The 63,672-nt window shown below is 49.5% G+C and overlaps 1 protein-coding gene across 2 annotated transcripts; it reads left to right on the forward strand.

The window, feature by feature from the left end:
• Positions 1–13,494: 13,494 nt before the first annotated feature.
• MFAP5 (microfibril associated protein 5) lies at positions 13,495–60,134 on the forward strand. Of its 2 annotated transcripts, none has more exons than XM_048503321.1 (8): positions 13,495–13,552; positions 35,283–35,345; positions 39,185–39,235; positions 39,982–40,011; positions 41,534–41,560; positions 48,212–48,299; positions 52,482–52,555; positions 57,108–60,134. In XM_048503321.1, exons 2-8 carry the CDS (start codon positions 35,285–35,287, stop codon positions 57,227–57,229), a joined length of 453 nt encoding a protein of 150 aa, XP_048359278.1. In that variant the 5' UTR covers positions 13,495–13,552; positions 35,283–35,284; the 3' UTR covers positions 57,230–60,134. The 2 variants fall into 2 exon arrangements, with proteins under 2 accessions (XP_048359278.1, XP_048359277.1); XM_048503320.1 differs by lacking the exon at positions 13,495–13,552 and adding an exon at positions 34,779–35,115.
• Positions 60,135–63,672: the final 3,538 nt, after the last annotated feature.

Below are 63,672 nucleotides of genomic sequence, written 5' to 3' on the forward strand. Positions count from 1 at the left end.
CCAAATCCCCGAGTGCTTCCCAGCCCACAGCTGGCAGCCCTGCTTTCAAGTAGCTTCCGAGACCTGACGACGTTGGGCTACACGGGGCCGCCTGGGCCCCCCTTCTTCCATATCCTGTCTGTATCAGAAACTCGTCTAATAGGGCTGATTCTGAAAGGGAAGAGGTTAAAAAGATCCCCTGGCTGGAGACTGAGCTCCCGAATGGCAGCTGTTCGTTCATATGATGTGGAAATTGCTTCCCCAGCACTTTTGGCTGAGATGGCTCATTGGGGAGGAGAGATCCGATTCTGGAGTGAGCCGTCTGCGCCAGGCCAGGTGAAAACCTTTCAGGGGTACCCCAGCTGCTGGATGCAGAAGCCCCCGGATGGCAAAGCAGTAGAGTTCAGGAACAGACATTTTCCACTTGTGCATCTAGACTCTGGCATAAGGGGTTTTTGTGGTTGTTGTTTTTTTTTTGACATATTTATTTACTTGTTTTATTGCTTGCCTTACTAGCTGAGACTTCAGGCAGGTTACACAATCTAAGATGATGCAGTTGGATAGCACAAGGCATCCAATAACCAATGCAATTGGAGTAGGATTACAAAATTGGAAAACAATGCAAAAAAGTGCCAGACATGATACATCATGAATTATGCAAAAAATGGAATTACAAAAGTAATAGCTGTGCAGTAAGAGTTGGGATGCTGTTTTTTTCTTTCTTTTTTTAATCCTTCATGTTTGTTACACAATCTGCAGAATAATAGAAGGATGAGAGTCATTTTGACCTCAGGGTCATGGTTCCTGAGGTCATATCCATGTGCAGAGTGGCGCTTTCAAAAGGTTTTGTGCAGATGAGCCAAGTGGTCACAGAGGAGTGCAGCAGGTCCTGTAGATACTTGTACATGATCACCAATACCTTGAATTGAAGTCAGTGAGCTATAAGTGACCGATGGAGAATCTACCAAATGGGCGCAGAATGTATATGTGCTGTTGCCTGCTGCAGCAACTGGAGTTTCTGAGCCGGTTTCAAAGACGAACCCTGTAATCAGAGGCGTTCCTCCCATAGGGCAAAGTGGGCAGTTGCCCTGCCCTGTAGCTTTTAAAACCGCAGGTTTGGGATTTTGTATTTTCAGTGTTTTTCCATTTTGGCCCGTAGAGGTGCAGTTTCTTTTAGGCTAGCAAGCACCAAAATTCTCAGGAATGTTTTGAGACCTCCTGATGTTATACCCAGGTTTCAGGAGGTTTGGTTCTGGGAATCCAAAGTTATGGGCTCCCAAAGGGGGGTGCCCTATCCCCCATTGTTTCCAATGGGAGCTAATAGGAGATGAGGCTACATCTTTGAGGGTGGATAACTTTGGACTCCCAGAACCAAACCTCACCAAACCGGGGAGCCATCATCAGGAGTAGCTCCATTGATACCACTCAGGTTTTATGAAAGTTTGTCTGGGGGTCCAAAGCTGACTCCCAAAGAGGGTGTCGTGATCATCCATTGTTTCCAATGGGAGCTAAGATGGGGGGTTACACCTTGAGGTCCATAACTTTGAACCCCTGAACCAAACTTCACTAAAACTCAAGTGGTATCATTGTGAGAGTCTCCTAAATATACCCTGAAAGTTTGGTGCTAGCTAACAATTGGTAACCCCCCTGACAGCAGGCACCTCCCAAATTTCCTAAGATGTTCCTTTTAAATCCCTTGACACATGGGATTTAAAGAGAAAATCTGAGGTCCCTCAGTTTAAACATTGAAAGTGATGTTACTTCAGGGTGGGAAAATCAACCTCAGGGTCAGTATCATTTTCAATGCTAATAAATTAGAACCCCAGATTCTCCCCTTTTAAGGTGGATTTAAAAAGGAGAATCTGGGTTCTAGTTTAAAACACCATTGAAAATGATGTTGCTTCTAGTGGATTCCAGCATCACTTGTTTAAACTAGGAGCCCAGATGCTCCTTTGAAACATTGGAAAGGGATGCTGTTTCCTCCAATTGGGGACTGATACAACACCATAAAATGTTTCATAGCAGTACAAAACATTTTAAGCATTTTGAAAATGTTTTCAAAAATATTTCTGCTGTGTGGCATGGCTTATTGCTATGTTCAGATTTGTGAGTTGGGGCATGTTCTATAATGTGATGGTGACTTTGAAACAACCTGGTGTAAAAAATCATTGCTTGGTCACAGTGGGGAGGGTGGCTGCCCTGGGGCGTCAGGCTTCAAACCCAGTTTGCCTGGATAATGCCCACTGGCTGAAGGCTAAGGTGTAAGGCCATTACACTGAGGGGGGGCATCAACCTTGCCTTTGCCTACAGGGCTCCAATTTGCCTAGTTACGCCACTGCCTGTAATAGTCTAGGGTTGAGGTCAACAAGGCATGAAGCCACACAGCCGTTACACGGGTCCAGGCAGACTCCCTTGAGTGGGGAAGCATTTCCCCAGGCATATAAATTGAACTCCTGAATGGAGAGGCTTCAGAGAGTCAGGTTAGTAGAAAGAAGCCAGCCCCTAAAGTGTTTTGATCACAAAAGAAGGTTTGGACAATTTGTGCTTGTATAGTCAGGACTCTTTCAGGTGACTGAAGGCTGGATTTCTAAAACACAAGGGAAAGGTTCATGTTCAAATAAATGCTTGTTCTCGTGTATAAATACCGACAGGCAGCCGATGTCCTCGGCTTACTTTCAGTAAGGAAAAAAAAAGAATAGCGATTTCATCATTGTTCAGCATTATCAAAGGTGTGGCAAACCAGATACACGACTCAGACAGACTTGTGACAAGCAGTGTAATTCTATACTAGAGTGCCTAGCACACGGTAGATCTTCAAGGTGTGCCAACGGGGGGTGCAGAGCTGGAGTCTCTGTACACAGCTGGGAACTATTCTAGCCAAACACTACATCCCCCTGGCATAACCGCTGCCAGCGTACAGATTAAAACGGGACAGCTTCAAAAAATTCCTCAGTTGGGATCCGAAGTTCCTGTAGAAATAAGGTTGCAGCCACTGCATAAGGCTGGGGTGTCAAACGTGGCCCGGGGCCAAATCTGGCCCCTTGAGAGGGCTTATCAGAGCTGCAAGCCAGCTGAGGCAACTCTTCCTTTGCTCCTAATCTGGCCAGGTGAGCCTGCTGCTCGCCAGCTAAGGAAGCCACCCCACCCCAGTGTTGATCTGACCTGGCAAGCCTGCTGGGGGTTTGCTAGCCGCAGCAGCACCCCACCCCACCCCACCCCCGGACCCGACCTGCCCAAGGCACATTTATGCCACATCCAGTCTTCACAACAAATGAGCGCAGGACCTCTGGTGTAAAATAACCCCAACCAAAGAGACGGTCTACAGCCAGAAACACCCCGGCTGAACACAACAGAAAGCCTCAAGCCACACCCCGCATCACCACGGTGGCAGATAGGGGTCCAATCGTGGTGATCAGGATAAATCTCAAAAAGATTATAGGGAGGATCACAAGCAGGCTGGCCCAATCCTGTCAGATCCCAGAAGCTGAGCTGAGCCAGCCGGTCCTGTTTGTACTTGGGTGGGAGGCCCCCCAGGATGTCCAGGGCTGTGCTGCAGAGGCAGGCAATGGCAAACCACCTTGCATCGCTTGAAGACAGCCCTTTGCACCACCAAGGAGGAGCCGGATCACACAGGCCGGCTGCTTGTGCTGAGCAAACCTCCTTGACAGAAAGAGGCCCTGGAAGGAGAGAGCATTGGCGCCGCCCACGGAAAGCATTCTGGCCTGATGCCTACTGGAGGGCCCGATTGCTAAAGCTGCGCTTCATGGGACTCTTATCATGGCCACCTTAAGGGCTCCAGTCTCGAGGCAGCCCTGCTGCTGCTGCTGCTGCTGCTGCTGGGGCTGGGGGCGTGGCGGGGCAGACAGAGCCCCTCATGCAGCAGAGGGAGGGCGCCATCATGTCTTTGAGACCAGTGGGTGAGCGTTGGAGAGGCCAGCACGGGGCTGTTGCCTGGCCAAAGATCCCATCTCGGTTTCCAAGGCGGCGCCGGACTTGAACCCGGCCCCGCGGCCTCTCCTGCGCCGCTGCCCCTGGAAGGGCCGGGACAACAGGCCAGCCCTTGCAGGACCGGCTCCAAGAGGTCTGGCCCGCCCCGGGATGGGGAGCAAATGCGCCGCGCGATCGCCTGGGTGGCTGCGCGATGTTTCCTGAGGCCTCGCCAGGTTCTCTAAGGGGGTGCGCTGTCTGGCCAGCAACCAGCGGCGCCACCCCCACGGGGCCCCGAGGGCGGGGGGGGGGGGAGGGGAGGGCGCCGGCCGGCCAGCCAGCCAGAACCGGCTGCTGCTGCTGCTGCTGCTGCAGCGCCCAACCCCAGGCGCCCAGCCAAGGTTGCCGTGGCCTTTTGGCAGCGGCGGCGAGGCGGGCGGTCCGCTGCAGCAATGAGCCGACCTGGCAGCTTCACCGGAGCTACCTGCGGCGGCCAGCAGCACCCTCTCGCCTCCCCGGTGTCTGCGGCGGGGTTCCCCCCGGCCTTGCTCCCCACCCACCCACCCCCACGCCGCCAATGAGGGGGGGGACCCCGCCCCAGGTTCTCCCTCCCTGCACCTGCGTGGCAAGTTCTGGCCAAGGAGATGCCCGGCCTGGGTCTGCCTCCTGGCCAGAGGTTGCCAGCTCGCAAATGCGGGCAAGGGGCGGCGGGGGGGAGCGACTCCTCCAGGGCCACGGGGGGTGGGGAGGGTCACTGATCCACACCCACTACACGCAGGCCCAGACCCGCTGGCTTCCGACTTGGGGGGCGGGAGGGGGAGATACAGCCAAGCCCTCCCCTGCCGTCTGCAAGGCAGCGAGCAGCGCAAGAGAAGCTGCAGAAGTGCAGTGGCCACCTGCTGCAACTGCCTCCCGGGAGGGGGGGGCCAGGGAGTATGGGGAGGCCAGGGAAGGGGTGGGGGAGCCGCTGACAGTGCCCTTGCTGAAGGTGGGGTGTAGACGGAGCAGGCGGTGTATCTCCCTTCCCTCCTGCTTCTGGTGCATGCCACCCCACACAGGGAGGGGCGGCCACGTTGCTTGGGGGGGAGGGCAGCGTGCCTGGAGCAAAATATCGCAAGGCAAGATGGAAGAGGGATGGATGTAGGACGGGCGGGGCGGGGCGGAGAGGCAGGCGAGCCTGGAATTGCAAAGGAGGAAGAAATGCAGCAGCCGGGTGTGTGTGTGTGTGTGTGTGTGTGCGCGCGCGCGCGCGCGCGCAATTTGCATGGAAGATAGGCCCGCCTCCAGAAGGGCCCCAGCTGTCGCCTTGGGTGGGGGTGACGTCACCAGGAGTGTGTTGCCTAGAGACCACCCCCCTTCCCTGCTCCAGCACAGATGCTCACAACCACCCCTGCAGGTGTGGAGGCCGGGGAGCCAATCAGAGGCTTGGTTGGCTTCATCCTGGTTCTCCACCCCCACCCCCGCAGGATGGCTCAAGGTGGCCCTTGCTCAGCCTGCGCCCATCAGCAACGTGCAGCTGTGTGCGTGGCATCAGCCGGTGCAGGGGGCGAGCTCTGGCCGTTCCATGCTGGCACTGGCTGCGACCCAAAAGGGAACGCATTTTGCCCCCTGGCGGTCCAGGCCGCAGCCCCTGTTCTGTGCGCACACCCTCCTGGCATCAGCCGTCTGTGTGATGTGGCTCCTTTCTTCTTCCAGGGCAGCCTCCTCCCTCGGCCCTCTTTGGCCATCTGCACCGTCTGGGACAGAAGGATGCTGTCTGGGCCACGAGGCAGGCCAGGCCCCTCCTCCTTGCCCTCCCCGCCCAGCCCCGGCTGTGTGCTTCCACTGCAGGTCTATTCATCACTCTGCAGCAGGAGTTGGGGTGGCAAAGAGAGCAAGACTAAGGAGAAGAAAGGGTTCTGGGGGTCAGCAAAGCCTTTGAGATCAGAACTGGATGCCCCCCATTTCCCGCTGGATGCAGAATGTATTTAGCGCCTTTGTGTGGAGGGGGGTGTCGCTGCCCACATTCAGAGAAGGGGCTGAAAGGAAACCAAGGAGACAAGGGGACAATTGAGGGACGCAGATGGAAACTGTGAGAAAGATGAACAGGGGTCCAAATGAATTGGGCAGCTGGCATGATGGGACGCAGCTGACAAACCAAGGAAGACGAACAGATAAAAGTGTGTTAGGGAAACTTCAGGCTGGCTGCCCAATTATTACAGAGCGCCTATAAATAAACAAAAGGAAGACGGACAAAGTTCCAGCCCTTCTCTAAAAATAAAATACCAAGGAACAGGAAGGGGAGACACTATTTGTAATTTAAAATAATAATTTCCCTAATGAGCACATTGCTTCCGGAAAGAAAAACCTAATCAACGGTACTAAAATTCCAGATTTGGAAGTCACTACATGTCGAGTGGACGCAGCAGCAGGAAATTTAACCGATGATCGCTTTATTTGGGTTCCAGTATCTCTGTGCCAAGAAGGTTGCTACAGTCCCAAGCTGGGTTGAAATGCCTGAGATTCTATGCATCTGTGCCTGAAGAGGACAGGGTTCAGGGAAGCCAGGGGCCTCATGAGGGTGTGATGTCATAGAGTCTTCCCCCAAAGAAGGAGGGTTTGGATTTATACCCCACCTTTCTTTCCTGTAAGGAGACTCAAGGTGGCTGACAAACTCCTTTCCCTTCCTCTTGTGAGGTAGGTGGGGCTGAGAGAGTTCAAAGAGAACTGTGACTAGCCCAAGGCAGTGGGGTTCCTAGGGGGCACGTTGGGGGGGGGGGTCACGTGGAAGGCAATGAGGGGAGCGGGGTGCTATGTCCCTGGCCCAAGGTCACCCAGCAAGCTTCCTGTGGAATAGCAGGGAAACAAACCTAGTTCACCAAATAGAGTCCACCACTCAGGAGTAAGGAATCAATTCTGGTTCTCCAGATTACTGTCTGCCTGCTGTTAACCACTGTGCCACACAGCTGATTTCTCTGGAGATCAATTCTAATAGTAGGAGATATCTACTTACCACCTGGCAACCCTCCGTGTGGCCCATCTCCTAAGAGATTTGGGGCATTTCAGGGGGCGACAGGAGGCCCTTGAAACAGGCAAGAGATTTCAGATTCCTTTCAAGATGGTTATAAGAACATAAGAACAAGCCAGCTGGATCAGACCAAAGTCCATCTAGTCCAGCTCTCTGCTACTCGCAGTGGCCCACCAGGTGCCTTTGGGAGCTCACATGTAGGATGTGAACGCAATGGCCTTCTGCGAAACTGCTGTCTCCATCACCCGGTCTGTTAAGGCATTTGCAATCTCAGATCAAAAGAGGATCAAAGATTGGTAGCCATAAATCGAATTCTCCTCCATAAATCTGTCCAAGCCCCTTTTAAAGCTATCCAGGTTAGTGGGCCATCACCACCCTCCTCTGTGGCATATTCCAAAACTTACCAATCACATGTTGCAATGAAGAAGTGTTTCCTTTTATTAGTCCCAATTCTTCCCCCAGCGACATTTTCAATGAACGCTTCCCTGGTTCTAGTATTGTGAGAAAGAGAGAAAATTCTCTCTGTCAAGCATTTTCTACCCCATGCATAATTTTGTAGACTTCAATCATATCCCTCCCCTCAGTCAGCCTCCTCTCCAAACTTAAAGAGTCCCCAAAGCGCTGCAGCTCTCTCCTCATAGGGAAGGTGCTCCAGTCCCTCAATCATCCTTGTTGCCCTTCTCTGCACTTTTTTCTACTCGCCTCAATATCGCTTTTTTGAGATGGAGGCGACCAGAACTGAACATTAGTACTCCAGGAGTAGCTGTCGCACTCCACTGCTTTTATATAAGGGCATGACAAGTCTTTGCAGTTTCTATTATCAATTCGCTTTCTAATGATCCACACTGCACATAGAGTTTGCCTTTTTTCACAGCTGCCATGCATTGAGTTGACATTCCCATGGAACTATCAACTAAGACGCCTAAATCCCTTTCCTGGTCTGTGACTGATAGCACTGACCCCTGTAGCGTGTATGTGAAGTTTGGATTTTTTGCCCCTATGTTCATCACTTTACATTTTGCTACATTGAACTGCACTTGCCATTTCTGAGCCCACTCACCTAATTTATCAAGGTCCGCTTGGAGCTCTTCGCAATCCTTTGTGGTTCTCACCACCCTACATAATTTGGTATCATCTGCAAACTTGGCCAGCATGCTACCCACCCCTACTTCCAGGTCATTTATTATTGTCCATAAAAGGGACCTGGCGTATCAGTGCTGATAAAGTGAAAACTGTCTTATGAGCTCTGCGGCTAAGCTCTCCTTTCTGCACCACAAGAGGGGGGGGGGGGATCTCTGTGAATCAGTCACTCTGGTGACCCCGCAGAGATCACCTTCGCCTTCCCAAATGTGTAAGCATTGACAGAAATTAATTGTATCTGTTTGCTCAGCCAAAGATCGTTGATTCCTAGAGCAGAATGCTCTCTGCAGAAATGCACAATGGGGAAGGAGTGGTAAAATATTTGAGTTGTTGTTATTATCCGGAGATTTCTATATGAAGTTCAAGGTAGCATCCACTCATTCTGCCCTAGGTTAGGTCTATTCATGGCTGCCTGTCAGTCACAGTCACTGAAAGGAACTTCTATGGTCACTAAACTGCCTTTGTCTTTAAAGCAGTCTGTTCTAGCAGTTCAAATCCCAGGCACCTTTCGTTTTAAGGTTGCCAACTCCAGATGGGGCCTGGAGATCTCCTGGAATTATAATTGATCTCCAGATGTCAGATAAAACAGCTGCGGGGGGGGGTTCAATGACATCATCCCCTCCTGAGATCCACCCCTTTCCAAACCCCACTGCCAAATCTCCTGGAATTTCCCCACCCAGAGCTGGAAATTCTATCTTACAATAAACCTCTGAATCCCAGAGCCAGGAAGCAACATCCGGGGAAGGCCGTGGCCTCTGTGCAGAGGTGTAGCTAGACCAGAGTGCGCCCGGTGCACACTCTGGCTTTTTCGCCCCCGCCCCCCCCCCCACGGCACCCCCATCCCCTCACAGCGGCGCCCCCCCGCGGCACCCCACCCCACATATTTTTAGGAAAGGAGCAGGCTGGAGAAGAAGGCCGGAAACCTGCCTGCATTGCCTGGGCCTGGTGGGAACCACATTTCCCAGGAGCCCCTGGGAAATTAGTTCCCACCAGGCCCAGGCAACACAGGCAGGTTTCCGGCCTGCTTCATTCCTAAAAGTAAGTGGGGTGGTGCGCCGCAGGGGGCAGGGGGGCCCCCACGTGACTAGAAATGGTGCACCTGTGCATCACGCCCGCCGCCCCCTGCCCCCTGGTGCCTTCGCCACTGCCTCTGTGCCCTGTTGTTGGACCTCCAGAGGAACTGGTTGGCCACTGTGTCAGACAGGATGCTGGACTAGGGGGACCACTGGTCTGATCCCGTGGGGCTTTTTTTATGCCCTCCATTTTATTTTCACAACAACCTTGTGAGGTGGGCTAGGCTTGAGTGTATGTGACAGGTCTAAGGCCACCCAGCATCTTCCAAGGCAGAGTGGGGATTTGAACCTGGGTCTCCCAGAGTCTAGTTGTGACACCATAACTGCTAGTATTCATTTAAAAGATCCTTCCAGGTTTTTGCAAGGGCTGAATGGCATCAGGGTGCATCATGGGAGCTGCCACTGAAGAAGTTTACATTATTCCCAAGGGGAAACATAGCAGGATGTGGCATCGGCACAAACATGTCAGTCGCTAAAGCAGACACAACACACGGAAATGACCTGCTCTCCATCAGAGGCAGAATTTCAATGCAGAGGTTTGTTTTCGTATTGGCAAGGCTCTGCGGCCCCTCGAAAGGCAAACACAAACACGGTGGTTATTCTGGGATTCATCTGGGTCGTGTTCCCTTTGACATGTCAGAGGCGGCAGTGTGCTTTGTGCCAGACAAATTAATGCCTGCACGAGAACCTGGGAACGGGGACAGAGCGGAGATCTGGCAAGAGGAGTCAGAGCAGAAAGAGGAGACAGAGCAAATACCTCTCTCAGGCACACATACGCACGCAGTGGGGTGGGGGTCCAAAGTGTAGAACAGATTTTGGCCTGGAGGGGAGAAACAGCGTGGCCAAGAGCTGGGGAGGGGGGCATTCTTTTTCCTGGCAAGGGCAGAAGAATCAGTATGTGGTTAATGGTCAGTTGGGAGCTGGGAGATCCAGGTTCCAATCCACACCTTGCCCCAAAAGCTTATTGAGTGACCGTGGGTCTCTTGCCCATTCTCAGCCTCACCTACCTCACAGGGGTGTCATGAGGGTAAAATGGAGGAAAAGAGAGAAGTTCTACGTCCCTTTAGGAGAGCAAGTCAGTGAATCCATTTCTTGCAGCTCTGGCCTCTGTCCACCTGAGGCAGCTGACAGACCATTTTAGTAACAATATTAACAATTTTAAAAACATCATATGTCATTGTATAACAACTGTATATTTTACAATCATGTTGAAACCAGCAGACTGGATAAACAAGCAGACCTTCCACTGACTTCGCTAGCGTGGCACGCTCACTACAAGACAGATTTCAGGGTGGGATCTTCCAGGTTTCCATGGGCATCTACATGACTTCTGTAGTTATACTGTCTGAAGCTATCTATATATATAAAAAGCTAACCGTTCGTTTGTGAGTCATGCTGTAACTACGAAACCACTGGACCGAATGCTCTCAAAATTTCACACGTGTATGTATGTGAGCGTGTTTTCCACACCTCCCCTCCCTCAGGTAACCCACCTGAGCTAGGTAAAACGCTTTGCCCCCTATATCTGCAGCCTCGCTGCTGCCCACTCCGCCACTGAACGCTGCGCCCATTACACCCACGCCACTGAATGCTGCGCCCATTACACCCCATGCTGCCTTGCTGATTGGCCATGCCGCCTACAGCTGTGTCACTGCATTCTCCCACCGCCTGCCACCACTGCCCATCCCCTCCACCCACCACCTCCTGCTGTACTTATCCAACACCGGCAATCCATCTGCGCGCCCACCTCACTCACCATGCTTCACTCCCGCACCCACACACTCCCAGTCTCCTACTTTTGCACCACTTTCCACTGCCCCTCATGGCCCCAATGCTGACACGCATGGCTCCACCCCTGCCTCCGCGCAAACCTCTGCTGCCCAAAACGCCCACATCGCCGTGCCTGTCTCCGCGCCTCCCTCTGGCCCAACTTCCCCTGCCCCAAATGCCCACAACAATGCACCATGCTCCTGCCTAACTCTGCGGTGACTTCTGCTGCCCCTCATGCCCGCTACAATGGCCCTGTCTCCATGCCTTGCTATGCTCCAACTTGAGCTGCCCCTCACAGCCGCCACACCAACGCCGCAGCATCGCCCCTCGCCCCCTGCAAGTAAACATCTTCTACATGACAAAAGTAAGGGCTCTTCCCCTCAGAGGATAGTGCAGTTTTTCATGGCCCACCTACATGCATCATTCCCCTTCTTCTCCATTACACCCTGGGATTAACGCGCCAGCGATGCTGACGTCCCCTCCCACCAGCAGACCCCCCCATCACCACCACTCCAGCACCACAGCTGCACAGGCAACGGCGCCTGCTGCTCCACTCGACGCAGGTGAGAAGTGGCTGTTTTCTTGGGTCCCCCCGCTTTGCACCCCAACAAAACTGCTGCACACCATGGACATCTCCGGAGGCAGATTGCCCAGGAGTGGATCTCCCTTTCAGCTTGCAAACCGTTATTTCACAAGGAGGCGGGGAAACCCAGCAGACATGCAAAGAAGGAGCGGCGGGGAGGGGGGGGGCACACATTCTTTGGCCAGCTAAGTTCTTCAGCAGAATTTTTATGGCAGCCTTTAGATCTCCAATGGAATCCCCTCACCCTCCCCCCATGCCTACTTGAGCCAAGGAATAATGTACTCTCCCCCCCACGTTGACCAGTCATACAAAACCAGCCCCCCCACGCACACACGGCCCAAAGCCATGCCTCTCCCCCATCTCACTTGCTCACATTTTGCCAGTATGTTTTTGATTTAATAGAATTTTTGCAAATATCTTATAATCTTGATTTAGTAAACTAATAGGTCTATGTGACCCCACCTGATCTGGGTTACGTCCTGGTTTTAGTATTGTTATAATCTCCGCCTCTCTGCATGACTCTGGAACTCTCTGGCCCTTTACTATACTGTGGAGTAGTATTTGCAGCTCTGGTATCAATACTTCTGCCATTTCCTTGTAATATTCTGCGGTAAACCCATCCATTTCTGGGGATTTATTATTTTTTAATTCCTTTATTACTGATGCTAATTCTTCCTGTGTTATTAGCTTTTCCATATGGTCCCTTTCTTCCAGTGATATAACTTTGTGTAATTTTTCATCATACTTTTCATTCTGTTCGTACCTAAACAATCTTTTATAAAACTCTTCAAATTTCTTCTGAATTATTTTGTTATTTGTTATGTTTTGATTCCTTTCATATTTTATTTCCTTAACTCTTTGTTTTTCCTTTCACTTCTTTAAATAATTTGCCAAATGTTTTACTGAATTTATATTTTCTCTTTGAAACGAATTTTTTTTACCTAAACTGCTTTCTTCCACAGCTCAGTTTTGTCTAACTCCTCTAACTGTACCTGTAATTTATTTATTTCATTTTTTACCGTAGTGTCATAGTTTGAAGTTTAAGCCTTCTCTGTCTAATGCTTTCAACCAAATCTTTCCTCTCTTTATTAATTTCTTTTTTCCATCTAGCTTCTCTGGCCAGGCAATAGCCCAGACCTGGGCATTTTACAGCCTGGGGGCCACATCCGGCCGCCGGATGACCCTGACCGGCCCCCCTGCCGTGCTGGGGAGCGAGGCGCCATTGAAAGCCCCGCAGAAGCCGGTTGCCTTGACTGCCGGCTTCTGTGGGGCTTTCAGCCACCGGCCGTGCTGCCTTTGGGGAAGCGGCCATTAGAAAGCCATGAAGCGGTTGCCTTGACCGACTTCTGTGGGAACTCAAAGCGCCCCCCTCTTGCTGACCCAGCCGAAATCATTAAAGAAAGCCGCCCAGAAACGGGTTCTGGAAACTGCTGCCGGCTACTGTGGGAAGGCTCTTTATATGTAATAATATTTTTTTTCTGTTTTCTTTATCTCGGCCCCATGGAAAAAATAATTGCCCACCCCTGCAATAGCCTCTACTATTGTTTTAGAAGCATCCCAAAGGATCTCCTCTGTTACTGTATTTTTTTCCAAAAAAATAATATCTTTTCTTGCAAATCCTTTCTTGCTTTCTCATCCTTCCATACCATGTTATTGTACTTTCACCTAAATTGTTTTTCTTCTCCTTGCATCCTGAACACAGCTACCAGCAGGGTGTGGTCTGAAATCCATTCTTTATATGTCTCTATCCCTTCACTATGTAAATTGCGCGTTTTTTTGTAAATATATAATCAATGTATGTGAATTTCTTATGTCTATTTGAGAAATAGGTTGGTTGTTGAGGCATATTCAGTTCTGAATATATATTTGTGATATTCCATTTCTTTAACATCTCATTTCCTCTTAGATCCATATTTCAGTCTCCCATTATTAAAGTCTCCCCTGAGAATATCCCCTGCAATCTTTTAAACTGTTTTTCCATGAATCTTTTCTGTTTTTTATTCAGGGCATATAAATTCATTAATGTCATCTGGAATCCATGAATCCTCACTTTGTCAACCATCTTCCATTCTGGTCAGTATGCAATTCCTCTAATTGAAAGTCCAAATCCTCTTTTACTAAAATTTCTAATCCATTTTTCTTAACCATAGATCTAGCTTCCCCAATAATCTTCCAGCCTATTAATTTCAATAACACATTCTTGTCAGCTCTTTTCTTGTGTGTCTCCTGACGGCACAATACATTCACCTGTTCCTTTTTTTATAAACTTGGCAAGTTTAAATCTCTTGGAGTCTGAGTTTAAACCATTAATATTAAGAGAGGCTAATTTCAATTTAATACCTGCCATATTATTACATCATGTTTGGTTTCCCTGAACTCTGCTGCTTGTGTCTTTATTCCTTGAAGCCATCTTTGTCCATGGATGCACACCTGGGTTCAGTGCACATAGATAGTGGGCATTTCCCCTGCTTCCCCACAGCATCATGGCATATTGATCCAGCTGTCATGTTTTTGTGGCTTTTCTCTTTTCATAAGTCCCTTTTGATCCAAGGTTTTGGGAAATATTGCCACAGTAGCTTGATGACTGCCACGTAGATGCGCAAATGTGTATTTTCCCAATCCCACCACATGGCAGCCATTATCTCTGCCTCTGTCCCAATGGTAGCCATTTTCTCCCCACCACTAGTAGGTCTTTAAAAAAATCAACTAAATATCAAAACATTCAAACAACCTGTATTTTAGGCTGGGAATTCAGAGAATCCAAGACACTGATTTTGATAATGAATTCAATTTCAGATTTAAAATAAAACCTGAAGGGTTAGGGTAGGGAAACTGGAAGCCCCGTTTCCACTTTATATGGGCATAGCAGAAACAGAAACTTCGTAAGCCTGTCTCCAGGTGGAAACCACCTTTCATCCCCAGTTAGGTTCAGAGTTTTTTTAAAAAAAGAGGCAGCCCCCCTCCTCTTTCTGAGGAAGGTGTCTTAGAATTCCTCACATTCCTGTCCTCCCTAACAAAAGACTCCTCCTTTTATCAGCTCCCCATCTTACAGAACAGGTTTCTTGGATCCAGGAGCTTCTGCAGCTTTGCATATCCATTGAATGATGCTCAGCCTGAGAGGAGGTGGCTCTGTCACCTTTGTCCAGCTAGGAAGTCACCTTCGAACTACCCTTGGAGCATCTGTGTACTAACCAGAGCATCCCCTGCTTAGTGTCTGAGAGCTAACAAGAGCGTGTTAGACTGGACCATCCAAATGGGAGTTGAGGCTTTTTTCCCTTTTCTCCTGAGGGATTGAAGGATTTTTGAAGAATTTCCTGAGCAAAAAAAGCCTGTTGAGGTGGAGAAAGGTAGTTGGCCAAACAGCAGCCATCTTCCAGCATAGATCATTGATCCTGACTGTTTGTGGCTCCTGCTGTGACTCTGAGGAAATGCAGGTTTCCAGAGACCTCAGCAGGCATTCAATGTGATCTGTCTGGAGTTTGTCAGCCAAAGCCCAGAGGCAAAAAAAAAGCAGCAGTGGCGTGGGAGGTTAAGAGCTCGTGTATCTAATCTGGAGGATCCGGGTTTGATTCCCAGCTCTGCCGCCTGAGCTGTGGAGGCTTCTCTGGGGAATTCAGATTAGCCTGGGCACTCCCACACACGCCAGCTGGGTGACCTTGGGCTAGTCACAGCTTCTCGGAGCTCTCTCAGCCCCACCCTCCTCACAGGGTGTTTGTTGTGAGAGGGGAAGGGCAAGGAGATTGCAAGCCCCTTTGAGTCTCCTGCAGGACAGAAAGGGGGGGGATAAAAATCCAAACTCTTCTTTTTCTTTTTTCAGCTGACTTTTGGACCACTCACTGTGCTGTTAAAATTCCCAGTTCTGAAGCGACTATTTCCCCCCACATTTGTACAACTTTTGGTTTTGAACAGGGCATCCACAGTTCTGTAACCACTATCCTGCCATTTTAACCTCTGATGGGGTTATAGAAGCCCTTGTTTAGTTGTTTTTATTTGTTCTTACCAGGATCTGAGTCGGACAACAAGTGTAGTCGTGACCGCGAGGTCAGCGCAAGAACGAGACGAGACGCGGTGATAACATCTGGTGGAGAGTGCCAGCAGCGGGAGCGCGGGTGTCCGTGTTCCTAGCGACTCTGCCGCGTGCTGGTTCCTGGCACCTTTTATTATAATTCTAACGGGGGCGTGTAGAAGAGCGGAACGGGGGGAATTCCGGGAGAGCGGGAGAGCGGCTGCTACGTGCGGAGAGGAGCATCAGCGTCTGGGCCTAATCCTCACCCGGGGGCAAGACCATTGTCCCTTTGTCCGGGACACCCGGTGGTTGTGAGCCAGGTAGTTCATGACCTGTGACTCATCGGGGATGAGGGGTGGGGATGCGCGGTCGCGACCAGAAGGCCGTAGGAGTGCCGGTGTGCCAGCGCTCTACTTACGGTGCTGCTGGGTCAGCAGTGCATCCCTACATCTCCTCCTTTTTTACATTTAGAAGGGAGGCCGAAATGTTAGGGGGTGATTTAAAGGGACGCTCGTCTCCTCCGCCGTTTGGCCAGCTGGCCGAGCTGCTTGTGCAACATTAGAACTTGGTTGCGATGTAAGGGAAAGTCGAGGGGTTTCTTACACATGTTACAGGCAATATTAGATATGCATTGAATGAAACAAGATCCGACGATGAGGCACATAATCAAGCCAATGCAGAGCTGTACAATAGCACTTAACCATCCCCCCGGTAGCCAGCTCCAGAGGGCTGACCACCAGTGGGGTAAAACGTCATACTTCAGATTAGATACAGCATCTTACAGTTCACGCACTTTCATATGAATCAAATGGGAATTATCAGAAAGATTAAAACAACACATATCATGTACATTCTCACAACCTTGGTGATGCAATAACAACAAATAATCAATAGCGGCACGATTATCTAAAGTCGCTTGACGAAGTTCCTGCTGCTCGTGGAGGGCCGGAGCATCCAAAGCAATGGAGGTGGAGTTGATGGACTTCAGGGGGCACAGGCCAGCCGGCCAATGGTCTTAGCGTTGTGGGCAAGAAGCGAAGTCCGGGACTCCCACTAGGGAAGTCGCGAGGGAGACATAACTCCGCTGGAGAGGGTCACCACGTTGCTCCGGCAAGAGGGGTCGAGGGGCAGAGTGGAGCAGCGGCGACGGCGTCCGGGCTCCCGGGGTGGAGCTTGAGGCCGGGTGATGGTGAGGCGAAAATAGAGAGTCCCGGTAGGCGGATGTGGCGAAAACAAACTAACTCCTAGGATTAAGATGCAGTTCTCAGCCTGGTTCCTTTGGAGGTCGGCTCCGGAGGGTATTATACAAAACGGGAAGCGGGGGAAGGGTGGCAGGGTTCGTGGAGGTTCAGTGACTCTCATGAGCGAAACTGCGAGAGAGGGCATGTCCCGACAACAGTCGGGTGGCTGAAGACAACGGGGGGGTTCCGGGGGTTAGGATCCTGCAGGTGACCGATTGTCACCGGCGCGGGGTAGCTCGCGTAAGTAGTTGCTGATGGCTGTGAAATCCGCAGCAATAGCCGCAGAGGTTGCAACTTTGGGATTCTTGGGCGCCCTGAGGCAGGCTGGCTGCCGGAACCTTCGGTTAGGGCTGATCGTAGCTCTGGCGCCCCTGCGGATCCTCCGGATCTTCAGGTTGTTCCGATGTTGGCTGTAGGTCTGCTGAAGCTACGGGGCGGGGTTCTCCAGGGGGGCCTGCTCCGTCTTCGTGGTGTGGCCTGACTTCGTTCGGCATCGTTCCTCGGGCTGGCCGGACGTGTCGGGCTGGGATCCATAGAGGGCCTGTAGGAAGAAGGATTGAAGCATACCCCCTTCCCAGGTTATGAGGGGGGCCGGTCCCCGCCAGGTTCGGTCTGGGAGTTGACGGTAGTAAACCTTGGCATGGGGGAGGGGATCTGACTGCCTGAAGTGTCTTTCTACGGGGGTGATCTGTTGCCCTGATGGTAGGGCGAGCAAATTCAAATGGTTGATGGTGAAGAGTACTTTTGATACTGTCTGTTGTATGTGGCCTAAGTGGGGGGGCTGCCTCCCCTTTCTTTAGTTTGTTTGGCTAAAATTTCCTTAAAGTTGCGATTTGCTCTCTCAACGATTGCTTGCCCCGTACTGTTGTAGGGAATTCCATGTGTCAGCACGATTCCCCAGTTTAGGCGGAGGGGGCGGCCCATGACGGTAATGCATGCAAAGAGGTGTTGGATGACGTGATTGGTGGTTTCACCACGGAGTGGGGTGGCCCAAACGTACCCCGAGTAGGTATCTATAGTTACGTGCAGGTGCTTCCAGGGGGCTAGGGCAGGGACCAAGGTTACGTCCATTTGCCATAAGTCATTTGCCAAGGCCCCTCTCGGGTTTACCCCGGGGTCTGAAGAGGGGCCAAGGCGTGAGCATTGAGCACAAGATTTAACTATAGATTGTGCTTGGTTGAGGGGATGTTGCAGGATCGGTGAGCCGCTTTGCCCTGGTGGAAGAAGTCGTGTGACTGAAAGGGGTCGGAGAAGAGGGTAGAGATGTGGGTAGCGCTGTCTGCGCGCTGGTTCCCTTCACTGAGGGGGCCCGGAAGCGGCGTGTGACTGCGCATATGGCCCACGAAATATCGAGAGGTTCTGGATGCTAGTAGGTTCCGTAGTGTCAGGAAGAGACTCATGAGGTTTGAGTCGATTCGGGGGGCGACGTAGGCTCCGGGTAGGTGAGCCGATTGCGTCGCGCTATGTATTGGGAATCCACCAAAAGGTTGAAGGGTTGAGGAAGGTTTGAAAGGCTAGAATGGCCGCTGGCGAAGCCTTCGATCCGCTGGGCGAGGCTTGGGGCGATTGTGTGTAAGCGGTTTGCCACTGACCATTTTGTTGAAATGCAATGGCGCCGACGCTGCTGTTGCCCGTCTGCTAAGACGGTGGGGGCGCTTTGGAGTGGGGCAGAGGCTGCTAAAGGCCGGACGGGACAAGAGGCAGAGTGAAGGAGAGTGAGGCGAGGATCCGGGGGGAGGTGGAAGAGCACCTCCCCCACGAAATCCTCCAGGGCCAGATGGAGAGGTGAGGAAGCGTTCAAGAGATGCTGGAATTCTGCTCTGTTCAGAGGCATGATGATTTTTTCAGGGTCCCACCCGACCATTACCATGGTGCGCTGACGCCCTTGGTTGATGAGATCCGCGTAGAGCTGGCCTGGGGTGGAGAGATTTTTTGCGGGTACATGAGGTAGGTAGAGCCACTCGACCAAGAAGGTTTGTGGCGGTCGGGTTTCTAGGACTCCGCTGGGAGAGGGGAGTGTTCAAGAGGAAGAGGGAGAGAGGTTGATCCTTGAGGGGACTCGATCCACCCATCGGCGGGCCAGGACCTCCTTTACGGCCCGAAAGGCGTCCTTGTGCTTCTGGGTGAGCTGGATCTTGTCCCCTGGATCCTTGGCGAGCGGGAGTAAAAGCGAGAACAGGGGCTGAGCAGAGAGGTGGTGAGGCGAAAGGACGGACCCAGTTGAGGGTTCCGAGCAGCTGCTGCAGCTGGAGGAGTGTGGGTGTGTCTGGAATCTGCATTTCTGGTATGACAGGGGCGGAGTAGGGGTGGAGGAGTTTATGCCCCAGATACAAGAATGGCTCGTTCTTTTGCACCTTTTCAGGAGCGATGTATAGGCCTGACTGTTTTAAAGTGTCGGCCAGCAGTGCTACCCACTGCGGGGGGGATGATCGGTGCGGCTATTAGGATATCATCCATGTAATGGATGATTATGGCTCCGGGCGCCCTGGCGCGAAATGGGGCTAGGGCGTGATGAACAAAAAATTGACACAAGGTGGGGCTGTTGAGCATCCCCTGGGGTAATACCTTCCATTGGTACCTGGCCGTGGGCTGCTGATGGTTAAGCACCGGTACAGTGAAAGCGAAGCGTGCTCGGTCCCCGGGAGAGAGAGGGATACAGAAGAAGCAATCCTTTAGGTCAACAACCAGGACCTGGTAGTCTGAGGGGATAAAGTTGGGGTTGGGCAGACCACATTGAAGAGGGCCCATGGGTTGGATGCAGGCATTTACTGCTCTGAGATCCTGGAGCAATCGCCACCGGCCACTCTTCTTTTTTATTATAAAGACAGGTGTGTTCCATGGTGATGTGGAGGTTTCAATGTGGCCTGCAGCCAGCTGTTCCTCCACGAGTTGGTGCATGGCAGTCAGTTTTTCTCTGGACAGTGGCTACTGTTCTACCCAAACCGGTCTTGGTGGTCCACGGAGGGGGGAGGGCAGTGGGGGGCGGACTTACTCGTCTCGAGCTCTCCCATGGTGATGGGGAGGGCGATGAGTTGCCGTCCGAGCTCTGGGGCGGTTTCTGGTGTGGCCTGTTCCCCTTCCTCTTCCCAGGTGCGCAAATGAGCCCCAGCCGGCCACTGATCAGGCCGCCCGGTCACTCCGCCGATGGCCGCGTCGGAGTTCTCTGTACCCTGGGGTTTACCTGGGCCCTTGATTTTTGTGGAATGGGCGGCGGGCTGCTCTCGGGGCAGGGGAATCCGTGATGTGCGGCTGCTCTCGTGAGGCTGTTCCTGCAGGACGCTCGCCCACATTGGGGCGTGGGCGGGCTCCGGGCAAGCCAGGTCGGTAGTCCCTGAAATGACGGATAGTTCCTGCTTAATGGGGGAGAAGGCTCGGGGGGCGGACCTAGGTCCCGGGCTGCGAGCTCCCCCACCGGGCAGCCCGCGTCTCTTACGGAGATGCCCTGGTTTGCCGTACTCGAGATGCTCGTCTTGGAGCTGCCCTATGGCGGCAAGGAGGGCGGTGGCTAGAAGGCTGGCCTGGTGGGTGAAAGACCCGATGTCCCGGCAAGCCTCGAGCATGTCGACTAGTCCGGGGTTCCTACCTAGATCTGTGATCGCTTTTCGGCATTCGGCGGAGGCGTTTTCCCTAGCGAGGCGTTTGAGAAGTTCGCCCTGGGCTTCCTGATTGCCAACCTGCCTTCTGAGTGCCTCTTGGAGCCTATTCACAAAGTCAGCGTACGGCTCCTGGGGCCTCTGTCTAATGGAGGCGAAGTTTTGGGTCGGCTGCTCGAAGCTAGGGACTTTGGTGAACGCTTTGTAGGCACAATCGGAGACGACCGCAAGGGTGGTCTCTGGCAGGACAACTTGGTTGTTGGGGTCGGCGAAAGCCTCGCAGCCGTAAAGCTGTGCGGCCGTGTAGGCGCCGCCAGAGGCGGCTCCTCTATTGAGACATTGCTGGCGGAACTCGCTATCCCAGATCGCATATTGCGCAGGGTTCAGGAGTATGTGAAAGGTGGTCTTCCAGTCACTCGGAACCATTAGGTGATTCCTTGCGACTGCTTCTAGCATGCCTCTCACATAGGGGCTAGTGATTCCTACGTCCCGCATCGCCTTGCGGAGCTCGGTGAGGGTATTATAGCCTAAAGGGCGGTACTCGATAATTCGCTGAGCGATGCCGCCTCCCACCTCGGCATCTGTGAGGTGAATGGGGCATAAGGCGAGGGCATCGGCATCGTCTTCCGTCAGGATTTCCTTCTCTCGCAGATCGTGGCTAACACGCTCTGCTAGGGTTTTGAAACCCGCGCCATTACGTGGCGCTGACGGAGGTGCTATGGCTTCAGAAAATGGGGGCGGAGCAAGGGGAGGGCGGTTCATAGCAGAGGATAGAGAAAGTTCCGGGGGTGAAACTGAAGCTGAGAGGTCGAAAGGAGGGCGGCCGACAGCAAGGGAGCCATAGGTCTGCAGGCTGATGGCGACATAGCATTGTCTCCACGTCAGTAGCAGTGACACCGGCGCGCGAGGCTTTGTGTGAAGAGTGCGCCCGATGTTTTCCCAATCCTTAAGATTTAATGTCCCCCCCTCTGGGTACCATGGACATTGAGCTTCAATCTCCTCAACCAATTTGCGCAGCTCCCCTCTCTTTATGGGGACCCTGCCGCATTTCGCTAGCGCTTTTAGTTCGTTTACATGCTTGTCATAAGCCCTGCTTTTGCAAGCTCCCATACTTACCGGTGTTCCGTCGGACGAGAGAGTGTCCTAGGACTCGGGTCCCTGGATGCGCCGATCCAGCGGACGGGCGATACCGAAGGTGGGTCCCTGGATGCGCCGATCCAGCGGACGTCGGTACCGCGGCCCTTTCCCAGGCGACGGTAAGCAGGGTGGAGGTTCGAGGATTCCCGGCTTTCGGCACCAGCTTGTAGTCGTGACCGCGAGGTCAGCGCAAGAACGAAGACGAGACGCGGTGATAACATCTGGTGGAGAGTGCCAGCAGCGGGGAGCTGCCAGAGTGTCCGTGTTCCTAGCGACTCTGCCGCGTGCTGGTTCCTGGCACCTTTTATTATAATTCTAACAGGGGCGTGTAGAAGGGCGGAACGGGGGGAATTCCGAGAGAGCGGGAGAGCGGGAGACTGAGAGATCATCATGTGATGCATGATCTCATCTGGCTGCTACGTGCGGAGAGGAGCATCAGTGTCTGGGCCTAATCCTCACCCGGGGGCAAGACCATTGTTCCTTTGTCCGGGACACCCGGTGGTTGTGAGCCAGGTAGTTCATGACCTGTGACTCATCGGGGGATGAGGGGTGGGGGCGCGGTGCGACCAGAAGGCCGTAGGAGCGCCGGTGTGCCAGCGCTCTACTTACGGTGCTCCTGGGTCAGCAGTGCATCCCTACAAACAAGTGCAATAAAAACTTTCAGTCAGTAAGTGAAACACAAAATAGGATAAAATTGGAACCTAACAGCAAAGATTCTTGGTAGGACAGAACAATGCAGTTGGCCTGAGACTGCAGAAGAGAAGACCACGAGAAAAAGGACTCTGAGCTCTCTGTTTAAGGCAGGGGTGTCTGATTGGCCCCTCCAGATGTTCCTGGACTACAATCTCCCTCAGACCCTACCCACATGGAGGGCCAGAGTTGAACGCCTCTGGTTTAAGGCAACAAGACAGCCAGCATAGGAAAAACATTATTACCCCTGGTAAAAGTCACCTCCTAAGCTGATTCGTTACACCAGACCTCTACCCCCTCGACAAGAATGCTCCCCTGAATAATTGTTTTGTTGCTTTTGTGGAATGACAGAAATGTTGGAGGCCTTCCCAATAGCTTCCAGTAGACAGTTCCACAATGTAAGACCTACCACTGAGAATGCCCAATTATAGCCGTTTGCAGGGTGGCACCTTCAGAAGACTTGGCTCTGATGAGGGAGTTTGCTGTAGCGGGATATAGCAAGAGAGTTATGTGGGTCCAGTGCCATGAAGGGCCTTGTAAGTCACAATCAAAACCCTGAATTGAGCCTGATATAATTTTTGCAAAGTGAATGCAGATTCCTCTTAGCAACTGTAGTTTCTCAGAGGCCCCCAAGAGCCGACCTATGTAGAGTGCACTACAGTAGCCTCAAGGTAACCATAGCATGGATCCACATGCATAAGTCAGCCAAGTCAAAGTAGGAGCCATCTTTTAGGTGAACTCCATATTAGGCAAATTATTATTATTATTTTAGGTAAATAAAGGCAAACTCTATGTTAGGGATTATTAGGAAAGAGATTGAAAATAAAACAGCTGATATTATAATGCCTTTGTGTAAATCTATGGCGCGGCCTCATTTGGCATACTGTGTGCAGTTCTGGCCACCATATTTCTAAAAGGATATTGCAGAGCTGGACAACCACGATGGCGAGGGGGCTGCAGCCTCTTCCCTGGGTGGAAAACCTGAGGATTCTAGAACTTCTCAGCTGAGGAAAAAGACAACTGAGGGCAGAGAGGACAGAGGTTTTGCAGATGGGATGGAGAGAGGAGACAAAGAGCACCTTTCCACCCTCTTCCAAAGTATTAGAACTCAAAGGTCTCCAGTGAAGCTGATAGGCAATAATATATTCAGGACAAACAAAAGGAAATACTTCTTCACACAGCAAGTGATTAAAACATGGGATACACAACCAGAGGATTCAGTGACAGCCACAGGCACAGGCTGTTTTACAAGGGGATTAAACTGGATTGATCCACCCGGGCTCTCCTGATGTCCTCATGGTACGGTAATTGGTAATTTCATTTCTATACCGCCCTCCTGCGAAGGGCTCAGGGTTAGATACAGCACACATCATACAAACAACAATAAGCAGCATTACAAAATATCAAAACATCAGCAATCATGATAGAACAATAAAACTCGTGGGCCTCCCCTTGTGGTTGATCCGGAAATTGAAACTGGTCCAGAATGCGGCGGTACGGCTCTTGGTGGGTGGTTCTTTTCGAGAGCACATCACCCCCGTGTTACGCCGCCTACACTGGCTCCCAGTGGAATTCTGGGTCACTTTCAAGGTGTTGGTGTTAACCTTTAAGGCCCTTCGCAGCTTGGGAGCCTCATACCTTCGTGACCGTCTCACCCCATATGTCCCAGGTAGGCCTCTGCGGTTGGCAGAGGCCAATTTACTGGTGGTCCCTGGCCCCTCCATGATGCGGCTGGCCTCTACCCGGGCCAGGGCTTTTACGGCCCTGGCCCCTACCTGGTGGAACACCCTTCCATCAGATATGCGGGCCCTGTGGGACCTTGGTGAATTTCGCAGGGCCTGTAAAACAGTTTTGTTCTACCAGGCTTTTGGTGAGGCCGGCCGCAGATTCCCGCTCCAGGATGCCCCTGTCTTGCGTGCCATTCCATCATTGGCCCGCCCAATATAACATCTAATTTACACTGCTGCCCCCGCCCGGCCTTGGGATCAGGTGCCACACTTTTATAATCTTATTGTATTGTATTGATGCTGCTAGGTTTTATGAAATCTGTAAATTGTTTTTAATTTAATTTAAACAAACTAATTACTAACATCACAATGGGAGAAAAAAACCAATACAACCTGCTAAGAATTCCAAGCTAACCTCCCATCTAAACAACTCTAACAACTAACTGAGAATAATGTCCACCAGCATTGTGGATGGTTGGTTTCAGCTTTTGTCGGGGAGCCGCCGCCATGTTTTCTGCCTGCCGCACCCAGCCCAGGCTGCCGAGTGGAAACTCCTAAAAGTTGTATAACATGTACGGGCCCCTGCCACAGGTCCCCACCGCTGCCAGCACGTACTGGCTGCTGGATAGGAGTCCTCTGAATGTTGTAAGAAGGCCCCTGCAACGAGCCTCCCCCCACCATCCAGCTGCTTCCGGTGTTGGAACGAAAGCGCCCCACGTCAGTATCTTCCCTGCCGGCATGCTGCAGGCACTGCTCGTGAGTCATCACCATCTCTTGGATCCACCCAGCCTGTTGTCATCTCAGCGTCTTGGTCAGACGTTGCAGGGGGTTTCTTCCACCAACCCGACGACCTTCGTCCAAGGATCTCAGGGGCAGGAGGATAACGCCGCCTCCCGAACTGCCACTTGCCGGAGCAAGAACACAAACCAACCACAGAGGAACACAGGCACCGAGTGAGCTGGTTCATTATCAGTCAGTCTAATCTGGTTGAAAAGGTACTAAAAAAACCCCCTAATACTAATACTAGCACTACTAAAATTCCTAGTTGTGAAAATACACACTCCCAGCCTGTCCTAGATCTAGAAAAACATACTAATTACCAGAGCACTGAACTACCGGTCTGCTCTGGGTGCCATCTTTGGGGACATTTTTATGGGGACATGGTTATGAAGTTTTATGGGGACATAGTTATGAAGACTTCGACCTCTGTGCCCTATTGATAGGCCTGTAGAGGAACTGGTTGGATGCTGGACTATGGACCACTGATCTAATCTAGCAGGGCTTTTCTGATGTTCTTGTGAAGGCCTTGGCCTCTATTATTATTATTATTATTATTATTATTATTATTATTATTATTATTATTATTATTATTTATTTATTTATTTATTTATTTATTTATTTATTTATTTATTTATTTATTTATTTATTTATTTATTTATTGGGTTTATAGACTGCCCTCCCCCGGAAGGCTCAGGGCGGTGCACAGTACAGATAGAGCACAATCAATTTAAATACAATAAATATGAATTAAGATGGCTCTAATAAAAATAAACCCTACCCCATTAAAATGCAGCTTATAAAATTAATATTAATGTTAGCTCAAGATGGCGCCTGCTATCAATTCCCTCTCAGACATACATCAGAAAAGAAGGGCAGTAGGGGCCACACGATGTTACAGCAGCAAACAACGGGAGGAATGCCCTATTGTTGAGCCTCCAGAGGAACTGATTGGCCATGGCATGAAACAGGATGCTGGACTAGATGGTCCACTGGTTTGATTCTCCAGGGATGTCCTTATGGAGGCCTCAGCCTCTATGCCTTGTTGTTGGGCCTCCAGAAGAACTGGTTGGCCATTGTATGAGATGATATGCTGAACTAGGTGGACCACTGGTCTCATCCAGCAAGACTTTTCTTGTCTTCTGAGTTAAGTGGAGTTGGTGGAACGCCCTTTTTGTAACAGCACCAGCTTGTTTCTCTAACAATAAAAGCTAAACTGAAAATCACCCCATCTCTCTTAACTGAGTCAGTGGGAGACTGTTGGACCCCTTTGAAAGTAGAGAGCCCCAGGTCTTCCAGGACCTCAGCGTTCCCAGACAACATTACTTTTGTCGTGTAAGGATTCAGCTTGTTTACCATTAGCTGTTTAACTACAGCTGTCAGGCATTCATTTAAAGACTCTCTAGTATTACCAGGCAATATGAATAGAGAAATATAGAGTTGTCAGTCATCAGCATATTGATTGCACCTTATTCCAATAGCACGAATAACTTCTCCTGAAGGCTTTACACAGAGATTGAATTGCACAGAATCCAAGACTGAACCTTGTAGAAGCCCACAAGGGGAAAACTCATAGCTACAAGCAACCTTCGGAGTCCTGTTCCTAAGGAATAACCTCAAGATATCTGAACAGGACAGCATGGTCCACTGACTCAGAGGCTGCTGATAAATTGCTTATGCAAGCAGTTAAAAAAATCTTCAGGTTTGGGCACAAATTCACACACACAGAAATTCGCACGCACATAAGACGTGATGTTTGATATGGCCAACAGATTGCATCCTTGGACAGAACTGAGCCAGAACTAGTTATTCCAAGAAATTAGACATTGGATGGACTTTTGCATAGTGAGAGAAGTTGTGCCCTGCCAAGATTCTAACAAATTAGGAATTAACATCATTTTTGCTTAAGTGTAGCATAGAAAAAAACCCCTTTTCAAACCATACCTCCTTCCTTCCTCCCTAGTAGTCCACAGTCTCTAATTTTTGAATTGCATAAGTAGAGCAGTACAGCTTTTGTAAATAGCCAGTACACCCTAAAACTGGTGGGGGCTAGAAACCCCCAGGACTCAAGGGGGAAGGGGGTTACTGAATCAGCAACCCATGATGCTGTATAAGTGGAAGTGATGTCACTGCACTGCAGGACACTCTAGGATTTCTTCTAGGTAAAAACCATAGAGTTGGGGTTGATTTCTAGAATGTCCTGTGACACAGTCCAATTCCATAATCTCACCCTGTTTTTCATTCCACCCCCTTCTGAGGGTGGGATGTTGCCTGAGCCCTTCGGAGGAGAGCGGTCTAAAAATCTAGTAAATAAATAAATATCTGCCCCACCCCTCTAAAATCTAAAAGGTTAATGGAGAAAGCCAGTATTCGTGATGTTTGTCAGAGGGCAGCCTAGCTCCTGTTAAAATGGGTATGTACTGGAAAGGAGGTCTGTATTTGATATATAGCGCACCCATGTCTGGTTGCCAACAACATGTGGAACCCAGATCAGTTTGCCTCTCCTCTGTGGTACATGGTCTGTCAGATGCATGAATGGTGTCCACTTTGTGCTACTGGAGTCTTAGAGAAGTCCACACCTGAGCAGTTTATGGAAGCCTTTTCTAGTTCTTTTGGCTCTAGTGGATTTGCATATACAAACCACAAGGCAACACATCCTTATCTTTCTGTTCCTCTCTAGCCCTCTGTTTTTCTACTGTCTCTTTTTTTGTTCTGCCTTTATTTTCTGGAGGGCTTAGCTGCTATGGAAACGGTATCACAGAAGAGTCCCTTCTCTCCTTGTACATTCTGTCCTTCACTCTTACCTCTTTCCCATGTACAGCTGAATTCCCTGGGGCCAGGTTCTTTCCATGTCCACGTCCAAGGAGCCGGCAGAAAGGAGGATGTTTAGTTTTCTGAGAATCTGGATTGCAAACGCTCAGCTGATGTCATCACATTATTTGCCAGCTGATTGGCTGGCTGCCAAACTTTCCATCTGTCTGAGGCAAAGTCTATACTTATTCTATATCTGTCTCTTGCATGTGCTTTTCCTGGTCCTACTGTCTCAGCCTGTAAAAAATGGGCAGGTGCAGTGTGGATATGGGTGCGCTACAAACTTGCATTGTTTCATACTATCTTCAGTGGCCTTCTGTACCATCAATCATTCTAGAGATAGCAGTTTGGTAAGATGCTAAGAAATCAAATACCCTTAGGAAAGAAGTAAAATTTCCCTTAGAATTCAGGATCACTATTATCCTTCTAAAGTAGGGGTCCCCAATCACTAGTGGGTTTTTTTAAATTCAAAATTGATTGTTCAGCAAGAACCATCCAAACAAGTGCGAGGACGTTGTAAAGGCAAGTGCCCCCAGTTGAGGACAGAAAGCTGTTGCACTGAAGTTAACAACTGCAGCTGGTGCTCACAATGCTGTGAAGCAAGGAAATCTGAAGCCTGGCTGATGACGTCCCTTTGCTACTGCTGAGAACTGCATATTTGCCAGTCAGAGGTGTTCTGAACAGGGTTTGTGGGGTCCCTCTATAGAACTAACAATATATATTTTATACATGTAAATGTGGTAAACATTATAGAGGGTGACAGATCACTTCTTTGAGATGTGGCATCTCAGTACTTTGTTCCAGAGTGAAGCTTGAAGACAGACGGGCGGTTCAGTTAGGGTTGCCAGCTCCAGGTTGGGAAATACGTGGAGATTTTGGAGGTGGGGCCTGGGCAGGGCGGAGTTTGGGGAGGAGGGGACTTCAGTGGGTTATAATACACATTCCATAGTGGCCATTTTCTGCTGGTGAACTGACCTCTGTTGCCTGGAGAGCAGTTATAATCCAACAAGATCTCCATCCACCGCCTGGAGGTTGGCAGCCCTAGGTTCAGTCATGTTTCCAGAACCAACATCTACATACCACTCACTATTTATTTTATTTTTAAATTTTATACCCCACCTATGTACAAGATCTCTAGGTGGCTACAACATTAGAACATCCCTGTTCATAAAATCATCTCTTTAAAACACTACAACATGCAAAAGTTGAAATCCCAGTCCTGACCCTCATCCCCTACCCAGCAGCATCCCAGAGGGGGCATCCAGAGAGACTAATGAAATGACTGGATGAAGAGGAAAGTCCTTGCTAGGCGCCTAGATCCATAAAGGGTAGCCACCCAGCAAACCTGTGAGGCTATTTTTGCTGCACAATCAATCCCAGAGAAAGCCCCCCCCACTGCCCCCTGTATCCTGGCGGGGGAGGGGGTACCCAATGGTGGGATTCAGCAGGTTCACACCACTTCGGCAGAACCGGTTGTTAAAATGGTGCTTGTAAACAACTGGTTGTTAAATTATTTGAATCTCACCACTGGGGGTACCACAAGGAAAGCCTTCCCTTGTGACCTCAGCGCCTGGGCAGGTACAAACAGGCACAGGTGCTCCTTTAGGTAGGAAGGGCCCAAGCCATTTAGAGCTTTGTAAGTTAACATCAACACCTTGAATTGGGAGCCAGTGCAGTTCCTTGAGGACCAACATGATGTGCATCTGACCAGATGTACCAGCAAGAGCAGCCTAGCTGCAGTGTGTTACACCAGCTCCAGCCTCTGGATTGTCTTCAAGGATATCCCCATGTAGAGCGCATGACAGTGATCCATTCGGGAGGTTACCAGACCATGTAACACTATGTATTAAACACATTTATATCGCACTGTTCCTCTTAGTTCAAGGCGAATTATAATAATAGCTAAAAGATCCCCAGATAAAACCAAGGATAACATAGAAGCCTCCCCCTCCCCATTTAAGTGATGCCCGTCATTCAAACCCCCTCGAAACCCCTGGCACACAGGTGGGCTTTGCAGAAACTGTTGAAGATCTGTCCAGACAGACAGAAGAGAGTGAAACCACCAAACCTCTCCTTAGACTTTGCTGAAGAACATCAACAGGTACAACATAACTTGCTGTGGGGTTTTGGCACCCCATTGTTTTGGGCATGAGCACTCTACCAGCACAGGTGTCCAACTGTGTAGCTTTGATCTCTGGTCCAGTCTCACCAGTACTCTTTGTTATCTGGAGGACATGACAGGCTTCCTGAGTAATTTCAGTCAAATTGATGACTGCCCAAAATTGCCATCCTGATAAAAATGGACATCTAAGTCTATGCATTATACACCATACACTGTCTTCCCACATTACAATAAACCACAGCTCACTGGAAATGTTCCTGAGGAAGCCACAACTCACGTTGCTGCTGAGCCCTGCCAATTTGCCCTATACCCACAGTCCGTTTAGAACTGGGAACAGTTTGTCTCAGGTTATTAGGATTGTTAAACTTGTATGACTCTACAGGATATCACCCTGCCCCCCCCCCCCCAGAGCCTTCTATAGGAAAAGCGGAATTCCGCCATATTCAGTGGTTTCTTTTCCAATTATTTAGTTAGTTATTAGATTCTCCCCGCCCCCTTCACCCTTCCCTAGAAGGCTCAGGGCGATTTGAAAACTCAGTTAGCTTAAATCCAGAAAATTCCTACCTCTGGTTTCCTTCATGGATCCAAATCCTATACCAGAATTCAACACATTTCCTGCAGAAAATGCCTCATGTTTGTGTGTGCTTCAAGTGGCTACCAATGGTTTATTGGGTGAACCTGTTGTAAAAGAGTGGGTTTTAGTGTCCCTATCACTCTAGCCATAAACGTCTATCCTGGCTCCCAATTTGTTTCCAGACCCAAATCATGATGCTGGTGCTGACCTTGAAATCCCAATAGGACTTAGGATCAGTAAGCTTAGAAATCTACTGGGTGCGATCCTGTGGTCAAAAATACTAAAAGAGAAAGGAGTGCATGATGGATGGGAGATTCTGAAAAGTGAGATCTTGAGGGGACAATTTCAAACAGTCCAATGAGGGGGGGGGGAAATGGGAGGTGTCTCAGGAAACCACGATGGCTGTCTAAAGAACTTCCACTTGAGCTAAGATATAAAAAGGACATGTACAAAAAATGGAAAAGGGAAATCACCAAAGAGGAATTCAAACAAACAAGCAGGATGTGTAGAGAGAAAGTCAGAAAAGCTAAAGCTCACATCATCCTCGGCTTCAATCAGTCTTGTTTAAACTACTCTTCCATTTTCCTCTAGTTGTGAGGGTGGGATATTGGGAGGGGCTTCACAAGTAACCTAGGTCCTCTCTTCATCTAAATTCAGCACCAGTTGTGTAAACTATACAACAGATATGTTTATTTTGGTACAGATTTTATTTCAGCTGAACCTCAATAGTTCTCTGCATTGTCTTGGTGGAGCTCTTCTTTCCCCTTTTTGGTGTTAGATTATACTGCATTACAAGTAGAAAGCAAGAAAACAGCTTCTATGCAGCATCTGACCGACACTAGGTACTGTCATGACACACTTTCGTCTCTAAACAACCCTTCAATTATAGCAAGTTTTTCACAGTATTAATTTTAACATTTATGCTTTTTAAAAAATTGCCACGATATTTAACAATAACATCTGTTGTCCTTTAGAGGAGGAATTGTGAATTGCGGAATTTTAAACATCTGTCACGACAGTAAGAAAGGTCTCAAAAATAATATACACTTTGGCAGGAGCCCCTGAGATTTTGAGGCCCTGGCTTCAGTCTGCCAAGCCCGTAGATAAATCCGGCACTGGCAAGTAGGTTAGCCAGAATTTCAGGCTACATGGCCCAATCCAGATTTTTTTTTTTTGGGGGGGGGGGGGGGCGCAAATTGTCCTGTGGAGGTGGTGGGTGCCTGCTCATACAGATTTGCTTTCCCTGAGATGCTTTCCCCAGTGGAGGGGAATAAATATGCCAGTGGGCAGCGACTGCAGCCCTCTGGGATGCCCAGATGTGGAGCTGAGCACTGCATCAGAGCTCCCGCACTGCTGCCAGCCCCATTGGCAGAGTGGAGGTGTGCCAGAGGCATTCCCAGGGGTGGAGCGGACATTAATCAACTTCCACCCAGGTTTGCAGGCAGGCAGGCACTGCTGTCAGGGGTGGAGCGAGGGGGAACTCTGCCCAGGCATGTGCACGCCCTGTGCCCCTGCCGTGGCATTGCCCACCCTCACCATGCCCCAGAACACCATGCCACGCCCCTGCCACGGAGCACACTTGGGGCATCGCACCCCCTCCACCCTGTTGGTGCTATGCCACTGACTGCCATCACCCAAGGCTTGGACTTATGCCACACTTTTGGGTGGCGTAAGTACATTGAATCCTATGGAGGGCTTTCCAGTAGTGAGGAGGTTGTTCTGTATTTTCTTCTACCCCATGCCACTAAAAAGCCCTCTGGACAGTGGTGGGATCCAAAAATTTTAGCAACAGGTTCCCCTGGTGGTGGGATTCAAACAGTGGCATAGCGCCAATGGAACTGGGCGGGGCACGACGGGGGCGTGGCTGGACATTCCAGGGGCGTGGCATTAATAATTTCTCTGTTACTGTAAAAAACTCTTACTGTTAAAAAAAGGTTCCTAATTCTCAGCTGGGATCTTTCTGTCCATAATTTAAACCCATTACAGCAAGTCCTATTGTCTACTGCCAACAGAAACAACTACTTCTCCTCTAATTGACTGCCTGTCAAATACTTAATACTTTCAAATACTTAATTTTGTTTCTAGAAATCAAAAGAAGGAGACTTTCCTTAAACAAGGAACTTTACCATATTTCTAAAACATGTTATTAAAACAGCCCAACAGGGAGAATTATCCCGTTTTCTACCTTCGCTAACCAGCCACATAGGAAACAACAGGACTTTATGCTTTTTGGACCCAATGGAATTTCTAATGGAAAAGCAGACCCAATTGGTAACCCCCTCTCGGCACACACCAATAATTAGTAGCCCACTCTTGGGAACTGGTGAGAACCTGCTAGATCCCACCTCTGCCTCTGGAGGTGGGGGGGGTGGGGGGCAGCAGCAGCCCCAACCACCTTGGGCTATGGACTGCACTGCCCAGATCAGTGGAAATTATTGTACATATCCCAGACCCTGTGGCTGATACAATTTTTGTCAGTGACCAACAAAGGACCAGATTTGTTTTGGGTTGTTTAGCTTTCCTCGGTGATCATACAAAGAAACATCATTATAAAAATAACACACCCGGAAATGACCACTTGCTGATGTCACGCAGACAGAAATATACCAGATTAACTGTGAGCCAGTATTAATGGTGCAAAATGCCTGATTTTGGTTACAAGAAAACATCCTGGCCACACAGAACATAAGGTTTTTTTCATGAGCATACAGTAATATCTATAAGGCCCATTTCCGGTTGTGTTATTTCGATAACCAGTTTTCTATGTAAGACCACTGAGGAAGGCTAAACAAGCCAAAACAAGTCTGGCCCTTTGTTGGTCATTGACATAATTGTATCAACAACAGTGTTTCGGATGTGTAGAACAATTTCCACTGATTTTTAAAGGTGTAGCCTGAAACTCAAGCCTTGTGTTTTTAGCTAACTTAATTGTGTACCCTATATAGAAGAAGAGTTGGATTTATATCCCCCCTTTCTCTCCTGTAAGGAGACTCAAAGGGGCTTACAAACTCCTTTCCCTTCCCCGCCCCCCGCACACCACAAACTGCCTGTGAGGTAGGTGGGGCTGAGAGAGCTGCAAAGAACTGCGACTAGCCCAAGGTCACCCAGCTGGCATGTGTTGGAGTGCACAAGCGGCAGAGCTGGGAATCAAACCCGGTTCCTGCAGATTAGAGTGCACCTGCTCTTATCCATTACACTACGCTGGTATTTATTTTGAAATAGATTTTATAAGTTTTCAGTTCAACCTGTGTGGTTCGCAGTCTAGACCAGAGTTTCCCAATCTTTTTGAGCTTACAGGCAACTCTGGAATTCTGACAGGGTGGGGTAGGACAGCCATGAAATAACTGCCACAAAATGGCTGCCACAGGAAGAGGAGGCAGCTATGCAATGGATGGATGCCACAGTTTACCCTCCATCACACAGTGAAGAAGAGGAGTTTAGATTTATAGCCTGCCTTTCTCTCCTGTAAGGAGTCTCAAAGGGGTTTATAAACTCCTTTCCCTTCCTTTCTCCACAACAGACCACCTTGTGAGGCAGGTGGGGCTGAGAGAGTTCAGAGAGAACTGCAAATGGCCCAGAGTGACCCCGGCAGGCTTCACATGGAGAAGCAGGAAAACAAATCTGGTTCTCTAGATAAGACTCTGCCACTCCTTACCACTACACCACGCTGGCTCTATTTCCTCTGTGTGGCATGGTCCATTGCTGTGTTCAGATTTGTGAGTTGGGACATGTGCTATAATGTGATGAGGCCTTTGAGATGACCTGGTGCAAGAAATCATTCTTTAGTTGTAGTGTGGGAGGATGGCCTTTGGTCAAAATGGGGGAGGTCGGCTGCCCATACAGAGGGGAGGGGACAGCACAAAACTCAGGTTTTGCCCTGGGCTCCATTTCCCCTAGCTACGCCTCTGATTTGCAGACCTGCCAACTCTGGCTTAAGACATTCCTGGAAATCTGGGGGTGGAGTCTGTGGCCGGGAGAGGCTTCTGTGTGGTATAATGCCATAGGACAGTGGTGGCGAACCCATGGCACGGGGGCCAGAGGTGGCACTCAGAGCCCTCTCTGTGGGCACGCGCAAACAGAGTCTCCTTGTCTCCCCACATCTAGGCTGGCCTGGGCCGCCGGGCTCAATTATTAGCATTAAACCTAAGACCTAGTTTTGGGGAAGCAGTGCAGGTAACCCTGTGAAGCGCTGTTAAACGCCACTGATTTTCATGCGAAGAACTAAAGCGCGATCCTTTACCTGGGAGTAAGCTCGGTTGCTGGCAATGTGGCTTGCTTCTGAGTAAACCCTCCTAGGGTCGTGCTTCACCGGTTGGAAGAGTTGCACAGTTGCTTCAAAGCAAAGCCACCGACTACCACCAAGCTTACTCCAAGCTAACGCACGCCTCGGAGCCGACCAGTATTCAGGTTAAATTGCTGCGTTGGCCCTTTGCGATAAATAAGTGGGTTTCGAGTTGCCATGTGGGCCCTGGGTCTGGAAAAGGCCGGCCATCCTCCCTGCCCTAGAGGCCACCCTCAGAGCAGCCACCGTCCTCCTGGGAAACGGATCTCTGGCAATTCTGGGCGCTGGCCACCTACATCCAGCTGCCTTTTGCTGGTGGCCTGCCGGGACTGTGGCGGGTTCGCCGGACGTTCTCACCCCAAGCAGATGCCCTCCGGGAAGCTTCTCGCTCGCCAAGAAATGAAGCCCGGAGGGCAGAAGGGAGCAAGACACGCGCGCGCGCGCCCGACAGGCCCCGGGGCTCCGTCCCAGCCAGAGGGCGCTGCGGCCCGCCCCTCATTCCATTCGCATGATGCGGCCAGAGCCGACCCCTTCCCCCTGGGACGGGGCCCGAAGGCCGGCCAGCCAGCGCGGAGCAGCCGCTGGGGCTGGGAGTGGCCGCGGGCGCAGGCCAGAGCGGGGGACCGGCTGCAGGGGGACGGGCGGGGAGGAGGAAGGAGCGGCTGGCGGGGCGACAGTGCGTGCTGGGTGGGGGCCGAGAGGGGGGCCTTTCTGCGGGGGGGGGGTGGGGGGACGGCCAGAAGGAAGGGCAGGCCGCGGACTGGTCGGGTGGAGCCCCGGGGCGGCGAGGCTGCCAGGACGGGCCCGGAGCTCATCGACTCCTCTCTCTCCTTCCTTTGCTAGGGATGACAGCCTGTGGCGCCCAGATGCTGCTCTGCCTCTTGGTGCTCGCTGCCCTTCCTTCGGGTGAGTGGAAGCCGCCTCGAGCGCCCCGCATTTCCTCTTCCTGGAGTCTGTTTGCAGGGAGGCTCCTGCTCTGCCCGCAGGGAAAGTTGGTGCGGGAGATTCAGAAGATGCTGTATTGGGGGGAGAGGATGCGGGTGAGGATGTTGCGAGGGGGGGGGGAGAGAGAGGATCAGAGATAGGGACAGAATTCAAGTCCAGGGCAAAGGGGGCTCCCCCCTTTTCCATCTTTCATAGCACCTTCCAGGCCAGAGTGTCTGTCAGATGCTGAAGTGGACTGAAAAAGAGCGCCATCCAACAAGGGGCGGGGGGCTCGGTGGACTCTTCCTCCTCTTCAAGTGGCGGATGCTGACTTCCTCCTTCCACCAAGAGAAAGGGACCCCTGGCCATCCAAGACCTCTGGGTGACCTTCCTCAAAGTGCCCGGGGCAGTGGCACGGAGAAAGCAGGGAGGCTCTGGGCCAGAGGGGGACCCAAAAGAGTCGTTGTCAGGAATGATGACAGATTCTTTCCTTACTAGAAGACTTGATGGCAGAAATGAAGATTTGTCACTTTCCTCCATCTGAAGCTCAGACTTCAGTCCATTTCAGCTGCTGAAAGAGTGAACGGCAGTATGCAGAAATTCCCGCTTAAAATGCTCCAAAAACCCACTCCTTTAAAAAAAAACACACACACACACACACACTGTATATTAACAGTTGTTATAACAGTGTGAAATTATGCCATGTTTTCTCTTCAGCATGGATTAACTAATGCAGCAGAACACATTTTGCTATGATGTGCTATCTGTGGGAAAGGAGAAATGGGAGACTTGGTGACTGAGGGCAGCTGTTCGCACAACAGGGGCAGCAGCAGATCAGAGCTGCAAGAACTGGGAACGGAAGCGGCTGCTCCCCCTAAATTCCCCCCTAAAGTCATTAACTCAGCTTGGTGCTGGTTCCAAAGGGCAGGGGCAGGGAAATGTCACGCACTGGACAGGGAAGGCAGAACTGTGCAGGGATGTTTGAAGAGCAGCATCCAGACCTGGGAAGGGGAACAGCAGGAAGGCATGATAGCCCAATTTTGCCAGATCTCGGCAGGGTCAGCCCTTGGAAGGGAGACCACCAAAGCAGACGGTGCAGAGGAGTCCTCCATCTGCATGCATGGTTTTATTAACCCGTGGAACACACTGGCTCCTTGGAGGGCGCACTGCTAGTTCAGCAGAGGTCTGCCGAGGCCCTCGAAGTTCCTGATGAGGCTGTTTTATACGGTGTCCTTGCCACAATGGGGCTTCCTTCCCCCAGTTTAGTTTGCTTGTGCGTCTCTGGTTCCGCCCCCCCCCCCCCCCCTGGGCTAAAAAAATCTGGGCTGAGTGGAAAGCAGCTGAAGGCCATTATGGGCAGTGAGAGACATGAGCCAAGCCGGTGGTTCCTGACGTTTGGCTCAGCCTTGGCCACTCCATGAACTGAGCTTCAGATTTGCCTATCAGGAACAGTTTTGTGCTGAGACAGGCCGCCAAGGTCTACATTGTCCCAGATGATGGCACAATCTCTTGGAGACAGAAATGTCGGGGCGGGGGATGGTAGTGAAAAAGTCAGAGACAGATCTGGAGTGATATGTCCCTCAAGCTGCACATGGGTCAAGGCAAAATATAATGGGTCAAGGGTGTGATGGAGGAGAAGTTCCCACAGAACTTGGCCCCCCAAACACTTCTAACTCATTTTATTTTGCTGAACTTGGGTTAAATGAAAGTTGCTAAATTAGCGACTTTTCCCCTTTATCCCGGGTTTCACATGTGTCCTGCCTGCCTGTGCAAACTAGGGCAAGCAGGAAGTGTCCCTCTGGTGGATTCTGTAGACAGCCACTATTTTGTGTCGGTATGTTCTTTTTTTTGGGGGGGGGGGGATTCTCAGATAGGCACTCTGCAGGGAAACCCGTGTTTCCTGTACAATCCATGCCGCATGCTGCTGCCGGGCTCCCAGTAATCCTGGATGGCCCCTGCACCCATCATGCAAACGATGAGACAGGCAAGACAGGTTTGTGTCCCCTGTGCAGAACGGGCCCAAAGGAGCTTGGCCCTGGCTTATGGTTTGATAATGATAATGAAACCTTTAATGGCATATAAGATTCGCCCCTAACTTCTGAGAAGTGGCCAGAGATCCATCAGATCATTCACAGCGCCTTTTGCAAAACGTTGATTCTAGGGATTCAAGTTTGCAGTTGACAGGCCCCGTCTCCAGGCAAAGCGCCTCCTTCACTTGGACAGATTGATGGAGGAGAAGTCGATCTATGGCTACCAATCTTGATCCTCTTTGATCTGAGATTGCAAATGCCTTAGCAGTCCAGGTGCTCGGGAGCAACAGCCGCAGAAGGCCATTGCTTTCACCTCCTGCATGTGAGCTCCCAAAGGCACCTGGTGGGCCACTGCGAGTAGCAGAGTGCTGGACTAGATGGACTCTGGTCTGATCCAGCAGGCTAGTTCTTATTTTCAATTCCCTCCATGGCAAGTGAGACCACTTTGAGCACAATTTTTAATTTGCTTTGCAGTACGAGCAGGCAGATTTGCCAGTGAGCACAGCTTTGCCCTGGACATGTTCCCTCTGCCCATGGCCAGCCTACCTAGCCCCACCCTTCCCATTTCCTTGCACTGCCGTCCATGCCTCCCCCCCCCCCATGTTGCCAGGTCCTTCCTGCTTCTCTAAATGCTCCTATTGAGATATCAGTGTTGCCATATAACAATGTCCCAGCTTGGGCTGCCAGGCAGAGGTATCAGGTCACAGCAAGGAGGCCCTGCAGCCAACCCAGAGGCACACGGCCCAATCTAGGGTGGGGGGGGCATGACTGGCCGCCAATTGGGCCATGCGCCTCTGGGCTGGTCAAGCGGCCTTTGGGGGAGGCCTGCTGGAGCGCCCGCAGACCACCCCAGCAGGCCACGCGCCTCTGGGCCAACGGCGCAGCCCGATCTGCAGCCGGCCTGGGGCGGTGGGATTCCAGCCAGTGCGAACCGGCTGAATCCCAACTCTGGCTCCGCCCCCAAATCTCCAGGAATTTCCCCACCTGAACCTGGCAGCCCTGATGCTGCTCAAGAGCATTTTGCCATTTCCCCTCTTTTTTTCATGACTTTCATTTCCCTCTGGCAGCCAATGCAGACGCCTCCTCTTGCCCAGCTTTGCAGGAATCTTCCCCCATCATTTGTTTTCCTGAAATCATCTTGAACTTTTTCATCTTAAATGCGTGTGGTGTTTTTTGTGCGCTCTCCTCTCCTTTTGGTTGAGCAGTGAGAGATTCCAGGGCTGCTTCCAGGAATAAAAGTAAGTTATGTCTCTTACTGCCACTCTCAGTCACTCGCTCCCTCTTCCTCTCTCAAGTGGGCTTGAACATGGGAGGTATCCATTTCTTACAGGTATCCCACGCTGGCTGGCTTTCACCCCTTGCTACATCACAAGATTATTGTCATTTAGAGGAGAAAACAATGGAGACTTAACTGTGTTTTAGCTGCAGATATACTCCTGGCACATTGGGAGCCACAACACCTGAGCGATCAGTGCCATACCAAAACAATGGCAGAATTTGGGAATACCACAGGTGGCTTCTGCCAGCCAGGTCTATCCGTCAAGTGCCAAACGACACAGAATTTAGAGATGGGGAGCTGTTTTGCTTACCAGGATGGGAACAATTCATGTTCCATTCCTCTTCCTCCAAGAATCCTTGGCATGTCTCTGGTGCAGCACTAGAGAAACACGATTTGGCAGCTCACCAGCATTTTTCCCTAGGAATTGGAGTTGTTCCTAATTTGTGCCCATGTGTGCCAGTTACCAAATGCTTACCAAAAGATGACCGCATCTTTTTCTTCTTCCCTTCTAGATTGGCTTTTGCCTGTGGTTATTGCTCAAGAAGACACTCAGGATCCAACAGGTACATTTTCACATTAGCTGTACCATCGAGCAAGTCCAGGGTTTACTTTATTTAATGTATTGTCAAAGGCTTTCATGGCTGAAATCAGCGAACTGCTGTGAGTTTTCTGGGGTGTGTGGCCATGATCTGGCAGTTTCGCTCCTAATGTTTTGCCTGCATCTGCACCTAGAATGCCCACAACAGCCAGTTCATTTTGTTTACCTTATTTATAGTCCACCATTTACCTTATTTATTTATTTACCTTATTTATAGTCTACTAAAGGCAGGGACATTTAATAAGCAGATGGGACATTCAATAAACAATAAGTAACTTGGGGGATCATTTAGCACAGTGCAAGTCTGCTGCCTGCATAGGACAGTTCAGTTTTGTGTAGTTTTTGTAATGCCGGGAGAGCGGGAGTCTTCTTAACCTCTTCAGGCCGGCCATTCCACAAATGGGAACTTCAACAGAGAAGGCACCTGTGTGGGCAGCTGTTGATTTTGCCCATGGACACGTGGGGGCCTGCAGAAGACCCTGCTCCAACAAGAGAAGCTGTCATGGTGGCGCATGGGAGGGGACAATGGCTAAGCTTTACTTCCCTGTAGTGTGCAACTGAGTAAGTCGAACATATTTTTAACTGTACCTTTGGTGGCCAAGCCGGGAATGCAGACACACCATTGTTCCAGCTTCCCTTTCCACTTTGTTCATGTTTCCATGTCCACTTTGTATGTATCAGCCATGTTAACTTTCCTTCTCTTCTCTCTAGATGCACCTGTTCCTGAAGCAACAGTGGCAGGTAAGCTCAGCTCCCCTCTTTTGCTGCTCCATGTATCACATCACAGGGGAAAGACACACGGCCAGCTTCTCACTGCTGGTTCTTTAAAGATTGCCTAGCTTCATTTCTGGAGAACATGTGGCACAGAGAGGTCACCTTGGAGTGGAAACATACGTTCACATGTTCCCAGTTTGTTCAGATTTCATCTTTTTGCGGGTTGTGTTCTGAATGTGAAAGTTAGGATTCAAAATTCTGATTAGCTTTTTGAATGGGACACATTACTCTAAAACACCCTTATCTTTAAAAACTGTATCAAAAGCCTCAGGGATTGAGATGTGTTGCTATCTCTTGCTGGTAGGACAAGACAGTTCTGCTGCCCCCTTCACCAGAAGCCAACTAATGCTGGCATAAAGCTGCAGTGGCTGAATCAGCATCCCAAATGCTCCCAGCACACAGGGTTGCCAAGCTCCAGCTGGCACCTGGAGATCTCATGGCATTAATGGATCTCTGGACTACCATCCAACGAAAGATTCTGTCCACCTTGCCTGAATCAAGTAGAAACTTTAAATCATACGATCTTCTTTTGTCCTAAGTATTCAAATATCAGATACTTACTACTTCAACCCACATATACTGTAAAGCACTGACCTGTCCAGCTGACTTGCGAATGAACTTACTTCTTAACAGCAAAAAACAGGAGATACTGGAAAAGACAGCTAAATTTCTCCTGCAAGTGATTGCTGTACGGAATCAAGGAAAACAGAAGGGAGCATGACCTGTTTAATATTTACCCACTGCATCACCTCTATTTTTTTTTATTCTGTATGCCTGATAAAGGTTATTGATGATGACTACAGAGATCAGTTCTCCTGTAGAAAATGGGTGATTTGGAGGCTGAGTTCTGTGGCACTGCTGAGTTCAACCCAAACCCTATTCTCTTCGAGCTCCACCTCCCAAATCTCCAGGAAATCCCCAAGCCATCATTGGCAAGCCTAACAGAGGATGGGGAAAAAAGATATGTCATAGAGGGATGCCACCAAAGTTTGCATCCCTTGGATTCCGAATACAAGCGCTACAGCTCACAATGCTAGTACAGGAAGAATAGTCCCAAATTCTTCTCTCTTAGATTGAACCAAACAAGTTCTCCCTCCCCCCCCCCCTGTTAGAATATCAACAAAAGAAAGAACAATAGTTTTTTTTCAGTGGGCCAAAACGTTGCAAACAAGATATATTTTATATGTCGAACTTGCTGACTACCAGGATTTTGTGACAAAAAAGACTTTTCCAGGTTGTGAAATGGTAGCATGTTAAAGAAATCTGGCTACAGATTAGCTCTCAGAAGTCTAATACTGGACTCGTGCATGATTGGCTGGCCAGTACTGCTGCAGGAGATGTATGCGAGAAGAATGAGGAAGCAGCATCAGGGCTGGAGGAAGAGAATGTCCAGGATCCGATTTGTGTCAGTCCTTTTGCGACTGCCCTTGAAGGTTAATGGCTTCCTGGTTGCATACTGAGGATTAACCCTTTCCCCTCTTGGTTCCAGATGACAGTGGTCCAACATCAGCACCTGGTAAGTTATCTGCCCCTGTGTGCTCTGGTTTGTCTTTCCCTAAGCAGCCGTCTCTTCAGCCCCCAAAGGAGTCAGTATGGTAGAGTGACATCAGCAATTGATCAGAGACACTCCCTCCTCCATACACGTGTAAAACTCATTTGGTAACCCTGGGCAGTCACTCATAGCCCAACACACATTTTAGGATGTGAGGATAAGGGCCTGTCTGTTCTGAGCATCCTGGAGATAGTGCCACATCTATTTGGGATAAAGGTGCCTCAGCTCAGCCAGGGAGGGGACAAGGTTGTTAGCTGTGCGGAGGCAGATTAGTAGGGGGTCTGCAGGGCCCTCTCCATTCTACTTCCTAAGAGCCAGCTGACCAGGAGCAGGGGGCCCTCAGGGTGATCCCCTTGGGCCAGGGTTTTGAAAAGGGGGCCTCCAGCTGCACTCGTTCAGGGGTCGGTTCAGGTATGACCATGGGAATGGATGGCTCCTTTTCCTCCTGACGCCTGCCCTCATAGAGAGTTCTGTAGTGTCCAAGTGCTGGGCAAGCCAAGCAGAAAACAGGTGATTCTGTACCTCATCAACAATAGAGAAGAACAATTTTTGCAGCTGCAAACGAATTCCAAATTCACAATGTTTCTTCAGTAATCTGGACCAAATAAAACATGGAACAGGTCCAAATACATTTAATAACTAACTGTCCATCCATCAACATGCCCAATTAGCCCGATTCCATGGAGAGGTGACACTCGAAACCAAAAATATGTCATACTTTCAGTGGGTGATTCTGCACAGGCCAAATATAACCGGTTCAGGCCCCCTCTTTAAAAGCATTTGGCTGAACCCGGGGTCAACGAAAGTAGGTGACTGAGAGACTTTTCCTCTTCAACCCAGGTGTCAGTCGCTTTCTGCTTGCTTGTGCGAACGCCCTTTTGTCCACCATTATGGTGGATTTCCCAGACAGCCGTCATTAGAGTGGATTCTCTAGGTGGCCGCCATGTTGTGCAGGGAAGGGGGGATGATTCTCGGGTGGGGGGATTCTTGGGTGTGTGGTTCACAGGGAAACACAGTATGCTGCCTCCTGATGCTGGGATCCCAGCGATCCTGGCTGGCCCTGCGCTTCCTGTGCAAATGGTATCATAAGCAACACTGGTTCATTTAACCTGTTTGTTGCCTGTGCAGAATCAGCCAATAAGACCAACCAAAATGGCACAAGACAATGCACAAGCTTTCAGATTCTCCAGCACTCTTAATCAGACTGAAAGTTAAAGGAAGAGCAATTGTTTTAAGTTAATGATGCTGCAGCTTCCTTGTCTGCACCCCACAGAGTATCTCTATTTCAACCAGAGCTTTTGGACTTTTCCCACATTTAGCTTCCAACATGTGAGAAACATTATTGATTCATAAAGTATCAGTTGTCCATGCAGTAGCTTATAAAAGAAAATAAGATTTTCATTTGAGATTATGCCTTTTGAGAGACAGATCTCAAGTGTACTTTTCCAGAATTAAATTCTTTTGACTGACAGATTTATTAACACAATTTTTCAGTGGGAAATATTGGAAACATTGTAGGTCTTCACTCCCTGCCATTTCTCCAGTTTCTTCTCTCAATATACAAGAGCAGATTCAACTACAGTACTGAAGGGAATAATCCTGAAGCCAACTTCTAAGATGTGGCTGGAGATATCCTCTGTTTACAACCGGTCTCCAGACGACAGAGGTCGAATCCCCACTTGAAATTTGCACGCAGATCCAAACCTGTTCGTTGTGAAACTGTGTCCTCTTCATTGGAGTTTCTCCCTCCCCACCACAGCGAGCACACAGCAGACACACCCGGTTGCAGAACTCTTAGCAATCCCCACTACCCAGCTAGCTCACTTCGCCAGTCTCCCCTGATTGGCTGGCGTGCCTTGATGGGGCGAGACCTTTTCCCACTGCGGAAATGTACATTGTAGGGGTATGATTAAAAAAAACCCAGCATGTAAAAGTTTAACGTTTAACTGTGCAAACATTTAATCGTTACCTGTGTAAACCATTAACAATTGAAAGTACGCGTTTGACTGTTTAACATTTGCATCCCCTTCTGCTGGCCGATCACAGAAGCGGAAATGAAACCAAGGAAAGGCTGCGCGTGCATTGCAGTGCTGATTGGTTGCCCAAATTCTGCATCACACTCCAGGGTGGGAAATGAGTCAGGGTTTCAACCCTCATCCCTCCCCTTGGATCAGCTCTGAAGCGTGTTAATGGGGTCTGTGCCACTTGCAACCAGGTCCTGCCGGAACGCAGATTAACGGGAAGAACGAGGGCCAGAAACGGAATCTGCCACACAAGCAGTGGGGAGGTCTTCCCTCAAACCTGGTTAGTTTGTGTTGTGAAACCTGGCTAAGACGGTAGTGGGGATTCGACCAGAGCTCAGTCCCACTGGATAAAATGGCCACTTTCAAGGGTGGACTCTGTGGCAATATGGCCTGCTCAGGCCCATTCCCAAGCCTCATCCTCCTCAGGCTCCATCGTCAAAATGTCCAGGTATTTCCCAGCCCAGACCTGGCAACCCTCCCCCGTCTGCTGTGCTGTGGGCAAGGCCTTTCCACACCAGGCAGGCCTGGAACAGCCAGAGTCACTAGTAGAGCCCAGCCCCGAAGCTGTTGGTCATGCCAGAGATCAGTTGTAGGCACCAGGTAAGTTCAGGACTAGTTCCAGACCATGTGCTGAGGGCAATAAGTAGAGTTCCCATTTGCCCATTTATGGTGGGAGACCTCCACATAATGGTTTCCCTTGCCCGCCAATGTTCACTTCATCACTAGGAGGAAATCAGGCCAAAATTTGGGGACGGGGGCAATGGACAACCTGGGGGAAAACATTAAAAAGAAAAATAAGGCTTTCTCCAGTTCAGGAAGTTCTGACCATAGTGTTTCTCATAATTTCTAGAGCTACCCAGAAGTGACTTGGGTAGCTCTAGGCATCTACAGGAACTGGCTGATCAGAACTTCCTGCAGGTAGATGAGGTTGTATTTTTCTTTTTTCTCCCAGGAACTGCCCTCCCCCAGAACCCTCCCAGCGGTTACCATGGCAGTAGACGAAACCCAAATAAGTGATGCACCAAGAAAAGCAATCTGTGCTGTCTAATCAACTACACTTTATCAAGTTTGAGTAACCAATAAACGTGAAATTAAAATATGTGTGTATTGTTTTATACATTCACAAATAAAATATAACCCATAAAAAAGGTTATTGCTTCTGACCATAAGAAACAATGCAAAGCTGTTTCAGTGGAGCAGGCAGGGAGGAGCGTTGTTGTTGTCCACGTGGCGATAGGCCTCGATTTTTCCATTTATACTTAATCTTTCCATGTATTATTGTGTGTAATTTATTAATTGTCAGTATCCTTTACTTCTTACCTTATATTCCTCACATGAGTAATGTCACAGACAGAATTACCGTTGCCAGACCCTTGAAGGCACAATGAAACACGGATTTGTCCAGGAGCCCTGTAGCTTGGTGGTTACAAACATTTTCTTTACGTTATGCTGACTGAAGTTGCTGGAAGTTCACCTTCGGAGTGTAAAGGCTTCTTTGAAGATATGTAGCTCATTGGCTAATGAGCTATTAGATATTATCTTCATGTTGATTGTAGATTTTCCTTGTGGAGTACTATTAACCTAAAGTGATACCGACGCATATGGGAGTTTAAAGTTTATGTTGGAGTGTGTCATCATCTACGCAGAGGAAGAACCCATTGGCAATTGCAGTTTCTTCAGTTCGGAGATTACAGTAGCCATTATAAAGTTTGCTGTTGTTATTGTATTTGTTCCTTTAAGGTTTATGTGAACTATAATTGCTGTCAGTCAATGTTAGTCATGCATGTGTTACATTGAAATAGCTGTGCATTGTTTCTTATAGTCAGAAGCTAGGACACATTTCATTGTGTTGTCATTATATAAAACAATGCAAACATATTTATTGGTTACTCAAACCCTACAAAATGACACCCCTTTGAACTACTTCTTTAGGAGACACCCACCCCTCCTCAGAAAACCCCTCTCCGCATCTCTCCCTTTTCTCCCCTCCGCTGAGGTCTACTCCTCTTTTTCTGTTCCGTTGCCAGGCAACCCCGGACCAGGCCTCTCTGGAAACTGGGAACCTTGTGCGGCTGCCCTGGTCCATCCAAAAGCCAAAAACAAGGACGAGATCCACGCAATACCTCTTATTAGAAACAACCAAATCTACATAAAAGACCTGCTAGCTCTGAAGAAATAATCTCCCAGTAGATGGCAGTGTTTCTAAACCAGGGCTGGCTATGCTGGGAGAACCAAGCAATAACTATTTTAACAAAAAGTACAGTATTTGTATTGTCGAAGGCTTTCACAGCCGGAATCACTGGGGTGCTGTGTGGTTTCCTACTAGCAGATCCTCTGAAGATGTTGCCAGCCACAGATGCAGACGAAACCTTAGGAGAGAATGCTGCTGGAACACGGCCAGACAGCCCGGAAACCACACAGCACCCCAGTACAGTATTTCTTTTTAAAGGCGTATATATTGATTCATATTATTTCTAGTCTACCTTTCTCTCCATGGGAATCAAGGCAGATTACTGCACTAAAATATAAACTATTATCATCATTTATTTGTATGGTCATAACATATCTAATACTTTACAATGAAATAGTATAAAATTTATAAAATAGTTATTAAAATTTACACAATAGGTTAAAATTGATGTAAAATTTATATAATAAATAATTAATTTTAAAATGTAAGTAATTTTATTGTGCACCTCCCTGAGCCCTTTGGGGGTAGGGCGGTCTATTCAATTATTTTTTAACCAGTGCAGATTACAATGGCTACCCAGAAGTGACTTGGGTAGCTCTAGGCATCTAATTTTGCTCACTATCCGTCTAAATTTTGCTACACTGTAAGTTATCTCTAGATTTATTCCATTGAACATAATCAAAAGGATAATCTTCCTTTCTCTTCCTGGGAAGCAGGACATAACAGGGGTGTAATTTTAGCAGACAAACAAGACATGTCAGTTCTAATGACCCCTTTGCCACACCAGCAAATACATTCTATTGGAGGAATTCCTTTATATTGTCCATGCAGGACTGCTGTAGGAAATGCATTACATCTTATCAACGTATAAATCCTTCTGAAGGTCGGGTCATCTAGATATTGAACATTTAGTATTGTCAACCTTGTTTCATGGACTTAGGTCACAAACAGAACTTGTGATTTTATTCAAATCATGTTGTCTTTCTGTTTATAATCTTAGTGTATACATTAAAACATATATACTAAGATTATAAACAGATACAATAAGGTTATAAAAGCTGTATTCAAGGCCAGTAACTGTTGTCTTACAGCAACCAAGGCAGCATGTCGTTTTTGGCGAGTGAGAGAAGCCAGGGGATTTAAAGGGAGAATCTGAGGTCCCCAGTTTAAACATTAAAAGTGATGCTGTTTCAGGGTGGGAGAGAATCAACCTCAAAATAGCATCTTTTTCAATGTTGTTTAAACTGGGAACCCCAGATTCTCCCTTTAAGGTGGATTTAAAAGGAGAATCTGGGCTCCCTAGTTTAAACAGCATTGAAATGATGCTGTTTGGGGGTGGGGATTCCTAAAAACCAAGTGTGTGGGATCCCTCCTAGCATGAGCTGACAAGCTGTTCTACCAAGTCGGTCCCAGAACAAGAAAAAAATGGTGGAAGAAGAGGTAACTGCCTTGGGAACATCACAAGAGAGGATATTTGGGTCCCAAGCCACAAAAGACTTCACAAGTAATAACCAATACCTGGAATTAAGCCCATAAACTAACCAGCAGTCATTTATTGTAGTCTTGAGCACGGGGTGCAACAGGAGCAGTGTGATTTTGTCCCCAGTCATAGATGTCCTTCTACATTTTGAGTTTTGAGGTTACTGCTTCTTCCACCACTTTTTTCTTGTTCTGGGACCCACTCCCACAGCTCCTCCACTGGTGAAGGGGTTAATGGTGGGGACATTTGATTTCTTTCCCTGAATGCAGAGCAGCGGCACCTTGATGCTGCTGCTCTGTGGGCCCCAGAAGCCCCCCACCTCTCCCGTACCCCCAATCGTCAGTGTGGCCCATGGAACAGCTGATCTGCAGCCTGGTACCTGGACCCACCGAGCCCCAGTGGAGTCCCCCCTCACTCCCCATCCCCCTCAGCAACAGCGCTGGGCCCTGCAATCCTCACCCCCAACACCAGTGTCAAAGCCCCCAACCTCCCCTCCACAACCAAGCCCAGCCAGGCTTCCCTGCCTCCCCCCCCCCACAACAAGTCGCCTGGCCCAACAAGTCCCCTTTCACCTCCCCCTAACCATCCCAATTCCATCCTCCCCCCTCCCTAAGATACACCTTCACACCCTCCCCCAACCCAAGCCTGCCACCCTCCCCCACCCAATACTAACCTGCCACCCCTCCCACCCCTCCTCCACCCCAAGCCTTACCTTTCACTCCCCTCCCCAAACCCTGCAGTCGTTATTACATAACTCTACAGGTGACCCTACCCACGTTCTGTCCATCTTTGTGTCGGCAGCCCTATTTGCAGCGGCTGTTTTTCCTAAGCACCCATTCAGGTGATTTTTATTTCCAAAACGCCCCCCACAAGGGCCCATGACTTTTACCTTGCCTGTGTCCTCCTTTGTCTGCTCCCAGAATGCCGCGAAGAACGATTTCCATGTACACGGCTGTACTCGGTCCACAAACCTGTGAAGCAGTGCATCAGCTACCTGTGTGTGACCAGGTAAGGAAGAGGGTTTGGGTTTCTCCACAAAAGCCAAGTTTCTCCTCCCTTAGAAATGGCAGAGAGATTGGAGAGATGGCCTCCACAGTGAAATGCATCAAAATGTTTTGGAATTCTGTGGCTGCTGCAGAGTGAAAAAACTACCGTATATATTCGTGTATAAGTCGACCCGCGTATAAGTCGAGGCACCTAATTTTACCACAAAAAACTGGGAAAACGTATTGCAGCAGCTATTGGTGAATAGCAGCAGCTATTGGTGAATTTCAAAAATAAAAATAGATACCAATAAAATTACATTAATTGAGGCATCCGTAGGTTAAATGTTTTTTAATATTTATTTCAAAGAAAAACAGTAAACTAGCTCTGTAAGCCCTGGTTCTCCCTTTAAATCCACTCGGGGTGGGGGGTGATTTAAATGGAGAATCTGGGGAAAATTTGAGGATGCCTGTCAGGGGAGGAATGTTTATGTTAGCAGTACCAACATTTCAGAGTATCTTTAGGAGACCCTCCTGATGATACCAGTCAGGTTTGGTGAAGTTTGGTTCAGGGGGTCCAAAGTTATGGACCCTGAAAAAGGTCCATGAACCCCATCTACTATTAGCTTCCATTGGAAACAATGGGGGATGGGAGCACCTACTTTGGGGATCCAAAGTTATGGATCCCCAAAGTAGGTGCTCCCATCCCCCATTGTGCTCCCACCCCCCACTGAACCAAACATCACCAAACCTGGCTGGTATCAGCAAGACATTATCCTGATGATATCACCCAGGTTTAGTGAAGTTTGGTTGAAGGGTTCCAAAGTTATGGACCCTTAAAATGTAGCCCCATCTACTATTAGCTCCCATTGGAAACAATGGGGGATGGGGCACCCCCTTTGGGGAATGGGGGCACCCCTGAACCAAACTTCACCAAACCTGGCTGGTGGTATCATCAGGAGTGTCACCTGATGATACCCTGAAATTTTGGTGCCGCTAGCCTAAAAACTGCGCCCCCTGGCGGCCGACAAAGTAAAAACCCTAAAATATTTTTTAAAATACACCTCACTCGCATATAAGTCTAGGGGGGCTTTTTCAGCACAAAAAATGTGCTGAAAAAATTGACTTATATGCAAGTATATATGGTAAATGTTTTTGATGCTGCCATGACACAGTGTCTGGAACAATTTGGTTTTCTTTTTCTAGGAGCCAGTAAAAAGTAAGTCATACAAAAAGTATTCATTTTGTAACTTATTGCAGGAAAGGAGACAGCACAAGGCAGGATCTGTGACAACTGACACAGTGACAGACCCTCAGTGTGGAATAAAACAAAACACCCAGCCCTTTCAATCCTTCTGAAGTAGTGGTCAGAGGATTAGAAGAAACTGCTGTTGTTGTGTGGGTGGGTGAATAAAGCAGTGAGGAGTGAGAACCCCCCCTAAAAGAAAACTCTGCATGCTGATTCCCTTCGCTTTTCCTGTGATGGGAGAGGAAAAGTCACACTTTGAGAACTTTAAGAAACAGCGGGGCTCCTCTGATCTGACAGTGCAACAAGTTCTAAAAAGCGGGAAATGTGTGTGATCGAGAGTCCAACCCGCAGGGAATGTATGCTCAATACAAAGGCCACTAATGTATAAATGATCAAAATCTTCCCATGACACATTAATGGCTCAATCCCAGGATGCCCTGACACGGTGCAGAGCACCACGTGGACACCCCTGCACAGTGGGGGCATTCTGGAAGTGTGGCTGGTAGTGGAGCCAACATTAGTTGGCTTCCACCCCAGCATTGCCTCCTGGGGCACTGGTACCTGGGGCATGGACTTATGCCACCCTTTTGGAAAGCACTTTCACGGTTGGCTGAGAATCTCCGGCCTCCCACAACCAAGGCTGGGTCATCGGTAAAGTGGCAGAGTGCTTCATACCTCCTAGGCAATCACCAGAAACGCAAATTAGAGAAGCTTATCAGTGACAGGCCGTGGCTGCAAATTTTTTTAAAAAATGGATAATAAATTTTGGGGGACATAAACAACTTGAGAAACTCTCAGGATGGTGCTGGGACAACACGGAGATGGCTTAGAAATGAAGATGGTGAGGAAGGAGAGTACGGTAAGAAATGGGAGGATTGACTACAGTGGGGGGAGGAGGAGGAGGGGAGGGAGGAGGTAAGAAATCCAATGAAGCAAAATAAAAGTCATGTTTAAAGAGCGTTTCGCTTAATGTGGAGCTTTGATGAACTGAGAACGGGTTCCGGGCCCAGGAGAGGAAGAAGCCTGCGTACAGAAAAATTAACCCCGATGGGAAAGTCTGCCAGAAGCAGAAATCACTTGTGCATAAAAAGCCATAGAGTCCACACTCCGAACCAGCCTTTTTATCCAATGGCACAGCTCTCTGTCATCTGGGTTTTGGTTGAAATTCTGGGAGGCCTTCAGGTCACATCTGGAGGTTGGTAACCCTAGTTGTGGTGGTTCATACAGCGGGGGAAGCAGCATGGAGGTCTAAGGGCATGAAGGGTTTTGTACATGATAGCCAACTCTGGCGCCCCAGATGTTCATGGACTACGATTCCCATCAGTCCCTGCCAATTGACCATGCTGGCAGGGGCTGATGGGAATTGTAGTCTGTGAACATCTAGGGTGTCAGAGTTGGACATCCCTGCCTTAAATTAAGCCCTAACTGATGGATAGCCAGTGGAGTAGAATGGGAGCAGAGAATGTGGAATGGGAGCAGAGAAATGTCTCTCGGAAAATGGCTCTGAGGGGAAGTTCAGAGAAACGTGGGAAACAGCAAAGAAACTGCACAGCAACCGAATAAATGTTCAAAACGTTTCAGCCAGAGAATCATTTTAAGAGGGGATTAATTCAAAACAGTTTGAGGCTGGAAATAAAACATTTGGGGGTAAAAACCAGGCGGAACTCCATGGAGGAAATGTTTTACTTCCTACCTCAAAGTGTTTTAAATGTGTTGTGCAGAAAAGCCCGAGATCCTGATAATAGCCCAGCCGTGGCATTCTGCACCAACTGGAGTTTCTGATTTGGCCAAAAGCCTTCAATATGCTCCTGTCTACCCCATCCAGACAAAATGTTTGGAATGTGTACAGAAAGCAAAGCCTTTTTTAAGGCCTCCCACCATGACTGCAGGTGGGGGAGGGGGTGTTGCAGCCTGTGAGGGCAGGATCCGGGAAGGGCAGCGACCACAGAGAGCTCCTCCTCTGGACCAGCCATTTTCTGCAGGGGACCTGATCCGTTCCATTTGGAGACCAGCTGTCAGCAATAATTCTGGGACATCTCCAGGCCTTGTCTGGAGGTTGGCAAGCCTTTGGGCAAAGCCTCGAAAGCTTCAGAAATTCTCAGAATGTATATAATTAATTGAAGAGAACCAGAGGCGTATCTAGGAAAAATGTAGCATGGTGCAAAATCTGGGCCGCCGCCCTCCTCCACCACGATCAAACTTTTTTTGCACCAGGTCATCTCACCAGGTGGTGGTTTTCGGCCCCCCCATGTGACTAAATGGCCGCAGCCCGGGAATATTTTACCCCATATTCCCACCCTTAGTGAACTGATGACTCCAGAAGAAGCCTGTAAAAAGAAGAGCCCAGAGTTTGAATTTTCTAGAAAAGGAGCATTATAAGGCTGTGAGGGGGGTGTTGCTAAGTTTGGGTTGGGAAATTCCAGGGAATTTTGAGGTTAAAGCCCGGGGGTGGGGTTTGGGGAAAGGGGGTTGCTCAGCAGGGTATAATGCCATAGAGTTAATATTTATATTTATTTACTTTAAGGAAGAGCATGACCGAGGGGTTGCCAATTCCAGAGATTTAGGGGTGGGAGTGGGGGGGGGGCATTGGGGAGGGATCTCAGCAGGGTATATCACCATAGATTCCACCCTCCAAAGCAGCCTTTTTCTCCATGGGAACTCATCTTTCTTGTAATTCCAGAAAATCTCCAGGCCAAACCTGGAGGTCGGCAACACAAGTAAGGAGAAACAAACAAACCCTGTACACGTGGGTACACACATACAACCCCCATGACTCAGTGGCATTTAAGCCAAAACTGGTGTTTAGCTTTCATGCATCTTTGCACCCTTGGGATACGAAACGTGCTTAAAAGAAAGATCAGTGCTCCTATTTTCCGTGTTGTCCAGCAACCCCAAATGCAGAATTCTGAAAGGTACCTCTCTTGAGAACATCATCATTCTTGTTCTTTCTGTTGACAGTGTCCGCAGAACGTACATGATAAACAAGGAAATCTGTTCTCGTATTGTCTGCAAAGAGGATGAAGCTATGCAGGGTGAGTAAAGAGACCCTTTCTTGATTTCAAAAGGGAAAAAAAGCTGTTGTATGCTCAAGGTCAGTTTTCTTCAGGAAGGAAATAGTTGGCATCTATGTGTGATAAAGCCGTAGGACTCCAGACAGAAGAGTCACAAATAGGGGGAAAGTAAACAGAGCTCTACAAATGATAAGGAGACCCAGTGATTTTTTTTAAAGAAAGAGCTGAAGGGCCAGATTGAAAACATTGCTTTGTCTGCAACAGCGACCCCCAGGATGGCTCCCACAGGCACTGGGGCATCTGCCAACACCTTTCCTGGCGCCTGAATGTGGGTAGGGTGTGGTGGGGCTTCTGTCCAGCAGGGCTTCTGTCGGAATCCCAAAAACTGGAACAAACTCATGTAAAAGAACAGTAGTTTATTGAGTATTGAGGATCTTCTCTGGTCATACCAGAACTGAGATTTGCCCGCGCAAAACCCAGTAGTTAAAGCAGACTGCACCCCCCCATCCTGGGAAAGCGCGCCCAAAAGGAACTGTGAAAGAGATAATGGTAGAGATGGCCAGGCACTGACCTTGAGCAGCACCTGGTACAGTATAACATCATACAGAAGACAGTTGAAAGTCAGTTAGAAATGCACTTAACCCATTCCTCCACCCCCAGCATACAGAAAGCAGCAATAGCAAAATCTCCATAATAACAGGCCTCCTGACATTCCGCTCCCTCTAGGGCCCTCTCCCCGGCTTGCTTGGGCAGTTCTGATGAAAAGCTTTGACGAGACGGGGGGTTTAACATTTTCAGCAAAAATCCACTGATTCTGCCCAGGTAAACAACCTTTTCAAGAGACCAAATACTGCAAGCGGTTTCGATAGATGCGAGAATCAAGAATGTCAGATAGTTCATAATGTTTAGTCCCATTAATCAGGACCGGAGGAGGAATTTTCTTCTCTGGATGCCAGACATCGGGGGAGCACGTCTTCTTCAGCAGGCTGCAATGAAACATTGGGCTGCAATGAAACTTCGGGCAGCCGGGCCCGTTAGTAAGAACAAGAGGGAGAATTATGGCTTCACTCACCTGCTCTGGCTTGGGAGGTTCCCACGGAATCGGCTGTTCCCCCCGGGCGCCCCCTTTCAGCGGCGGTTTGGACGTCTTGGCCGGCTTGGCTACCGGATTAGAAGTGGCTGGAGTGGGGGTGCGCTTGGAGGGACAAATCGCAGCAATATGGCCCTCCCCGCCGCAATATAGGCAGAGATTCAGGCAGCGGCGGCGGGCATTCTCCTCCGCCGAGATCTGGTGCTTCGGAGGAGCAGGGCGAGTAGGTTTAGAACTAGGGGCACCACCCCGGCGTGGCTGAGCAATCAGGGACGGCCCGACCTGAACTCCTAATGTGGCTGCTTCACGCATCCGGGCGTCCGCAGTTCCTGCAAGTACAATCCATTCCATCAGGGTCTGAGGGCTATCCAGAACAAGAGCCCAGTTTAACAAGTCCGGGTGTAGGGATTTCTTGAAAGCGAAAACTTTCAAAGGATCATCCCAATCCTGTATCTTACTGGCCACGGTGCAGAAGTTTTCCACAAACTCTGCAAATGGGGTCTTGTCTTGCCGCATCTCCATGAGTTCTTGTTTAGCTTGCTCGCCCACAAACAGGCTCTCGAAGCGGCGGCGTAGGGCCATCATAAAGTCCTGAAAGCGCAGCAGCTCTGCAGCCTGGCGTTGGAAGAGTCTCACGTACCAGTTGGCTGCAGGGCCATCCACCATTGACCCTATCTCACAAACACACTCAAAATCGTTCAGGTACTGCCACCCATACTGCAACATGTGGGCATTGACCTGAACCAGGAAAGCCGGGAGCAAGTCCTGAGTCCCATCAAAACGAGTAGTCAGCCTAGGCATGAACGGAGGGGGAGCTACCCCATATGGTGCAAAGTTCGGCAAAACACCTCCCAGAGCTCCCCATCCTGGTGGCATGAACAGCGGCATCAGAGGTGGGACAGGTAACGGGGCGGGTGCAGCTGGCAGCAGGGGGGCCCCTCCTGGGGCTGGCTGAAGAGGCGGCTGGCCTGGCACTGGAACCGGGGCCGGAGCACGTCTGGGTTGGACAGGCTGGGCTGGCACCGGTGCTGGAGCAGGAACTGGAGCTGGGGCTGGGACAGGTGCCAGTTGAGCAGGCTGAGCTGGTGCTGGCACTGGGGCGGGGGGTCCTGGGGCAGGCGCCGGGGCTGGGGCAGGCTGGCCAGGCTGAACTGGTGCCGGGGTAGCTGGCGCTGTGGCTGCTCCAGCTCCAGGAGCAGGGGCTACTTGGCATGCCTGGACAAGGGCAGTTCGCAGGTGTTCCATATCTCGTTCCATATGGCGCAGAGCCCGGCGGTACTCCTCATGCTCCAAATCCCAGGCCTCCTCTGATGCCTGGAGTATCCGCCGATGAATTCAGCTTCCGATGAATCAGCCCCTTCCGACGGGCGGCCGGGCAACGACATATTTCCAGCCAAAGGTGCGGTAGCCCAAATTGCACTGCCAAAACCCAAAGGCTGTGACTCTTGATAGTCCAGACCCCGACAATGATGTACAGTAACTCCCCGTGAGCCATCTAACGAGGCAGTCATGAAATGGTTGATGGAGTCCAAAAATCCACCTGGGGTAGGGGCTTCTCCGCCTGTTGCACCTCCAAGCGGCATCTGGGGCCCCTCTGTTGGTTCAGAGGCTGAATCCAAAGTTCCTGATAAGTCCTCAGGAATAGGGTGCCCATTGTCTGCAGCTGCAGACACACCACCTGGCTGGGTCTCCGAAGAGATCATACTGGTAGGAAAAGTCCTTCATTAAAGTTGTAAAAATAAAAGGTGAAATTCCAGCAATGCATGGCATATGGAACTCAACCTAAGCGGAGTTCTGGCATAATGTCAGAATCCCAAAAACTGAAACAAACTCATGTATAAGAACAGCAGTTTACTGAGTATTAAGGATCTTCTCTGGTCATGCCAGAACTGAGGTTTGCCCGTGCAAAACCCAGTAGTTAAAGCAGCTAGCACCCCCCATCCTGGGAAAGCGCACCCAAAAGGGACTGTGAAAGAGATAACGGTAGAGATGTCCAGGCACTGACCTTGAGCTGACCCTGGTACCTTGAGCACTGACCCTGGTACAGTATAACATCATTCAGCAGACAGTTGAAAGTCAGAAATGCACTTAACCCATTCCTCCACCCCCAGCATACAGAAAGCAGCAATAGCAAAATCCACATAATAACAGGCCTCCTGACAAGGGGTTACGCCTTTGTGGGTGATTTGGGGCACCCCCTTCTGCGAGTCCCGCCTGCCCCCTTGGTAGTAGGGGCTACGATCTTGTGTAAGATCAGCCAGTTGTCTCCGCAGGAAGCGCAGTTCGTTTCTCAGCTCACCCTCCATACTGTCCTCTACAGCTTCCTCCTCGGCAGTAGGGGCCTCGGGAGACGCTTTCTCCTTTTCTCGTTCAGCCATTAAGTAGGCCACTTGCTGCTGAAGGGCCGAGAGGTCGGATTTTAGTTGGTCACTTTCGCGAGTGACCTCTTCCGCTTGGACCTGCAGCTTTTCGGACGCTGGGCACTTCATTTGTCCGGGCTTCACAGGTTGGCTCCCTCTCCCCGAAGTGCTTTCTGGGATTCAGTCAGGAATCCATTAACACCAGGCGAAGCGAAAGCAACCTTTTTTCCTCATGCTGCGTGTCCCTCGCTGCGAGAGGGGTGTCCAGGGATCTAATGGCGGGGGGGGGCTCCCACCCACTTGTTCAGGTGCTGGCCACTTCACTGGGGTCCCCGCCCTGCCGGGGAGAGTCCGGGATAGTGAGCATGTTCTCCTGACCCAGCCATGCTTACTAGTAGGTCTGGGTACTAGTAGGTCTAGGTGGTAGAATGATAGAAAGCAGTTCCAGCACAATGTAAGGCTGACCACCACTCAGACAAAGTCAACGTAAAAAGAAGAACTTTATTGATTTGGGTCGCCCCAGCTACAGGGTGCTGGGACTGGGGATTCTTATTTTTATTCTATTTACAAAAACAGGCAGCAACCAATCAGCTCTTCCCCTCCCCCCAGTTCCTGGTCTCTCATTGGTTCTAACGGAGCTACATAGCTTCGTTTTGCCGTAGCTCCCCAGCTCGGTTTCCTGCTCTAACGCAAAAAGGCAGGAGCTGGTGATTGCTGGGAATTGTAGTCCTGACAGCTTGTGCGTGGTATTTTGAGTGAAGAAATAGCATGGGGGGAGGGGAGACAGCTGTTAATTACCACCACCACCACCACCACCATCCTGCCATGTTCCCCCTCTTGAAATCAGGCACCCCGTTGTTCTAATGCCAGCAAGAGCCATTTCACAAGCACTCCTTGGTTTAAAAAGAGAAACCACTTTGGCGGCCCGAAGGGAAAGTGCTGCTCCGCTGCCTCCCTGTCCTCCCTTCCGCATTCCCCTGCAGCATCTTTTCCTCCTGCTGGGTTCAAGATGGAAACCCCCGGAGTGCCCCCCCAGTCCCCTCCCGGCTTGGATTTCTCTTGCGTGGAGACTGTGCGTATGGATGTCGTCAAAGCATTAACCTCCCTCTCTGGTTGCCCCTAGAGGAGATCTGCCGCCAGCTGGCCGGTCTGCCGCCACGCCGCCTGCGCCGCTCCAGTTGGCTCCGAGGACCACTCTGCCGACAGACCCAGGACCAGCCGCCGAACGGGATCGAGGCTCAGTGAGCAGCCGAGGGTGGGGATGACACGGAGGAGAGCTGGAATCCATCTTTGCCCAAAGAGTTTGCGAGCGACGACACGGCCACACCCTTCTTCTTGCGCCATTCCTGCCCCAGGCAGGGAGCTTCCTTGCCTGCCTGCCTGCCTGCCTGTCACTTGTAGGACCAGCCCTTTGCCCCAGACATAAGGTTGCAGATTCTCTGGGAGGGAAATATGGCGGAGCCTCGGGAGGGTGGAGTTTGGGGGGGAGGGGCTTTAGAGGGGTGTAACGCCACAGAGTCCACTCCCCAGAGCAGCCATTTTCTCTCCGGGGGAAACTGATCTCTGCAGTCTGGGGATCAGTTCTAATTCTGGGAAATCTCCAGGCCCCACCTGGTGGTTGGCAACCCTACCCGAGACACTCTTCTCGCCCTGCCCACACTGGTCTTCATGGACACAAGCCGGGAAAGAGGCAGGCGGCCTGCGCCCCCTCTGCCCTCAGGCCTGGCGTGCCCCCCCCCCCCCCCCCCCACAGCTGACATGCAGCAATGCACCCTCCAAGCTGTGCAAGTCAAGGAAGAACGCTTGACTTTTGGCAGGTCTGTGCAAAACCTCAGGACCTCTTGAATGGGATGGAGGCCAGACATGCTGCGGGGGAGGGGGAGGGCAGTGTCACTGCCTCCTCGCAGTTGAGGGGTGTGCAAAGAGCGTTGGGCTGAACTTTCCCCTGCTGGCTCCAGGAGTTAGTTGAGGCAGAAGGCACAGCCTCCTGAGGTCTTGGAGCTTTTCCGCCATTCCCATGACCCTTAGGGTAGGGGAAAGGCTTCTTCTGCATGCACCACTTACACTGCCCCCGTCCGCTGCCCCTCCTCAGCTGGGCTGTCCCAGCCAGCCTCCGCGCAACCAGCCTGTCTGGAGCTGCCTGCAACTCACATGGGCCGACAGCCCCCTGTGGCCAAGCAGCAGTGCAGCAGGCGGGTCTCCCTCGAGCGGAGGGGGCCTTGCTTGACCTGCCTTGCCTCTTCTTCCTCCAGCTTTTGGAAGTCCACTAAGTCACAGACTCTGCCCCCAGTCTGAGGTATTTGCCAAAATAATGGCCTCTTTCGAAGCTTAGAATCATCTTGCAGTTTCTGTCCACCTCCCCTATATGCCAAGCGCACTACATCACAATAGCTCTTGCCATTTTTTAAGGACAGAGTTGTTGTAATGCATCTCTGTCCACTGACCAGGTATCCCACCACCTGCCTCTTGCCGGTAGCTACTCCTTACAAGCCCCAGGTTCCAATATGAGTTTATAAACCCCTCAGCTGCCCCCTGGTGCTTGGACTTTATATATGGCGATGAATGAATGAATGAATGAATGAATGAATGAATGAATGAATGAATGAATGAATGAATGAATGAATGAATGAATGACGAACGAACGAACGAACAAACGAACGAACGAACAAACGAACATCCGTGCTGGCAGAACAATGGCATGAAGAACTGCTAAATCCTTCTCATTCTGTGAAGCTCCTTCCTGATCTAGCTGAATGTGGCGGCTCAGGCATTTGGTCGAGGCACGTTTTGTTTAATTGGAATGTAAAGTGCCCAGTGACAGACGGGTTGAATGAAAAACAGATGTCCCAGTGAGCAGGGACGCACACAAGCGCTCCCGTGGTTCCCTTCAGAGGGGCTTGCTCCGGAGAAATTCTGACAAGCTTTGCGCCTGGGTCACTTTGGCACCCTCCTGTTCAGGTTGATGGTGACTGCAGCCAGCCTTAAACCTGTGGGGTCCGCATCTGTCCCCCTCCATTTACCACCACCACCACCCCTCAAGCACAGGGGAATCAATCCCTGCTTGGCACAGTGCTTTGAAAAGCTCCCCCTGAATGGAGGTGAGTCAACCGCAAACCAGACCCTTAAAAGTTGTCATCGTACCAAAACATTGGCAATTTATGGCAGCTACTTTTTCATTGAACTGGCCTTCAATTCTCACATATTTATGGAGGAGGATTCTCCTATCACATGTCGTTCATACTGAACCAGACAGCCAGCCCACCCAAATCTGTGCTGCCTCCTCAGACTGGCAGAGCCTCTCCAATATTTCAGGCAGAAGTTTACAGCCTGTTCCCTTTTAACTGGAGAGACTAGGAATTGAACCTGGCAGCTTCTGAGCCACAGCCCCTCCCTTGAGAACACTACGAATGGCTCAACTAGCAAGTTCCCACAGGCATCCCTTGATTTGTCACAGCACTAGATGACTTCGCTGAATGTGTGAATGTTTTTGATGGATGGATTTTAAGGTCTGGACTGACTTCAGCTGATTCAGTCAGATTAGATAGCACAGCTGTAAGGCATCCAACAGTCTTTCAGGCAGCAAAAGAAGAAAATGTTTGCATGATTTAGTCGGGAAGTTTATGAGCGGAACTGTCGGCCACTTTGCTTCTGAGCTTTTGGCCACATCCAGTCGGCACAAATTAGCCAGATCGCCGCCCGGTCACATTTTCCGTGCCAAGAAGAAGCCTCGTCCTTCTCCTGCTAAATTGCTGTTAAAGGCACACAAGTTGACCTAATGAAAAAGGGTTCTTTATATTTTATCAGGATAAAGAACAACTCATTTTTCCGAATGATCCTTTCCTAGGGGAAACTGGCATATCTTGGTTTACAAGGATGGACGTATAATAAATTTAAATCTGTTCTCCACTCCAAATAGAAAATCAAATGTACACTTATATGAATGTATTACATAGTTATATATCAATACTTAAGACCTACAAATGGTTTGAAGGAACTTCTGATGTTTCAGTATTGTACTTTTGTACAAAGTATATAGAAGAACAACATTTGTACTTCACTGACTGGAATTTCTACAACAGCACTACTCAAGCTTTATATTTTATAGAATGCATACCCAAGCATATTAAAAGACAAACTGATTTCTACTGCACGTGAGTGGGGCAAGCTCTGGCTTCTTTCTCCTTTCATGCCGTTAGGGTGCACTCGCCACTCAGCCTTCCTAGCAGAAACAAAATGCTCCTATTGTCCCATATTGCCAGTGGTAGATCTGGTCCCGGCTAGCCTTTTCTTGTCAGATATCTGGGTTCCTACACAGTCCGGATTCCTACACAGGTAGGCAATGGCTAGCCACTGGTGACCATACTTCAGCTGTGAATTGATGGCACTTTATATGCATAAACCCAGATACTCTCAACAAGGAGCCACCAGCCACATTTTGAGAACCGCACATCTGGCCCCACTCACGGGCTTGTTCTGCATGCGCAGTTTACCACAGATTTTCCCAGTGGTCAGACCTTGTGTCTTGGAAATGTTTTTTGTGAACTCATTTGGCTCACCTCTTCAGTTATGTTTACTCCACACGCTACTGCTGAAAACATGTTGTTCCTAATGGTGATGGGATGTCGTCCACAATGCAGAAGAAAAACCCTCTCCCTTTTGTTTTAATGTGCAAGCACTCTGGCATTACTGTGAAGTTTCATTGAAGCAGCAATTCAAAAAATGTGTTTGCCTCCATTTCTACCGTTGAGAACTACCCACACAAAATGGAAGCCAAAAAATGCTACTGGAGCAGGTGGCATTACCTGAGGAACAGAACCACGCTTTCCAGCCAAATTAGAGCTGCAGGAACATACAATCGTAACTAGCAATTTCTGGTCAATTTCCTCCGGCAAAAGCAACTTCCCTTGTCAATTTCACTCGCTCCTAACTGTGGACACAGTGGCCCTTTATGCATACACCACTTGCTGTGCAGCTGAGAAGCAATCTTTGCTTCAAAGTGGGGGTTCCCTGAATCTTTTTGTTTACATTTGGTATCAACCGCCCCTGAAATGCCTCTATTGGGGCCAATCCACCATTTTGCCTTCCCCAGCCTTTTTTTTTTTATCGCCATGCATTTTGGGAGGTGGCCTGCCCTTTTTTAGTTTTTGGGCTGTCTGGCCTATCAATAGTTTGCTGGACAGATAGATCTTCAGACGACCCTGCAAGCACCCATAACACAGCTTGGGAAGAAGCCCCCTTGCTAGCCTGGGAACTGAAGAGGTGGACGTCTGCAGCTCTTACTTGGAAATAAGCCAACCAACCCACAAGCAGACTTTAGTGCCTGATTAAGCTTGATCCTGCATCATGGAAACAGCTTAATTCACTAGCAAGGTCTGCAATGCCAGCAATCAAGTCTTGCAGGGGGCTCAGGAGGGAGGGAAGAGGGCTGTGGCAGCTGGAGGGGAGAGACAAGGGAAGCAGGCAGAAGCAAACCAGCCTTGTGCATTTTACTGGGTTCACTGTTCCAGCAATAGACTTTGAATGTTTTTTTAAAGGATCTAGTGGGGTACCTGATCATCCTGAAACAGTGCCTGGTAGAGCAGACAGTAGTGTGGTTTGGGTGGGGGAAGAGGAGTGAGAAAGCCTGAAGAAATGCTAATACCTACAGATATCCTTCACTTTCCCAGTAATGAGACAAAGGCCCCTTCCGCACATGCAAAATAATGCATTTTGAAACCACTTTCACAACTGTTTGCAAGTGGATTTTGCCATTCCGCACAGCTTCAAAGAGCACTGAAAGCAGTTTGAAAGTGCATTATTCTGCATGTGCGGAATGAGCCAAAAGAAGAAGAAACCATGAGGATTCTCTGATCTGACAGCAGGGTGAGCCCTGAAGAGGGGGAAATGTGTGTATAACCAAGAATTAAACCCAGTGGTGGGATCCAAAAATTTTAATAACAGGTTCCAATGTTGGTGGGATTCAAACAGTGGCGCCGCTGCACAGACCAGTCCCTATTGGGCAGGGAGGTTGCTTTAGTAACCCCTTCTCGGCACTCAGAAAAAATTAGTAACCACTTCTAGAGAAGTGGTGAGAACTGATTGGATCCCACCTCTGATTAAACCTGAAGGCAATGTAAGCTCAAAGCCAAGGAGATCACACGTGTGTAAACGACTAGTGTATCTTTGCCCTAACATTATATTGCTAATTGGAGATGAAATTGAAAAAACTGATGCAATTGGCCTAGCTTGTGTCTGTGCTCCAGGATTCTGTCGCTAATGCGATACAAGGGAAAAAATAATCCTTTGGGAAACGGAGGAAGGGGTGGAGAAAATGAGCGAAAGGGGAGTCGGGCACCTATGTGGGGACACGGATAAGGGCCACCTGTTTGGTAGGGCAGAGAAATAGATGTTTCGACAAGATCACACACTCACCGGACGCTGGCTTGAAACAGATGTTCAAAAATCACGGTTCATGCAACTCAGGAAAGCAATGGAGGAAAAATGAAGGGGGGAAATTTCCAGAACCAAACAGAGAAAAAAAATATGGAATTGAAAGAGAAAAAAAGCATTTGGTGACAAGAAATGTTATAAACAACTTTTGCAGAGAAGGTCACTGCTCACTTTTTCCCCCTGCTACATTACCAGGCACAAATAAAACCCCTTAGGAGTAATTTATTATTATTATTATTATTATTATTATTATTATTATTATTATTATTATTATTATTATTATTATTATTATTATTATAATACACATAACAACACAGCACAAGTGTCTGGAATTCATCTCTGAATATCGAGTCCTTCCCAAGGACCTAGGATATTAGAGGTATTTGCGTAGAATGTGTGCAGTTCCTAGAAGTGCTGCTTTCTGCAGCATGTGGACTGATGTTCTGTCCAAGTTTAGGCTCTCCAGATGTTTTTTTTTCAAGATTTCTTTGGGATTCCTCCTACAGCATCAATTACTAGTGGGATTACTGTTGTTCTTTTCTGCCACAATCGCTCAACTTCAATTTGTAGGTCCTTGTATTTGTGTGATCTTTTTCCAGCTCTCTCTTTTTTTTGTCCTCTACCCTTACAGTCAACTGGGCACACAGCAACATCTTATGGTGATCCAAACATGTTTTTTCTCATATCACTGTTATAAGTGTCTGGGGTAAGTTGTGTGCCAGGTGTCTGTCTGTTTGTATCTCTAAAGTCCCAGAGTATTTTTTTTTTGCTTCTTCATTTTCTGTGGTCTCTCTCTGGCTTGTGCCTGCATCTAGGTCTTGCTACAGGGCAGGACATACTTTTTGCAAAGGTTCCAGTGCACCATTGCTACTAGCCTATTGTGACGTTCGAGATAGTCAGTTTGGGCTATTTTCTTACAACAGCAGATGATGTGCTCCACAGTTTCATCACCCTCTTTGCAGAGACGGGCACATTGGGTCATTGTAAGACTTTTCGGGATTCGTGTGGTCTTTATTGCATTTGTCCGTAATGCTTGCTCCTGGGCAGCAAAAAATCAGGCCTCCTCAGTTGCCTCTCTTTAGAGTTCGCCCTCTGAGCCACTCCCATGTTTTCTTGCTGTCAACCTTCCCTTCAATGTTCTTAAAGTACTGCCCATGGAGTGGCTTGTTTAGCCACTGCTCCTTTCGTGTTTTAAACTGTTGGACTCAATACTCTTTTGATTCTTTGGCTTTCAGCATCTCAGCCTTGTGGACTTCTTT

Source organism: Sphaerodactylus townsendi, linkage group LG07 (genome assembly GCF_021028975.2).
Source record: "Sphaerodactylus townsendi isolate TG3544 linkage group LG07, MPM_Stown_v2.3, whole genome shotgun sequence".
NCBI lineage: Eukaryota > Metazoa > Chordata > Lepidosauria > Squamata > Sphaerodactylidae > Sphaerodactylus > Sphaerodactylus townsendi.

Bases quoted from the DNA above. Each gene is read 5' to 3' on its own strand.
- MFAP5 (XM_048503320.1), top strand. From the start codon at position 34,806: ATGCCCTCCGGGAAGCTTCTCGCTCGCCAAGAAATGAAGCCCGGAGGG. The intron at 35,116-35,282 runs GTGCGTGCTGGG...TTCCTTTGCTAG, and splicing joins GAGCGGCTGGCGGGGCGACA to GGATGACAGCCTGTGGCGCC. The intron at 41,561-48,211 runs GTAAGTTATCTG...GTCTGCTCCCAG, and splicing joins TGGTCCAACATCAGCACCTG to AATGCCGCGAAGAACGATTT.